General features: G+C 30.3%; 6 protein-coding genes and 2 non-coding genes across 12 annotated transcripts; 6 read left to right on the forward strand and 2 right to left on the reverse strand.

Annotated features, from left to right (window-relative positions):
* The first annotated feature begins 9,513 nt into the window (after window positions 1–9,513).
* Window positions 9,514–21,843, forward strand: LOC8275700 (probable serine/threonine-protein kinase SIS8). Its single transcript, XM_002532449.4, has 13 exons — window positions 9,514–11,205; window positions 12,603–13,040; window positions 14,459–14,562; window positions 15,020–16,305; window positions 16,400–16,440; window positions 17,047–17,115; window positions 18,112–18,212; window positions 18,771–18,849; window positions 18,953–19,051; window positions 19,158–19,226; window positions 19,414–19,463; window positions 19,557–19,733; window positions 21,179–21,843. Exons 1-13 carry the CDS (start codon window positions 10,720–10,722, stop codon window positions 21,336–21,338), a joined length of 3,159 nt encoding a protein of 1,052 aa, XP_002532495.2. The 5' UTR covers window positions 9,514–10,719; the 3' UTR covers window positions 21,339–21,843.
* A 404-nt stretch (window positions 21,844–22,247) lies between these two features.
* LOC8275699 (peptidyl-prolyl cis-trans isomerase FKBP17-2, chloroplastic) lies at window positions 22,248–23,439 on the forward strand. Its single transcript, XM_002532448.4, has 3 exons — window positions 22,248–22,711; window positions 22,832–22,876; window positions 22,964–23,439. The coding sequence occupies exons 1-3, from the start codon at window positions 22,320–22,322 to the stop codon at window positions 23,325–23,327; spliced, it is 801 nt and encodes a 266-aa protein (XP_002532494.1). The 5' UTR covers window positions 22,248–22,319; the 3' UTR covers window positions 23,328–23,439.
* Window positions 23,440–25,906: 2,467 nt separating this feature from the next.
* On the forward strand, window positions 25,907–31,142 carry LOC8275698. 5 transcript variants are annotated; one of them, XM_002532447.4, is made up of 10 exons: window positions 25,907–26,065; window positions 26,152–26,221; window positions 26,549–26,616; window positions 27,388–27,449; window positions 28,224–28,305; window positions 28,431–28,664; window positions 29,268–29,396; window positions 29,490–29,551; window positions 29,641–29,757; window positions 30,878–31,142. In XM_002532447.4, the coding sequence occupies exons 1-10, from the start codon at window positions 26,015–26,017 to the stop codon at window positions 30,933–30,935; spliced, it is 933 nt and encodes a 310-aa protein (XP_002532493.2). In that variant the 5' UTR covers window positions 25,907–26,014; the 3' UTR covers window positions 30,936–31,142. The 5 variants fall into 5 exon arrangements, with proteins under 5 accessions (XP_002532493.2, XP_015582909.2, XP_015582912.2 ...); XM_015727423.3 differs by having other exon boundaries at window positions 30,898–31,142; XM_015727426.3 differs by having other exon boundaries at window positions 30,904–31,142.
* Window positions 31,143–31,259: 117 nt separating this feature from the next.
* LOC8275697 (golgin candidate 2) lies at window positions 31,260–41,687 on the reverse strand. The gene is made up of 10 exons (XM_015727429.3): window positions 41,489–41,687; window positions 40,192–41,370; window positions 38,253–38,363; window positions 38,055–38,114; window positions 37,653–37,710; window positions 34,718–34,770; window positions 34,458–34,550; window positions 32,818–32,943; window positions 31,913–31,960; window positions 31,260–31,815 (listed from the first exon to the last, which is right to left on the reverse strand). The coding sequence occupies exons 1-10, from the start codon at window positions 41,540–41,542 to the stop codon at window positions 31,474–31,476; spliced, it is 2,124 nt and encodes a 707-aa protein (XP_015582915.2). The 5' UTR covers window positions 41,543–41,687; the 3' UTR covers window positions 31,260–31,473.
* Window positions 41,688–47,052: 5,365 nt separating this feature from the next.
* On the forward strand, window positions 47,053–47,131 carry LOC112536810. The gene has a single exon (XR_003080745.1). It is a non-coding gene; the product is annotated as a small nucleolar RNA R21 (small nucleolar RNA).
* A 1,912-nt stretch (window positions 47,132–49,043) lies between these two features.
* LOC112536809 lies at window positions 49,044–49,115 on the forward strand. The gene has a single exon (XR_003080744.1). It is a non-coding gene; the product is annotated as a small nucleolar RNA R21 (small nucleolar RNA).
* A 958-nt stretch (window positions 49,116–50,073) lies between these two features.
* Window positions 50,074–51,189, forward strand: LOC8275702. Its single transcript, XM_002532444.4, has 2 exons — window positions 50,074–50,452; window positions 50,622–51,189. The coding sequence occupies exons 1-2, from the start codon at window positions 50,282–50,284 to the stop codon at window positions 50,985–50,987; spliced, it is 537 nt and encodes a 178-aa protein (XP_002532490.1). The 5' UTR covers window positions 50,074–50,281; the 3' UTR covers window positions 50,988–51,189.
* A 13,477-nt stretch (window positions 51,190–64,666) lies between these two features.
* On the reverse strand, window positions 64,667–69,845 carry LOC8275701 (ras-related protein RABA6b). The gene is made up of 2 exons (XM_015727430.3): window positions 69,349–69,845; window positions 64,667–65,230 (listed from the first exon to the last, which is right to left on the reverse strand). Exons 1-2 carry the CDS (start codon window positions 69,570–69,572, stop codon window positions 64,780–64,782), a joined length of 675 nt encoding a protein of 224 aa, XP_015582916.1. The 5' UTR covers window positions 69,573–69,845; the 3' UTR covers window positions 64,667–64,779.
* Between the last annotated feature and the right edge of the window lie 2,244 nt (window positions 69,846–72,089).

The raw sequence follows: 72,089 nt of genomic DNA on the forward strand, positions 1-72,089 counted from the left end.
GATACGTCCTCCGATAATCCATCCTCCACCGGTGCTCGCCGAAAAAGCCGGAAAATGCAGCTGCCACCATAAATTTCATTTTACTGGATCTTGCAACTCTGGCCACCCTAGGCGTCGCCGCTGCTCCCAAAAGAGAGCCCTCGCTGAGAGGAGCCGATCGCCACCAAGATCGACCAAAAGGCCAGCGAGCCGCCTCCTTGCGCTTCCGCCCGGCCAGCTCGCCAACAGACGCCACTCCGTCGCCCGCCCGCCTCTTTCTTCTTCTTCACTCATTCTCTCTTCCCAATCTCCTTTCTTTTCTTTCTTATATATATATATATATATATATATATATATATATATATATATATATATATATATATATATATATATATTTGGAAAAAATTTGAATAACCAAAAATATAATTTATTCCTCAAATAACTTACTTGATTAATTTCTTAAATATCCAACTAATTGGGTATAGAAAAATAACTCATTTAATTGTCTAATATTAAAATTTCCATTAAATCATTTCAAATTAAACCAAATAAAAATAAAATAAAACAAATTTAAATAAAAAATCATTTATTAATTATTTTAATATAATCATTATTAAGGAAAAAATTCTGGGTATTACATGTATGACCAAGAAAATACTTATTTCCTTTTTTTCTAATTTTTTTTGAATTCTCTCCTCTCTTTAAGAGTTATATTATGAACAATAGAGATGTTCTTGGGATTGTCATTTTTGCATAAATTAAATGAAACAATTGATATAGAATTAATGTCAAATATAAACATGTAATGATTATTAATATGCATACTACTATCAGAAAGAACATCACATAAGTAAGCAAAATTAGAGTTTATATCATTAATCTTAGAAGCAAAAATGTCATCATCCTCATACATTTCGGACGTTATTACATCAATTTTCTCATAAAAAACATCAATAATATTTTCCTCAACTTAAGCTCTACAGATTCCAACTAATAAGATTTTCCAGCTTCAGCTCTTCAACCTTGGTAATCACCTTTTCTTTGACATCCTTAAAGCTCAGTTCAACCATTATGTCGATGATCAAGCTCTTAAGAATTTCGAAACCATGTACCTCGGTCCTAGCTATAGTAATCGGCTTAGGCTCACCAAAGTAAGGCTTCTATTCTTTGACAAAGACTTCCTTCAAAGTCTTGCCCTTCGGCTTGCCCTTACCTTCCTCTTCCTTATACCCTAAGAACCAATGTGCACAATGTGTTAAAATAGTCTAGTGATGCAAGAATAAACTATTAAAGGATAAAATTAAAGGTAAGAATACGCTTGAATTAGTTTCTTTTATCTTCAATAGAGTCACCACTATGGGCAGCGGGTTCAGGCGTGCATCCAAGTGCTTTAGCGACTACAATATTACAAGGCTTTTCAGCCTAATTGGGAACATGCTAATTAGTCATAAAGACTAGCTTGGAGAAGGGAGTCTCCACTTGGGTAATCATTAGGACACCTCTTCTAAATTAGTGCCATAACTAGTTTCCTTAAGGAAACATTGCCACATCTGGAGAGGAATCCATAAACCAACTTCCTTAATTGTGTATTCCTACTTTCAATTTTATTAATTAATAGCTTATTTCTTATAAATGCAACAAGATATTTCTATACATAAGCAATATAGCATGACAAAAGCCTGCCTAGTCTAACCCATTTTATTAAGCCTAGCCTAATGCTTACCCATTATTTACCCTAATTAACTATTCATTTGTCATGCACAAAGCCCGTTTAATATAGCTCAATTTCATTTATTAAGTTCAAACTTACTAGCTTTAAAATAAGCTACTTCTTACATGCCATAAGCATATCTTACATTTCTAAGTCTAAATGGATCAACTTATTAGTTAGACATGGCAAAATCCACCTAGGTCTAATTAGCTTTATAGTTAGGCCCAATTTACCATCTTCTTAACCTAATGTGTTATAAATCTCATGCCAAAATCTAATTTTAGGCCTAAACCTATGTGAGTTGTTTTAAATTGATGGAATCAATTAGCATGGGATTAAAATTGATGAAATAGATAGTTAGATGGTAAAATAAGGGATTTAAGTCTAATTATGAGAAAGCAGATATTTCAGGCAAGAGTTACTGTAATTTAGACAAAAGCAAGTACTGATGTGAAATCCATTAAATTATCATGATAAGATCAATTAATATTCATAAATAAACAACAATAACGAAAATCTAATAGGCCCTAAGCATGTTGGCTATTAAACAAAGCTTGGCAATTCATTAGATATTACAAAAAAAGAGAATGACAGATTCAATTTTACTAATCTTAAACATGGCAAATCATTTAACCAATCGACCTAGCATACTAATCTAATAATTAACATGAAAGATATCATATTCAAAACCCTAACAAGGCATATCAATTCTAAACAAGGTTCATATAATCATGATAAAACATCATATCTAAATCTATGCAATCAAAATTAAAAGAATAGATCCTAAACAGGCCACTAAAAATAAAAAGAATAAAGGAAAGAAGAAGATATGATCATGTTTTGAAATCCTTCGAGTTGTCATCGTATTGTACAGATCCTTGAGTCTCAAGAGTGGAGAAGGAGGTTGATCAAAAAATCGGATAGGAATCTAGAGTGTTTAGGGTATTTGTGTTTATTTTCAAATCTCAATATGTTTGCCAAAAGCTTACTGATCGTTCTGTGCCAAGAATTGTCAATCCTTTAACCAAAGATTTTCTTTTCTATTTATAGAGAATGTAGGGGATAGCCTAGAAGACTAAGATTAAAGGGTTTGATCAAAATCTTTTCTAATGATAAATACATGATTTTTATAATAATTTAGGATAATTATTTATAAATATTTATTTAATTATAAAAAATAAAAGATAATTATTGATAAAATCCCTTTAGAAAATTAATTTTGGTAATTAGAGGTGTTAAAAATCTGAAAAATATTGAATATAGGCAAAAAAATAGATTTTAAGTAACCAATACTGTGTAGAGCTGACCGGCTCTGGAGATTGGCAGACTCAGAAATTTTTTATGTTTTAGCCCCTGAACTTGGTCATTTGACTTATTTTGACCTAAAATGACTTTTTCGGTCAATTTGGTCTAATTTAAATGTTTCTAATTCTGAAAAATAAGATTTTGGCTTAATTACTCATAATCTTAATTGAGACCTTGACTTTTCTCAGTTTTGTGAAACTCGGGAGGAACATCGATTTTTATCATCAGATTTTCCGTAATTCTTTCGATATCTGGATTCGGTAACTAGGTGCTTATACAAAGGTTTAGGATTTAAAACTAAAATTTTATTTCCTAAATATTCTTATATTTAATTATTCTATTATTAGTTAATTCTTTATCTATTATTTTTGCCCTTATTATTTTATAATAAAGACAAAAAAAAATTTTGGGATCCGTCACATACAAATAAGGCTTTCAACCATATTACATGTGCGGAGCAATTGTTTACATCCAAATTTAGTACTAGCCAGAATTCATAAATTCGGTCAGGACCATTGAAAAGGTCCATTTAATTTTTATCTAAATTTTGAAACTCGTAGATTGCCAGACCTATTACCTATAAATAAATTTTTGCCCTATTTCTTAGGAGTTAATAATAATCCTTAACATGTGATAAATAAGGATGCAAGAAGGTAGAAGGGCAGTGACAGAATCTTCTGTAAGGTTGTAACACAATTTTATGAAATGGGGATGAAGTAATATTGATGGAAAAAAAGTGGTACGGATATTGAAGCATATCTTGAAAGAATAAAACACATTTTAATGATACTGAAAAGAAGTTGAGAAAAGAAAGAAAGTGGAGGATGGAAGTTACATCTAATCTACATATGCAAAATGTGAAAGTCATCAGCACGTATTCACAAAGTGGTGGAGTCAATTGAGGAACAAGCTAAGGAGTAGAGATATGCACAACATAATCTTCAAGCTACGGATGTCTACAAATAGGCAATAACCTCCAAGTGAGCAAACACCAACTAAATATCAAAACAAACAGACCTAAAAGTCTATATTCTTTATCCGTAGAATGGAATAGTAATCCTTAATCTAGCAATCTTTAGCATTTTAACTTTTCAAAATATTTAGGCTTCCATTATTCCTTAAAAATCAATTAAAATGTTATAAATCTTTTATTTTATGCGATTAATTTCTCACGTTTTTTTGTTACTGTTTCATCGCTTACATTTAATTGCTTTTTCTTAGCTCATATTGCAAATCTATAGCCATTAGCTTACGGTATTTTTCACTTCCTATCTCAATAATCATACTTTTATAGCTTATTTTCAATATCCTAGCTCAATCTTTAGCTCATTAATTAGATCCGCATTTGATTTAGTGAAACTGCATCAGCTTAGCTAAGAGATCAAAGTAAACTAGATTCATTTATTACTCGACAATTATTTAGATTAGAAGTTAAAACACTATGCATACCTTTATCAAATCACATTCGTTATATTCATTTGAAGTAATTCAAATAAACAAACGCACGTAAAAAGAATTAAAAGTACTACAAATAATAACATAAGCATAACAAGAAAAAAAATAGACCTAAACATCTAAGAAAACTAAAATAAAAAATAGAAGAAATTATAAAAAGAAAGAATATGGAATGGATACTCATGATTACTAATTGTGGTAGTAGTCTATATAAATAAAAAGGCAACCCTATATTTTTAAAGTTACGATCCAGTTTGTGAACCTTTGACTAATGTTATGAAATGAGTATGCGTAATACCACCGAAACCTGTAGCAAGCATGACTAACAATAAATTCAATAAAATATATTTATTATCCAACATGTCAATGTTTCACTTACTAATAACCATCAACACAATTACTCCATATATCTCAAATGCTATATCAGTATATAAATATGTTCAATTACTACATCATTAAATAGTTCATCATATGCCAAATCATAATAATTAGTCTTAGAATAAATACTACAGAGTAATTACATCGAGCCAAAGAAGGAGGAAGTTGGGCTATCAAAAGGAAAGAAACCACAGAAAACCTAAATAATATACATTATTATAGAATATCCACAACCAACTATTATCAGAGTCCCAAATAATAGTTAATCACAATAATTAATCAACAACATTAATAATTAAACTATTAATTAATTAAATTAAATTAACTAATTATTTATAATTAACAATTTAATGGGCTAAATATTTTCTAATAATCCTTAAATATTTCTTTTGGGTCCAATTAAATTATACCGAGCCAAAAACTCAAAATTTCACGCGTCTAAAAAATATTAGGGTCTAAAAACTTATACACTCAATGGTGTCAGAATTCGAATTCGAAGGTGACTACACGAAGCTTGAGTTGTAGAGTCTAAATATACAAAGATCTTCGCCTCAAACTCACTAGAAGCCACTAAATCGAGGCCGAAAAGCATTGGCTTTGGTGAGGCTTGGACTGAGCTAGACAGAAGCATTTGAGGTGAAGGAAGGCTGTCCTAACATTTTCGACGATAGGGAGTCTGATTCTGGTTCTAGTTTGGTTAGATAAGGGCAGGCGACTTTGGTGATGGCAGCTAAAAAGCAGCTCCTCCACCTTATTCTCTTCATTTTTCGGGAAGCAAAAGGAGAAGGAGGGTGGCTCCAGTGAAAGGAGAAGGAGAGGGAAGTGTTTTGGGGCTGCCTGAATGTATTAAGTGGCGAAAATGGTGAGAGATGGGGAGGGATAGCTGGTTGAGGCTGATGAGTGGGGGAAAAGAAAAAGAAAGGAGAAAGGGGGAGGGAGTGATACGCACAGGGACAAATTTGAACTTTTCCAAATAGGGAGAATGCTACTTAAAACCACCCCTAAACTTACACTTACACATAGCACTTAGTTAAAATAAATTAACATTAGTTTTAAAAATATTAAAATTATAATTACCATCCAAAATATACATTAAATAATATAATATAGGTACATTTTATATATTAAAAATAAATATAAATGTTAAAGCTAACTTAATAAAAATTCAACTTACTAATTTTAAAATCACAAAGCTATGTTTAAAATTTACCAAGTCAAAATAATGTAATTATTTGTGGCAATAATAACTTAAATAGTATTTATATTAACCGATTACTAAAATAAGTTATTAAATGCTCAATTTAGTACTAAAAATATTTATTTATCAATGCCTCCGAAATATAATAAAATTAGAATTAAAAAAATTACAGAGTTTCACATTTATAAAGAATTAAAAAGAAGAAAAAGAAAAAATACTTCTTATTGTGATAAATTAATTAAAAAAATAATGATAAATCATTAAAAATTTATAGATATAACATTCATCATGTTGAATTAATTGAAAAAAAAATTATGAATTCTAATGAATTCATATACATATTAATAATTATGTTCAATTAATAAAATTAAAAATAATAAATTATGATGTATGTATAGACATATCAATATCATTTTCAATAGTTTAAGTGCCAATCTGCCCCCTAAACTTTGAAGCGAAGTCCAATTCAGCCCAAAATTAACTTTCTGACCAATTTACTCTATAAATTTGCATTTGTGGTTAATTTGCCCCCTCTAGCTATGGCGTTTACATCAATCTTCAGTTATGAAATTAAAAATTCATTATATACACTAAAATCAAATTAAAAATGATTATATAAAATAAAATTATCAAAAGAAGATTTATGTTATATACTAAAATTAAATTAAAAAATCAATTCTAAAAAAAAGATTAAAAGAGCCACCACTAACACCACCTCAACGCCACTACCACCGTAAGCCACCCATTGTTCATCGCAGACTAACCCACTGTCCACCACAAATTAACTCACTACCGATCGCCCATCGCAAACTAAAATAGTAAGTCAATAAATATATTACTTATTATGTTGTTGAATTAATTAAAAGAAAAAGTTATTGATATGTCGATATTATATATAGTTATTTAGGGTCTTTTAGAACTTTAATGATATGGTTTTCTATATATAATATGGTGGAAATATATACTTTTACTTTATTTTTGCTTAATTGTCTAATTTTAAGTAATATTAGTCAAAGAGGAAAATATAGAGCAAAATACTAAAAAATGGGCTTAATAAGATGTACTGCTATTAAGACTCAAGATTAAAATATGTGGACTAGCTATTTTATTATGAGATTATATTTGGTGTAGAAAAAAATATTTATAGATAGACTTATCTCGTGTATACTTATTTTTAAGGAGACTTATCTTGATGAAATATTATTCTATATATATCTCTGCAAATCTAGTTCTAGGAAGAGATTTTTCGTATATGCTCTCTACTATATCTCCCATATGCATATGTCCATTATTCTTTTTTCTATAATTCTCTACAGTTCGAAGAGTGAAAATCAATAATCTTCCTATATTGAAGAGATTTTGGATCTAGAAGGAGTATTTAATTTTTGTCTTACCTTGAAAAGATTTTGAATTTAGAGGGAGTATTTACTTTTTGTTTTGTTTTTATGTTTTTCTATTTAATTACCATGATCATAAGATTAAATATATCAAGTTAGTTTTCTTAAGTGTTTAGTTTAATATTTTTTACTTATATATGAATCTTATTATCTTTTTTTATTTAATTAGTAATTTTTATATCTTCATATTTTTATTAATTTCAATTATTATTATTGGTTGACCATCATATTAATTTAATAATAATTATTATAAAAATATTTAGGTTGAATATATTAAAAACATTATGTCTTGCTTCAATCTATGTTGATAAAATAAATTTTAGTTGCATCACTAGCTTGAATAATTAGAGAAAAATGAACATCGCCGTCTCACTTATTAAATCTAAACTTAAGATTAAAAGAAAGTGATTACTAAGTAATTTATTAGTCTAAATATTATTTTTATCATATAATTTTCATAAATCATTTTATTTATATATTTATTTTATATTTTATTTTATTTTTTATAAATATTATATTTTTTCAAAAATTAATTTTAAATTTTTATATAATAATTAATTTTTATAATAAATAGTTTTATAGTTATTGAGAAATCGATCTCGTGGTGAACTTATTAATTTTTATGGTTTTACTGATTCAAATTAATTAAAAAAAAAGGTTACGAATGATGTGGATTTTGTTTTATTTTACTACATACTAAAAAGAAAAATAACAAATAAAATTGGAGCTGAATCCAAAAAAATATATTATTTTATCTGTATTAGATATATATGGAAGGCATGCATTGTTTAGAAAAAAAGAAAAGAAAAACAAAGGGGTCTTAATAGTGTAAATATCCACGTGATTCTAATTCCCCATTCTCACGTGTGGTTTTACAATTTGATTAGATAAGAAAAATTCTTTCTATTATTTTCTTTAATTTTCCTGGGAGCCAAACAAAACATAATAAAAAAAAAAAAAACGTTTCATCTATACTGGAAATTAATGCAGAAAGTCAAGATTCTTTCCCCTGTGCCAAATATTCAGCAAACGGTGGCTCCAATAACCCAATCACAGCCGTAATTCTGATACACCTAAAATATCATCAAACTTATAATAATACTATATTTAGTCAATTTATTTATTTCTTTTACATTTTTTTTAAATAACAATGGAGATGTAAATTTAAAATAACAAATTAAGCAAAATGAGTAGATATTACCCATATCAACCAATTTTAATATTCAATTGGTCAATTTTACTTCTAATTGAATTCTTTTATCTCTTAAGTTAAAGATGATAACTATTTACTGTTTTAATAATTATATTCAAAAATATATGAAATAGGTAAAATAAATTAAAAGTATAAAATATTTAACATTGATATATTTTTTCAAAGTGAAAAACCAAATCTAATTATAAAAAATTAAATTTATTTATTTAATAAATAACTAAATCATCTGAAATTTCTAAAATAAATAATTAAATTAAGTTTACTAATAGTTTGATATTTTGACCCGTAAGGAAATGCGGCAAAAGACTTTTTTTTTACACTTATTATAAAATACTAAGTTTCTATCGATATTAATTATTGATTGGCGAGACTTTTTAAGATTATTTTAATTTTATAAACAAAATTATTAATTGATTAATTAGTCCACATTCTGATTAATTTTAATGTTTTAAAATTAAAATACTGAAAAATATTCAACTAATTGGACTAATTGAATAAATATCTTAACGATTTAGTAGAGTTTTTTTTTAAATATTTATTTAAATATTCATGTTAATAGTTTGTCTAATTGACCGGTTCAACAAATAAATATGAACAAAGTAAATAAGTTTTGATTTACCAAATTTTAAATTTTTAAAATTGTTCAAAACAAATTAATTATTTATTCGACCAGTTGAATTCATCCTATTTTATTAAATATGGAAAAAATAAAATTAATAATATATTAAACAAGATTTAATTAATTAAATCTAATCCTAAAATTATGAATCCCTAAACTAAAAGAGTTGTAACATGATATGTGAAATACTAGTAGTTAGCAAATCCCCACTGAAATGGAAGATAAAAACAAAACTTGTTAAATAAGGAAAAACATAATTTTACAGTTGCTATATAGTTAATGGTTTCCAACAACTTGCATGTAAATTTGACACTTTAGTTGGAACAAAAATGTTGTCCATGATCTAAAAAAAGCAGAAATTTAATACTAAACGACAAACATATAAAAAAGAGAGAAAAAGAAAATCACTTTGTAAGAAAGGAAAAAAGAAAGAAAAAAAAGAAAAACATCATCTTTCTTCCCAACTTGCACATTCAATATTCCATTCCTCTCCTCGACACATAATTCCAACTCATACTGCCATCATCATGCTTAGGAGTTTGAAACTCCAATCTCATTTAGAGAGAGAAAATAGAAAATGGTATTACTTGTTAATATTTTTTTTTAAGACCCTTTTGAGAGGGAGCAGTGGACATAGGTTTTGGAACTTTTTAGAGAGAGAGAGAGAGAGAGAGAGAGAGCTGACCAGTTGGGTTGAACTGAGCTTGAGTTTTTGAGTTTATGTTTGCTGATGGTGGTGCTGGTGTTTGCCACCCAATTAAGTGAATAATAACCTTTCTATGGGACCGTGAAATCGTTTATGTGCCTCAAAAACTACAAGTGGGTCATTCTTTTTCTTTTAGTTTTTTTGAGGTCCTACTCTCCCACTTGTTGGTCTTTGCTGTCTCTCTGCTTCTGCAAATCTCTTCTTCTCCTACTTACCTTTTTTCAAAACTAACCCATTTTCTCTACTCTCTTTTCTATGTGCTTACATCTGTTTTCTTTTTTCTCTTTGTCCAAAGAAAGATCTAATCTTTTTCACTTTCTGGGTTTTGCTTCTTTAAAGATCACTTTTTTGTTTAGCAACAAGATCATTCTACGGTGGTATGTACATTAAAACTTGTGCAGGACATGCATGCCTGTACCTGAGTTTTGAATTTTATTGACCTCCGATTGTTTTTACTTCTGTGGAAGTTATCTTTCAAGTTAAGCATCGGGGTGTTCTTTAAATTGGGAAAGCTGGACTGGGCTTGCTTGAAGTGATTGTTGTTGCTTATTGGATTTGATTGGTTGAATTTTGATGTAGGGTGATAAGTCAAAAGGGTTTACTTTCTTTATTTATTTATTTAGATTGCTTGAGTTTCATTTTCTTTAAGTGTTGTTTTACTCATTGAGATTTCATGCTTGGGCCAAGAGAATGGAGAGGTTTCTGGCCAGATTTTTATTTCTTTAGCATTGAATATTCAAGAAACTCAGTGAGATAAGATGAAGAACCTTCTTAAAAAGCTTCACATCATGCCTAATCAATCGCAGGATGCAGAAGGGTCTAGTTCATCAAGGGGAAATAAATCTAGTAATGCATCTTCCCCAGATAGACTTTTGCCCTCTAAGTCACAGGAGCATAATAAACCCTTTTCAGGGATTTCAAATTGGTTGAATTCTGTTGCTAATAGAAAAAGTCCTAGTCCGCCATCATCTTCAAATGTGACTATAGGAGAGAGAACTGAACCACCTGAGTCAATTAGTAGTAGTGGTGGTTTGGATGTTGTTTCGGATGCAGTGAGGCGTGATTCAGGCTCTACTACATCAAGGGATCCTGATATTGAGGAGGAATATCAGATACAGCTGGCTTTGGAGTTGAGTGCAAGAGAGGATCCTGAGGCTGTTCAAATTGAGGCTGTTAAACAAATAAGTCTGGGCTCTTGTGCTCCTGAGAATACTCCAGCTGAAGTTGTTGCTTATCGATACTGGGTAAGTTTGTCTCTTCATTTTCACCCCTTCAATCTATTCAAAGCATTCTTCTTTACAATCTGAATACTTTGTCAGACTTGTTTTGGGAATGCTTGCTTACCAGCAAATCGTTAAGTCAACTTCTTTATGGTCTAAATAAATATGTCAAGGCCATAGTGTCATATGATTTGTGGAAAATATATGTGATTGGAACATATTCGCTCTATTGTCCTACAAATGCTTTGAATATTGTTAAGAAATGAGCTAAACAGAGTAGAAGGTTGGGGGTTGTGGCATTTTACAACTGGATTATTAATGAGGATTGGGGGTTGTGGCATTTTACATATGGAAAATGGAGCTAAACTTGCAGGAAAATCAGTGGTGGGGCTGGTGTTATCCAAGCAAGTCTAGCTATCCTTGTTTTTCTTTTTTTCTTTTTTTCTTTTTTACCTCCTGCACCTGTAACAAATAAAAAGACAAACTGTTCAATATATTGTATCAGCCTGTTCTTTTAAACAAAATTGATTAGAGTTGCCATCATTGCTGCTCCGTGTCACTGATTTTGGTTGGTTGGAAGTTAGCAATAGTTTCACGATCGTGACCTTAACCATATACAAAACCTAGTCTCACAGTTGAAAGAAGAAAAGGGAAAGGAATGGATCGGGACTTCTTATCTTTCAATAACCAAGTGAAAACAGTTAATTAATGATAGAATCTTACATTGAGAGAAAGAGAAGCGGAGGAATGACAGATTGTGTCCTTTTTACCTTAGATGTTTGAAGCTATTGTTTTCCTCTTTCCTCATCCATCACTGGACTTTTTTTAGTACTTGAGATTAGTGATTTCAAAACTAGTTTTATGCTCAAATTTTAATCAGTGAAGTGGTTAAAAATTGTTTAATTTTTGGTGAATAATATCCAGGTCTTCCTTATTTAGTTATTCATTTCTCTTTGGCTTAGTAGTTTAAAATTAAAGTAGCCACTTTATAAAATCTAAATGTACTAAGACGTGTATTGTTAAATTGCACGTAATCAAGAAGATATTTGATGGCCATATCGTATTGGAAATTGGAGAAGATGACTTTTAATGGAGTGATAATGGAGGAAAAATGGTTTATGTATAAGTGAGCAGTTGAAGACATATTATCAACTTTTAAATAAGTATATATTATCTTTTCTGTTGCTTGCATTATAACAGCATAGACTCTCGGTTAGGCCACTGTTTTCGGCATAAAATTGCAGTAAAATGTTCTTTTCTAATTTTGCTACTTAATAAAAGGATTGATTTGGAACTTTGCAGGACATTTACATGATGTACACTATAACAGTTCTTCTTTTGCCACTCTTTTCTTAAACTTTCTTTATCTCATCTTTATTCTTTTCTAACTAATCTCATGTAGATTTATCCATGCTTCGCAGAATTACAATGCTCTTAGCTATGATGACAAGGTCTTGGATGGTTTCTATGATGTGTATGGAATTCTGATGGAGTCGACATCAGAAAGAATGCCGTCTCTAGTTGATTTGCAAGGAACACCTGTCTCAGACAGTATCAGCTGGGAGGCAGTGCTGGTTAATAGGGCTGCTGATGCTAACTTGTTGAAACTTGAACAGAAGGCGCTACAAATGGCCGTCAAGTCAAGGTCGGAATCTCTAATTTCTGCAGACAGAGAGTTTGTGCAAAAGCTTGCTGTTTTAGTTTCTGATTACATGGGTGGTTCAGTTGGGGATCCTGAAAACATGTTGAGAGGATGGCAAAGTCTTAGCTACAGTTTAAGAGCAACACTAGGTAGCATGGTTCTGCCACTTGGTTCTCTTACAATAGGATTGGCTCGTCATCGTGCATTGATGTTCAAGGTAATTACTTATCTTCCATTTATGGTCTGATAAACTAGTGTAGGATGCTAACATGAGATTCTAAATGAAGTCTAAACTCATGAATGTGGTTGAGAGTTTATTTGATGTGGATCTGAAATAACACCTATTTTTATGAACTTCAAGTCCACACTCTATAACTCTAATAAGCCTATTATCCACAATAATGAACCTAACCTAGAACCATGAGTCTAATCAAACAAAACCTATGTATTATCAAGTCCAAACCTAACAGATTGAAATCTTTCCATCCAAATGCAAGTTTAACGACATTTTTGTGCTTGAGCATTAATTGTTACATTTGTTATACTTGTGGCAATGCTAATTATTTCAATTCACAGCTGCTCTTTTCCTAGAAAACAATTTCTTGCTTGCTTACAGTGTCGTGCCAATATAATTACCTACTAGAGAAGAAGATAAATTAGATCAGCTACATGATTGCCAACTTTGGTTGCAATTTTGGTCTCTCAGAAAAGTGTAACAGTTGCTATGCAACTAGTGGTACCATGAATTAGTAAAAAATATTCTAATGAATAGTGATGACATTACTCTTGTGATTGCTAATGTCATCAAATAGTATGGCAAGAACTTAGTCAAAAGTAATACTAAATATCACCCAAAATAACTATTAATTGAAGGACAATACGCGGATATGCAAAAGGAGTCTAAAAGTTTTAGCAGATAATCTTTGTATATATATTTGAAGGATGCCATGATCTGGTGATAAATCTAGTGTAAAATCAAGCTTTGACTTGGAATCTGGCTTGAGAAAAGAAAGGCAGTCTACAAAAGTTCTCTATGGCAATTGGACAGTGGGCTGGAGACTAGAATGTTGGTGTTTCTGACAAAAGACGAAGCAATCTGCCTTTACATTGTAATGGCTGTGATGGCCAGACAAGTAGCCAGTCCGATGAATATATGAATTTAAAATGTCCATAATCAAATGTGGTGAAGTTTTACAGGATTCAGATGCTGTTTTTAACCTGTTGTCTGAAACCATTAGCAACTCTTTATATTAAATAAAGGAAGAGAAGAATTGCAACGTGATTAAAATTTACACCAATGAGTGATAATACTGTTGTTGTTAATCACAGGAAAAGCAATTAAGTTAAAGAACATTCTGCAATCTTTTAGCAGCATATCTTCTCAACTGGGACCAAATTATCCATGAAATCAGCTTTCTTCTACCATGTTTTTCCTATTTAAATTTTTTTTACAAGTGAACTCTTTTCATTGTCTTGGAAAGTGTCAAGTCAATTGCTTTCCTAATTATCTGAGCATTATAGTTGCCTTGCTCTGTTGGAACTAACTCTTAATTTACGTTATCGGCCTAACTTTTGAAGCCTTTGTTTTCTACTAATTGCTTCTCTCCTGTACCTTTTGCTTTATATGATTCGTAGGTTTTGGCTGATAGTGTGGGCATACCATGCCGGCTAGTAAAAGGTCATCAGTACACAGGTTCTGATGATGTGGCCATGAATTTTGTGAAAATTGACGATGGAAGGTAATTGCAGTTATAAGTTTGGTTTTTTTTTTTTCTTTCTGTGATGACAACTATATTTTTTTATTTCATATTTGTGTTTTACATCAGATATTTTTGGATTTAATTCAATGATTGCTGTGCATCAAAACATGATTATCTTGCAAATGTGAGCTGCTGTACTCTGACTCTTCTAGTCTGATTTTTTACTTTCAAATCTAGATGATGCTATTTAATCATAATTCTCAAAGTAACTTTTACCTGTGCTTGAGATTTCTTACAGTTACAGCTTCATCAGGTTGCTGTTGGACATATTTTTATGTATTAGGGTTGGTTGTGAGGATTTTGCATGCATTTAATTTTCAAATATCAGCCTTTATGATCTTAGAGAATGAAATTGCCTCTAAATAATCTATTATCTTGTTGAAGAACATTGAAGTTATGAAGTACTTATTTAAGGTGATGGATGACATGGTTCCAGGGAATACATCGTTGATCTAATGGCAGATCCTGGCACACTTATTCCTTCTGATGTAGCTGGTTCGCATATAGAATATGATGAGTCTTTCTCTTCTGCCAGTCCTTTGTCGCGAGACATTGACTCATCTCATGTAGCTTCTTGTAGTAGTGGAGTAGAGAGTTCATTTGAAGAACATTCAGATGTTGGGACTTTGGAGAAGAGTTCCAGAATAAGGAATGTTGCTGCTGCAGGAAACCAACCTGATAACAGGTGTGAATTACTTGAATGTACGAATGTGCGCAGAACGAATAAAATTGAAGAAGAATCAAAGATGTCAGATGGATTTAAAAAATCTTCCAATGTAGAGAAGGTGCTGGCGAGAGATGGTCCTGTAAGACCTAATTATCCTTTTTCACATGCAAGATCTCCTTCATGGACTGAAGGTGTTAGCTCTCCTGCTGCACGTAGAATGAAAGTGAAAGATGTTTCACAATACATGATTGATGCTGCTAAAGAGAATCCACAGTTAGCCCAGAAACTGCATGATGTATTGCTAGAAAGTGGTGTTGTGGCTCCCCCTAGCTTGTTTACCGAAATTTATTCTGAGCAGTTGGATGTTCAAACAAGTGGGGCCAAGTCTGTTATAGAAGAGAAGGATGATCAGAAACAGAAGAGTGAACTCCAGCATCCAAAAGATCAAGGAGATCTTATTCCTGCTCGATTTTTGCCTCCTCTTCCTCATCACAGAGCACATTCTAAAGCAAGTCCTGCTTTTAGTCAACCTCAGCAACTTAAACCTGTGGAAGGTTTAGGGGTCAGCCATCCTTTTGATATAAGGGAGGTTGCTGGACCTGTGTCTTTGCAGTCTGAAGTAACTCCTGTGAGTTATGCAAAAAATGTTCCTGTTGCTGCAGCAGCTGCCGCTGCTGCAGCTGTTGTTGCATCTTCTATGGTTGTTGCTGCAACAAAGTCAAGCACTGACTCAAACCTTGAACTGCCTGTAGCAGCTGCTGCCACTGCCACTGCTGCAGCTGTAGTTGCAACTACTGCAGCTGTCAGTAAGCAGTATGAGCAATGTGCACGGAGTGATGGAGATGCAGACAGTGCTGGCAATGAGCCTAGGGGTAGTGGGGACCGTGGTAGTGGAGGCCGGGAACGTGATACTTTAGAAGAAACTTCAGAAGGAGAGAGAATATCTGATAGATCAGCAAGTAATGATAGCTCAAAATCAGATGTGGCACTAGATGATGTTGCTGAATGTGAGATTCCATGGGAGGAAATTACCTTGGGTGAACGCATTGGACTTGGTACTGCTCTTTGCATAATCTACCAATAGCAACCCTGATTACTCTTTGTACTAATATTGCATTTCATTGCTTTGCTGCGCCCTTTGTATTGCAGGATCGTATGGAGAGGTATATCGTGGAGACTGGCATGGAACTGTGGGTATTCTCATGTCAATTAACTTATTCCCCATTTTTTCCTTCAAATGTATCCTAGAATGTCAATTGGCATTTTATATCTACCAGCTGCAGATTCGCAGATGTCTAACTAACATGATGAGTACCTAAAGGTTTGCAATCAGATTTGAAAGAATTCCCTTCTTCTGGAGGAGTTAACACCACTTGCATCTTGATTAGGATCCTAGGCAACAAGAGTGAAAAAGATGTGGACAGTTCTATGTTAGGTTTAAGGAGACCAGAGAAGATTTGGCAAAAATTGGCAGATGATTGACATAGAAACATAGAAAGTCCTTTCTTTCCCAAACCTTTGGCAAAACTTTCTGTGGAGGTTTTTTTTTCAGTTATACCTCTTAAATTCTTGAAGATTCTCCTTAGTTTCGGGAATAGAAATCCAAGGAACAATGTTTGTGTAGGGAAAAGATTATGGGATCGATTAAAGTTTGATAATGCAGCTAATGTCCTTGTTAGATTAAGGGTAAAATAGATAAACTAAATGGAAGGTCTGCTATTAATTCTAACTGTTTATTTGAATCACAGTCTTTAGAGGTTTCTATAGTTACCTGATTGCCATATTATTTTCAATAGGAAGTTGCTGTGAAGAGGTTCCTGGACCAAGGTATTTCTGTTGAATCACTTGAAGAATTCAGAAGTGAGGTACAAGCTCCCTCTCTTTCTTCTCCTATCTTAGATTCACTTATCTTTGGAACCTTTAAGGCAAGGCATAGATTTATATTATATTGTTATTGGGATGCTTCTTGTGAGATATGCAATAAAATTGTGGTAATTTCTATCTTATCATTAATGTCATATCCATGTGGGCCACACACATCACATGTCCCCATTATTTCTAAATTATATAAAATTGTGAAAAATCTTAGATATCTTTCGTAAGGGGATATTGGTTGCTATAAGCATTAAGAGGGTTGAGTTCATGAAAGAACTATACTATTTTGAATAGATCTCAGTACTTTATGCTTATACAAAAAATTTTACAGGTTGATGTTATGGTTATACATACATACATATATGTACATGTTCTTAAATTTGCACTAAAACTTTCTTCATTACAAATATGTTGAGTTCTTCCTATTGGCTCCGATATCTTTGTGATAGAATGGTTTGCTCTCATAATATTTGTAGAAGGTGATATCTATCCTTTGTCTGCAGTACACTTATACTAAGTTCTAAAACATTATGAGTCAATGGTTTTGTTGGATGTGCCAATCAAATGAAAAATTAAAATTCCTGGAAAGATATTCACATTTAATGCTTAACTGGACTCAAATCATATGTATTTAATACCGATACACTGTTGACTGAGTTTGTTGGTCGCCCATATGCTTTGATTGTTTGGCACAGTTATCTACCTGATAAAATCTGTTTCCAATTGTTATATGACTCAAATTAATATGTTTGACTATAATCTTTAGGATAGGCAGTTCAATTTTGCAATATCTCATTGGGCAAGTCAGTTTCGAAACATTTTCCTTTCCCTTGAAATTAAGATATAGCTCTGTTAATTTTCACATTGTACTTTTACATGCATTCTTGACGTAATGTGGATGAAATAATTACATTTTATTCTGATATACTTTAAGTGCTAAGAATTTTATTTATCTCACTTACTTTACTTGCAACTTGAAATGCAAGGTTCGAATCATGAAAAGACTTAGACATCCCAATGTGGTTCTCTTCATGGGAGCAGTAACCCGTGCCCCAAATCTTTCCATCATTACAGAATTTCTTCCTAGGTAAGTTGTCATATTACTTTTATTATATGTTATGTTGCTGTCTGGAACTATATTTTCTGGAGTCCAAAATGCCGGAACTTCTATTTACTGCGTAAAGGAACAATCTAACTGTCAGCTCTGATCATTTTCCCATTGCAAATTGTTCTTGATTCTATAAGTGTATGATTTGAGGGCTATTTTGATAGGGAGTGCGACGAGCCACTATGCCACAAACCGAGGGCAACAGAATGAGTCCTAGAAGCGAAATACTAGACAAACTGATGGCTTTGTTGGAAAGTCATAATGAGTCACTGAGTTGTAGTTATTTATCAAGGCATATTAGCTTTTGCACCATGTAGAACTGCTCATCTGTCCTTATGGCTCTGCACATATTTCATCTTCTTAGTGTCTACTTGGAACTCACAGTAGTAATTTTTTTGCTTGTGCTCTGTTTCCTTTGTCAGTTTCCATTTCCTATATTCAACTATAGATTAGAGTGCTTGGTTTTTCATCTAGAGCTGTATCTTTGCCTAATATTCATGTTAATAGCAATATTGAAGCGCGATGTTTGTTTTGCAGAGGTAGTTTGTATAGATTACTCCACAGGCCTAACAATCAATTAGATGAGCGCAGGCGATTGAGGATGGCCTTTGATGCTGTATGATACTATTCTCTTGCCTTATATCCCAAACATTCATTTATACAAATGTTCTCTATCTTGTGAGTTCACTAGACCCTTTTTTTCTGTTATAAATGTTCAGGCTAGGGGAATGAATTATTTGCACAACTGTACCCCAATGATAGTACACCGTGATTTGAAGTCCCCAAATCTTCTAGTTGATAAAAACTGGGTTGTGAAGGTATCCTTTATCTTTTCAGAGAGACTTTGGACACATTTGTTATGCCCTTCCATAATTCAATTATCCCCTACATCTAATCCTGCATATTATGGTACTTGCCATTTAGGTTTGTGATTTCGGGCTATCACGAATGAAGCACAGCACATTTCTATCTTCAAGATCAACTGCAGGAACGGTAAGCTCTTGTCTTTGCCCTTGTGTCGCACAGATTTACAGATAGAATAATGGATGCTAATAGCTTTTTCCTGAAATTGAGCATTATTGATGGGTTGTGCTGGTTAGCTTTTTTGGGTCTTCTACTATGTTATTGGGTACATTACTTTGAAGTGTATGACGCTTGTCATTCTTGCATTATCCTTCAGGCTGAGTGGATGGCCCCAGAAGTGCTAAGGAATGAACCTTCAGATGAAAAGTATGCAACTGCTTTTTGTATTTGATAGTAATATTTCTTTTTGACTCTTTTAAAACATTGTAGTAATAATATACCATGTGGATCAATATACAGGTGTGATGTCTATAGTTATGGAGTTATTTTATGGGAGCTCTGTACAATGAGGCAACCTTGGGGTGGAATGAATCCAATGCAAGTTGTTGGTGCAGTTGGATTTCAACAACGACGTCTTGACATTCCAGATGATTTGGATCCTGCCATTGCAGATATTATTAGGAGGTGCTGGCAGACGTAAGTATTTTGTTTTTATTTTATCTAACTTTTTTGTTAATTTTTTGGGTCAGATGATAATAGATGTTCCTTTAAAAGCTGCAACAATTAAAATACATTAAGCTTGACGCCTTAAGAAAATGACTTGCCTACTCTGGATGTATTATACCAATACACAGGTGGCATTACCCCAGTGTAGTCAAGTTTTTTCCCATCTCTAATGACCATTGAGGAATCCCTCCATCCAATCAGGTGGATCCAGAAACAAGACATTTTGGGTTGCCTGATATTTGAATTGTGTTTACCATGAATATTCTGGATGAATATTTCTGTCTTTTTGATACCCTTTATTATTTTCCCAAGCATACTTGGTTTCCTCATCTAAATTAAGAATATGTATCAACAATTTCTACTGAACTAGATGATATACATATCCTAATGATGGAACTGGCAGCTCAACAGGACATCTGGTGGCAAAAATTTACATGTGTCAAGTGATGTCTTTAGCACATAATTTGTTAGACTTTATCATTCTTTTATTTTATTTTGTCTTCATTTTCTTTTTGCAACTCTGAGATAGGTAAAAATATTTACCTTCTCAAGGGATATTTCAACAACCTGAATAACTGACTACCTTCTCAGCAATAAGCATATCCTTGTCATCTGCAAAAGTTGGGAGGTTGTATTTGCTATTTGGGCTTCTAACAATTCTTGGAAACTAATTCTGAATGTCTTGTTTTGAGTTTTTCAAATTGTGCTAGGCAAGGCTTTTTTGGATGTGAATCTCCACTGTTTTGGTTTCATAGAATGGTCCGTGATTGTATGTATGCCTCCTGTCAATTCCTTTCAGAGCAAATAATCATTTCTACCTCGTGAATGCGGCCTTCTATATTGTGTTCATATAAAGTTATTATCTCATCCAAATTCATTATAATTTATTGTAATATTTTGACCCAAATAAAGAAAAAGTTTGCTCATGTATGTCGTTTGTTTAATTTCTCTCAAACTGGATATATTTTCTCATTTATTAATCTCTGTAAGCAATATATTGCATTTTAAATTGCACCAGTGCAGGTTATTTGGCATTGTTTCTAATAATCTTGCCTTTTCCTTTCGTCGATTAATGGTTTTTTCCTTTTATTTCTCAAATCCTAAATTTACTTCTACTCTTTTTTTTTTTTTTCCTTTAAATGTTTGAATTCTGCTACTTGTCGAAAGCAGAACGTAGCATAGGATCTTTAAATTTATACTGCAGCTGCACAATAGCTCATTTAATGTTCTTTTGTGCATGAGAGGAGGATTATCATTGGCAATATGCATTTAGATAGCATGCTGGGGGGTGGTGTATGTATTGTTTGGGTGGGGTCTGGCGGGGCGTAGCCATCCATTTTGTAGAGTAGGTTTTGGATGCATATGTTTAGTTGCACATACTGGGAATTGACTTTTAGCCTCCTTGTAAACTGTAGAGATCCGAAACTGAGGCCAACATTTGCAGAAATCATGGCTGCTTTGAAGCCATTACAGAAGCCTATAACCGGTGCTCAAGTGCCCAGATCAAATGCCCCTGCAAGAGTTGGTCGCGACAGAAATCAGATGTTCCAAGAAGCAGAAGAACAGGCAGGCTGACAGAGCAAGTTGGTGATCAAATGGAACCTTGACTCATTGGATTGCCAAATTCAGAGGCAACTTAGAGGACTTTCGGAGACGAGAAAGCACATCAGATTGCCAAAATACTGAGGAAAGTTATGGACTGTTTGGGACAAGGATTATGAGTGAGATTGATCAAAGATCATGACCCAACATATACTCCAATTTGACATGATTGTGATTCTTTTTTGTTTTTTTCTTTCTATTTTTCCCTTTCTTATTTTGTATTCTTGTGCAGTCATCCTCAATGTGTATTTGTTTGTAAAAAAAAAAAAAAAAAAAATCCATTTGAAATTGTTGTAATTAAAGTTTTGTGCTTTTTTCTTTTTGTGCTCAGTTTGTTGCCAAGACATTTCAAACTGAAGAAGCAAACGGAAAAAGCAATTTGCTGCAATTTTCAAGGTGGCAAGTTGTAATAATTGATGCCTCAAGGAATTTGATGAAAGGGATTATGCCCCTTGTTCATAACTGAGGGAAGACATAATAAAGCTTGAGAAGCTCTGTAAATGTCCAACTCACATGTGCCCTGAAAGCATGGCATAGGGCAGTTAAGCTCTATTCTAGCAGGAAGACTGACTGATAGCATCTTGTACAATGATAATTCGCATGCAGTTGGGTCACTGGCAAGTTCCTACACCAACTGCAATGTTATATTTTTTAAGAAAAACCAATGTTCAAATCATAAAAGTTATGCATTCTTAAAATATACAAAACAAAGAAGGTAAAGACCTTGGTAAGAAGTCTTCTAGTTTTCTCTGTAGCCAAACAGCCCATAAAAATGCTTAAGAAAATAAATAAGAAAGAAAGAAAGATACCCACCATTAAAATCCCATCACATGCATGGATAAGGTAGGGACCAACAGCTACTACTAAAAGGAGCAATACAAAGACTCCCTTTATTTTTCTTCCCATCTAACATCTTAATATCTAAACCAAGAAACTATCTTCATACCCTAAAAAATGGCTACTTTCTTTGGCTCTCCAACTTTTCTCTCTCACCCATTAGCAAGAACTAACTACTTCTCTTCATCATCTCAGGCACCACCTCCTCCTCCTCCTACCCCACCAACTCCACCTTCACAATCACAGTCATCAGTGCCACCACAACAGCTAAGCACAAGCTCATCTGATCGGCCAACACCAATCTCTGCTAAAGTTCAAGAACAAAAGCCTGTTAAGCCTGTTGCTGCTTCCACTACCAAAGTTGAAAGCACTGACTGGATAGCTTCCACATTAACAAGGCGGTTTGGCCTTGGTGCTGGCCTTGCTTGGGCTGGTTTTCTTGCATTTGGTGTGATCTCTGAGCAGATTAAGACCCGCCTTGAAGTCTTCCAACAAGAAGCAAATACAAGGTCTGAAATTTAATTGCGTTCAACTTATGGTTAAGTTTGTCAATGGTATGAACATATTTTAAAGTACCCATTAGGCTAACTTATAATCTCTGCTAATTAATTATATCCATTTTGATACAGAGATGTTGAGAAGGAAGACGAGGTAGTCTTGCCTAACGGCATAAGGTACATACATTGCCATCCTCAATTATACTTGCAGTTTCTTGAACTATGTAACATCATATTTTTCTGACACATGGTATTCTGAAACAGGTACATTGAATTGAGGGTTGGAGGGGGTGCTTCTCCAAGGCCAGGGGACTTGGTGGTGATTGATCTCAAGGGAAGAGTTGAAGGAAGTGGACAAGTATTTGTTGATACATTTGGAGGAGACATGAACAAGAAGAAGCCTTTGGCATTAGTAATGGGGTCAAGGCCTTATAGTAAAGGAATGTGTGAGGGTATAGAATATGTATTGAGATCAATGAAAGCTGGAGGGAAAAGGAAAGTTACAGTGCCCTCTAGTTTAGGGTTTGGAGAAAATGGTGCAGATTTAGGTTCTGGTGTACAAATCCCACCTTTTGCCACTCTTGAGTACATTGTGGAGGTTGAGAAAGTTTCAATTGCACCAGCTTGATTTTGTTTTCTTTTTTTCTTTTCTTTTTTTTCCTTTTAAATACTGAGGTGGAGTGCAAAGGTACAATTTCTTTACAATTATAATTCAAAAGAAAACCTTTTAATTTTTTTTATTTTTTATTTTTTTGGTCAATGAGGCTTAATGTTAGTAGCCATCTCTTTACAAATCTTTCACCTTGAAGATTTCATCAATTATATGAATGGTATAAATTTTAATTCTGAATTTTTAAATTTTATAAGTGAGAATAGTAACTAAGTGAAATTGAAAATACTAATTAAATCACTCATTGATTACATTGAAAGAAAAAGAAAAGTAATTCACATCTCTGTAATTTCTATTTTTATTTTAAGGAGATATCAATAGAAAGAAGAAGAAATCACATTTTTTATACAATGTTCTTTATAAGTCTTACAAAAATATATGGGCAACTTTCTTTTACCTCACTTCTTCTTTTTTTTTTTTGCATTTTCTTACCTATTTTTTATTATTTTTTTAATTTTTATACCACTTTTAGATTTATATTCTTACATTTTCTTTTAAATAATTACTTTTTTTTTAAACATAAAATAAACTTAACATAAATCAAACTAAAACCATTATTAAAAACGAATATTTTATCACATAATATTTAATAAATTTGAATTTAAATCTAAAATAATAAAAAGAATAAGAACTACATTGTTGTGTTCTCGTTTTTTAAAAAACTATTGTATCACTTTTTTTGATAAATCTCTACATGTCTTTTAATTGTGATAAATCAAAATTAGCATTGCATCTGTTTTTTAAAAAAAGAAGAGAAAAAAATTATATGATATATTAAAATATTTTAAATATAGAAACATATACTGAAGCATAATTAAAACACAAATTAAAAATAAACTCAATATATCCAAACATAAATTTATAAGAAATCAAATATGGCAACTCATTTGAAGCCAAACATAAACTCAAAGTAAATTAAAGATAAATTCATCTATAAACTTAATAGAGACCAAATATAAACTTTACTCAAATTTAATCGAAACATAAACTAAACAGAAACTAAACATAAACCAATATAAACTTGATATAACTAAAAGTAAACTCATCAGAAACTAAAGATATACTTAGTTACTCAAACAAAATATAAAATAAATAAAAACCAAGCATAAAATAACATAAATCAATATAAACCAATATAGATCAATGTATTTTCATAATATTTTGCATGTAGCATATTTTTTTTTTAAAAAGAAAAATAACAACATATTATTACTAATATTATATATTTATATATTTTTAAAAAAAATTTATCTAGATTTAGTGTAGATACCACAACTAATAAGAGAGTGACATGTATATATGAGTATTTTACACTTCAGTATTTGATGATTGATACATACTTCATCATTTAAAACTAATCAATATGTGTCAATCATCTATTAGTTTGGTATATAAATAGAAATATACACAAAGCTTAGATAATTTTTTTTTTATATTTTAATGTATTTTGTTACAATTCCTTGAAAGAAAAGTTGGTATTCATAAGGCCAAATGGCCTGCATCAGTGCACAACAAATTTATAATCTATAATCTATAATATATATAAAATAAGCTTAATTCTATAAATTCACGTTATGTAGAGTTTCAATAATAATAGAAAAATATAATTTTAATGTGATTATATAATAATTTATTATAATATTAAATACTAATATAATAATATATTAATATTAAATACATTTTAATATTAAATTCTAACAAAATAGAATGATATAATTAAGTTTTTATTAAAATAAAATAATAACTAAATATAATTAAAAATTTAATGATTATATATGCCACTAGTTTACTATATATCTATTATTTTTTTATTATTCTTTTATGATTATTAGATTTTAAGATTATTAAAATAAAATATAACTAAATATAATTATTTTCTTATAATATAATATATTATAATTAAATAAGATAATTTAAATTACAATGAATCAGCATAAAAGTAAATTGCTAGTCTTATTGATAACAAAGAAGCTGGACCTACGTCCAAGGACCAAAGCCTATAGCCTAAAATTAACATAAAATTATATAGCGTCACATATTTAGTATTACGTAGGTCCATCTTTATTTTTTGGATTTGTTTCATAAATGCAATAAAAATATAAAATAATAATAATAATAATAATATATGTAAAAATTATTGATAATAAAAATACTCAAATACAGAATTTTATTCATAAAAATATTTGATTTTATTTTTTCGATGAAAAGACATATGTTGAATATATTTTAAAAAAAATACATATTTAGTATACTTTTGATAAATAATAAATTTTTTTTGTAAATAATAATTGTATAAAATATTAAACTAATTTACATAAAATATTTATTTTTGATAAACTTAGTATATAATTTTATATAAACTCACATAATATTTTATATTTTATTAAATTTGATTTAAATTTTATAAAACTTTCTTGAATAAATATATAAAAATATTAAAAGTTTTACGGTAGCTTTTGCAAGGTTGAGAATGGAAGACGAAATTGAACATGAGACGCACATTTGAGGAGTCCTAATGCTCAATTGGTCAACAATTGAGGTTTGACCTAAGCCCAATACAATTCTTCCTAAATAAATTAATAATAATAATAATAATAACAACAACAACAAGAACTTTACACAGAGAAGTGGCATCCTATCCAAAAATGGGAACCGTTATTGACTCCCATTTTCTAGCTCTCACTGCCATCGTCACTGTAAGTCCTTACCCTCTTCAATCTCTTTCTTTCTTTAAGTTTTTTTTAAAGAATCTTTATGTTTGTTTGTTGGGTTATTTTTGTAGGTGGGATATCAGTTGCTATTCTTTATAGTCACTGCTCTACTGAAGATTGATAAAGTCACTGACTTTGCTGGTATCACTTTCAACACTCTTTACGAGTAATTTTTTCTCTTTTAATGGATTCTCTTGTTTTCCTGGCAATTCTGTTGATGGGTTGGTTGAGTCATTGAATTTACTTTTTTTTTTCCTCTTTATGTTGAAATGGTTTCTTGCACAAGTTAAAAACTATATATACAAATGAAACAAAGATAAGATTTTGGTGAGACCCTATATTATGCTCTGCAGGAGTTTGATGAATAAAAGCATATTGTCGTATTAATATTCATGTAATTTGATTCCTAGCACTGGTTAATTATGTAATCTGTAATAGATTCATTCTGTTTGATTTTTGTTATTGCAGGAAGCACTAATTTTGTTATACTTGCTGTGTTGACTTCGGTTGTGAAAGGGACATGGCATTTCAGGCAGGTAAATGTCACCCTTGTGGGCAGCTTTTAGTTTTAGTTTTAGTTTATTGTTACTAGTGTAAACCTTCAATAGATCTTATACCCTTTTAATCTAGGCTTGTTTTGTTAATTAGAATTTTAGTTTCTATTCTTTCTTTTTCATTTCAGTTATAATAAAATTTTTGCTTTACGACATTAGTGAATCTAGTGTAGCAGGTTTCCTAGTGTTTAAGAATTTATCAGAGAGGACCTTATTTTTTGAGTACATATTTGAGATGCAATGCCCACATTGCTTAGGCTGATTGGTAAAAAATGTTAGTCCTTTGGATCCTAAATCCAGGATTACAGATTAAAAAATTCTTATAGAAGATTTATATGAATTGTCTTAGGAAAAATGATTGCTTTTCTGTTTACTCTTATGGGAAGAAAGCACTTATTGCAGTATTTTATATTTTAGAAACTTAATGTTTGGCTCTGCTTTTCCCCAATCCTCAAGCTTTGGCTTTCCTCGATTTTTGTAGGATTATATTCCCGAGTTAATAATTTTGTTTTATTATTTTTGTTATAGATAATGGAAAAACTATATTCTAAGGACATTAGTGCTATCTAAGTATCTAAACAGCAAACAAGCCAGCAACAAAAACTACAAGAGAATAAATCCTTAATTATTAGGCGTAGTTCCTAAATAGCCACTGTGAAGAATTGGAGAATTGAAATTTTTTTGTTGTGATTTGGTTCTTATATATATGACTCTGTTTTGCTTAACTTTCATTCTGCTGTTCTTTTTCCTCAGGTGATCTTGAGTTTACTTGTAGTAATATGGGGTTTTCGTCTGGGATTGTTTCTATTAATGAGGTATTAATGACATGGCATTTCATGTACACTTTTTCTATTCCTCATATGCTGTTGTTATCTTGACAATAATTGGAATTTCTGGTTGTTGTATGTGTTGATAAAAAATGTGTCTGATTTGGAAGATTGTTTAATATAGGTTGTGTTTTGGTTTATCCAGCCTGCAAGTCTTTAGTCAACAGATCCCAATAAATTTACATAGCTTATGAGTTTCTCTATTGTCCATCTGGTATTTGCCCTTTGTTTGTAAAGGTTTCTGTTGCTCAGGATATTAATACAGTAGCTTAGGGATCTGAGGTACTTTTTGAAGGTTCCCCAATCCTACCTATAAATCTAATTTGCAGAGCATAAAGCGTCCAAATTGTTGTAACTAAATATATCTGATAACAAGCACCCAAAATATTAGATAAAAATATAACATGAGAAACTCTAATGGTTGATGCACTCTGGAATTACATCCATATGTGAACCCTAAACCATTTTAATGAGTAAAGGAATATTAAAAGTTGTTACTGCGTTAAAAAAAGCCATTCAAAATCAATACGACATAGCGGCAATTAAAACTATCGTCATTGGTGAAAATAGATACTTTAATTTTATCCCTAATCTCCACGATGTGTATTGGATTGGTTCATCATTAGTGTATGTATATTTGAATGCTTATGTGTGGTATGAACTATGGAGTTATGCATGTACCCCAGTAAAAGTTATAAGTTGTAATACTACATATTGATGAAAATTTTTTTACGATTTAATTCATGGAATGCTTTAAAACAGGATCCTGCAGTGGGGGGAGGACAGACGCTTTGATGAAATGCGTGGAAATTTGGGGAGATTAGCAATTTTCTGGATACTGCAGGTTTTCAGCAGTGTCCTTTCTCTTTAGATCAGCTCTAACTGTAACTTGAGGCTCAGTTTGGATATAATTTGATGTAGGAAGTACAGCTTGTCCATTATAAACCAAAATCATTTTCTTCTCTGCAGGCTGTCTGGGTGTGGACAGTGAGTTTACCTGTAACAGTGGTTAATGCAAGTGACAGAAATCCATCCCTTGAGGCTCTAGATATAATTGGATGGATTATGTGGTCTATGGGGTTTTTGTTTGAAGCTACAGCTGATCAGCAAAAACTGGCATTCAAGAACTCTCCAGAAAATAGAGGGAAATGGTGCAATGTTGGACTATGGAAGTACACTCGTCATCCAAACTATTTTGGCGAGGTTTGCCCTAAAAACTTTATGTCAATGAAACTACTTTGGAAGTAGTGTCATATTTGTTTCTGTCATTCGCTGCTAATAAATTATGAACAGGTGGCATTGCCCAGAACACAATTCTAAAGCAGCATTTTCTGTTTCATAAGTATCTTTAACAACTCACTACATCTATTCTAGTGCGCACTCGTTGCATTATGAAGCATAGCTCTGTGGTTAATGATAAAGGCGGAGCCTTTTGCTTCACTATTTTGTTGCTAAGTAGCTGATGATTAAATCAACAGACATATTTCATGTTATTTCTGCTTACTGCTTTTAGCTGAATTTAACAAGTACGTTAGCTGCTTGATCTAGATGAACAAGGAGTACATGTAAGATATGAACAAACCCATCCGTTTCTATTATACTTTGTGGAAAGAAGTGCAATATTTTTTTTGATAGTCATTTCTTTTTCTTTTCTATAATGAGCAAGTGCCTTGAATTTTCTATTCTCAAGTATTTAGCTGGAATGTCTGCATTCACTGTAAGCATAGCTCATAAGCATACTCAGAGCTGAATTGATCTTTCTTCATTTCACTTTATTAAAATAACCTCTAGGAACTTCATGAACAGATTTTTCTCTGGTGGGGAATTTTTGTGGCTTCTGCCCCTGTGCTGGAAGGTGCTGAGTGGCTTGTGATCCTTGGGCCAGTCTTTCTGACATTATTGCTTCTTTTCTTAAGTGGCATACCATTGCTTGAGGTTTTCTCTTATTTCTGCGATTGTTACTGTTAAACCTTTATCTCAGATTCTCAATCTCTTAATGCCTAATATGTTAAAAATGTATGAGAGCAGAAATCTGCTGATAAGAAATTTGGCAATGTGGCTGCATACAGGGCGTATAAGAGGACAACTAGGTGAAGTATCTTCTGTTCTGCTGTTTTCTTTTTTGCAGTGAATGAAATTTGGGCAACAAACTAACTGAATTTGGAATATTCTGTTTCAGCCCTCTCATTCCGCTGCCTTCCGAAGTTTATGGGAACTTGCCCTCATGGTTCAAAGCAACTTTCCTCTTTGAATTTCCTTTCTACAGTCGCAATCTTCCACTTGAGGGGACAACATGGTGAGACTACTGTACAATTCATTAACTTATATTTCCCTACCTTGTGAATTGGCTGATTGGCATTTCTGATATATGAAGCTGTAATGAGCTTATCTTGATTAAACTTCTCATGGGAATACATTTAAACAAGTGTGCATAAAACTATGGGAAGCAAAACTTGCTCATGCCATTTATTTGTTCCTGGAGCCAGTTGTGTTGGTGCATTTATTATGTTCTGTTGGTTGGAGATTTCTTTTTTTTCTTACAGATATGTCCATAACAAGAAACCCTAAGATTTTCCTGTCTTTCTTTTTGCTTGGAGAATTTTGACTGCATATTCTTTTCATGTTTTTTCTTATAAAAATTTCATCATTGTGATCTTGTATACTTCACTGGCTCACAGATTCTTTTGCTTGTTTGTCTTAATATTTATTCAATTATTTAGTGCTTTATTACAGGAATAAGAAATCATAAAGTAGATAGATGCAAAAATGGCTGTTTTGAGTAAAAGAAGTGAGATGGCAACTATGCAGCACTGATCCATATGGCCATCTGCTGCATTGCATTTAAGATTTAGTCCCATCTGCTCCAAATCAAGCCACCAATTAGCAGCATTACAACTGAATTGCTGTTACAGCATTGTTGTATTTGTAGTCGTCTGTATTAACACTAATGCTATTTTTAGTTGAAATCCATAAAAGAATTTATTTCATTTGATAAAAAGACGTAAGAGAGAAATAAAATGGAAATGATAAAATTGAAAGAGATATTTTATTGTTATTGAATATATTGACTTACTAATGTAGAATTTATTTGGAAATTCTACTTATTTTGTTAGAATTTAGTTTAGTTATAATCAACTCCACACAAATTTGATTATGTAAAATACTAAATTAATTTTTACTCCATTTAAAGCTTATAAATTTTTTATTTATAAATGAAATTCATTAGTTTTATAAATTTCAACTAAAACACTATGTAAAAGTATTTGCATTTGAAGAAATTGAGAAGTTAGGTAGCTACTTTGGCACCAACCTTCTCCTTTATATGAACAAGAAACATGATGTCTTTTGATTGAATTTGGTGTGGATATTTGTAACATAATTTCAGTTTTGGGTTCTGATTTGCATATGTTTCTAAGGCACTCACCACTTGTACAAGGTGTAGAACGAGCAGGGGAGACCACAGCAAAGGATTGAAGATGAGTTAGAACTTGATTCTTTGGAATTGCTCCTTTTGCCGGGTTCCTTCCAAGTTCATATTGATCATTCACAAACTCATGACTCCCCAAGTGATTTTTTTTCTGCAACTCTTATCAGTTATCTCTTGTAATATTTACATGACAGTATAGTTTTTCCATCCATTAAAATACCATTAATTAAAAGTCTGATTATCTCCGCCTAAAATTATGGACTTGCAACGGTTCTAAATTCTAACCTGACTATTTATTTAAACCAGTACTACGCACGTACATGTTTAGCTTGGCAATAAGTGCATATTTCAATTTGAAGACTACAGCATAATTCTTTTGAAACAATAACAAATTTGCATCATTCATATTACTTTTTTAGGTTAAATATAGATAATTACAGACCTATACTAATCCAGTGTCTTATTGGGTATTAGGGGAATTCTGCACATTACACCCCACTGTCATACAACCATCCTAAAAGCTGAGGCAAAAAGGAATTGGGGGCGAAAAAAGAAAAACAGAAAAAAAGAAGCCATAAGCATAAACTATACACCTGCAGTCTGGTTGATGTTTTCCAAAGAAATAACAGCACCAGATCCGCCCATATTTGACACTCGTGAATGTGACGAAAAAATGTAAATGACCCAAAAGTGGAGGCATACAAGGTAAACCAGGGACCACAATTTTGCTGCTGGATTTCTCCTAACAAACAATGCACCAGCCATGAAAATTACATCCAACTGCTTCAGTAATGATCCCAAGTGTTTCCTTCCTGAACGAATTTTGTCCTCAAATAGAGGCCTCAACTTTGAATCAGACCTCTCCCATGTTCCTGATTCCAGATCTCTTGAATTTGATGCGTTTTCGTCAAGCAACCTTGAAACAGCCTATAGATGTATTGCAGCATAAAAAACCAATCACAAATCAGTTCCTTTTTTTTTTCTTTAGCGTCAAAAATGATACTGATAGGCTGAAGAAATGTACCTCAATTCTGAATAAAAGAGTTGCCTTCTCTGAGGACAGTGCCTCGACCTGAACCAATAGGCATAGACAAAAGTTTTAGTATTTGCATGGAGCACAGGAAATTTCTTGTAATTGGAATATTGTGACTTGAAAAAACAAACCGCAAAGCCCTTGAACACTGATAGTTTTGGTATTATTCTTATAATTGACAATTAAAGACAATATAAGTTTTGCCTTCACATACGTTACTGAAAACACTTCCCATTGTCAAATCTGTCCCAAATGTACTGTTTCCAATTCATGACCAGCTGCCACAAATTTTTCGAAACATGTATGATTGTTTAGCTATTATAAAAAAGCTTGGTAGTCATATCGAAAGGAAGAATAACTAAAACCTCCTCCCTTTTGAGGCCGTAATAAACACTCGGATAGGGAAAAAACAGCCGTTTGAAACAGAAATAAAACAATAATTTTATTCTTGAGATGTGCAGAAATCGCACTGGTCCCATACAACTGTCCTCACCTATGGTAAGGAACTCAAATACAAGCAGTGTTAAAAAGTTCTAGCTCACTTCCCTATTTTAGCTATAAATAAAAAGACCAAAAATATTTGAAAGCTCACAACTCTAGGTGTTAAGACATCTATCCCTTCTCTGATTGCATTCTCTCCTGTCAGCCTGTCCTTTCTCAAGTTTTATACTATCTTTTTTCCCTAGAAGGGTTGAGGAATTTGTTTCCTTGAACACTCACATGAATGCAAGAAATTTTTGGCATAGTTCAGTACATGTAAAACACAGATGCAAAATATGCATATGATATCCCAGTTTGTCATACAGTTGAATCAACATAATGCAGACACAAAATGCAGCATCATTATGACTGCTAAAGTTTACCAGCATGATTGGTTAAGATGTTGAAACACACACCTGGGCTTGTTTCTGAATTAAATGGTCGGTCAGTTGAGCAAGCCTTCGCTTAAGCTCAATTTCTACTTCTGTTGGATCTTCTATATCCTTCCTTGTCATTTCAATATCCTCTTCCAGCTTCTTTGCCTAAAACAGAGATAGTAAACCTTGTAAAGGATGAGTAACAGGAACCAAGAAACATGCACTGCTTTTTCCTAAATGTAACAAGGAAATCATCCAATTATATGCTCAACAACACTAACTTGGCTACACAAACAGCAATTGGTAAAATTTTAAAAGGAAATTCCTTATATGGTTAATACTCATGGTTATAAAGCCAGGTCTCTAAATTAAATCACGATACAAATCTAGAAACTCAATTTTGATAATTTTTTTGTAGGATGTCCAAACCGAAAAGCTAATAATAATCATCAGATCACAAAGTCTCCAAAATATATGGCAAAATTTAATCCCGTTAACTTTTGGCTCTTCCCCCTCTTATCTAATATTAAGCCAGGCACAAAGCTTCAAAATTCATTCTGAGTCATTGCCATTTTGTCTTGCATCAGCTAAACCACTTGGAAACATTTCGCTAATCTAGCAATAATGATATTCAAGAAAATATCAGCTATTTATATTCTATTTTCTTTCTTTCTTTCTTTCTTTCTAACTATGTAGTGGGATATTCGAGAACCATTGCACAAACAGATTATAAGATAATCTTTCATTAATCACTACGCCTCGGCAAGAATCCACCAATCTAGTTAATCCAATTCTATTTTCAAACCTGTTTTATTTTGTCAATTCATCATAAAATCAAAGACTTGGGAAGTTCAAATCCTTTACGACAACAGAATCTGGTTTGTTAATTGCAATTGGTTTATGGTTGAAAGTAGTCCATCACCCTCCAACTCTAACTCTTAGCTGTCAAATCTGGCACATATACATTGGAAATATCAACCAAAATAACACCAGTAGATTATTCATCATTCATTAAAATCGCGTTCAGTGTGTAACATCAAGACCAGTTCTTTAACATATTACTTTATGTTCCTTCCTGTTCTTGAGGAGGCTTTGACTGTCTAAGGCACTAGAAGTGAGATATCTATTATTATCAGCTTTCCTGACTTATGAACACACATGCAAACTTAAGTATTTGAGTTCAAACCATATATTTTGAAACATTAATGCAAACCAACAAATATGATTCTGGAGATTAACACAATCCAATAAACTGATAATTCTGTTCAATTCATTTTGTACCTCTTTAAAATTCAATTTATTCATTTTTATTTCTAAGAAACCAAAATTAGCTCAGTTAGGTCTTTGTTTCAAGTTAAAGATTTCAGTTCAACCAAACTACCCAAAATTTCCGTATTTTATCAGTAAAAGTTTTAAATTTTTTAAGTAAATTATATGTAACTCATTTCGGTTCTTTCGGTTTATTCTCCTATTCCATTCGCTCCGGTTTAATCTCTGGTTCGGTTCTGTTTTCAGTTTATATTTTTAAGATATTCAGTTTATCTGATTCAGTTTGTTTTGAACTGAACCGAGCAAATGCCGATCCCTAGTTCTATATAATATATGGACGTCATAAATCTCTTACAGAAAGTTTATGTTCTAAGAATATCACACATCATGTGGAAATTCCAAAAGCTAACCTTATCTTCCAAGACAGCAATTTTATCAGTTAAAAAAGAGTACTCTGCTTCAAGTATCTCTCGTTCGAATTCAACTCCTTTTGAAGCTGCAATCTACAATATTTCAAATCAAAGATAATCAGGAACTGACCAAGAAAAGCCTGTATGCTTAGAGGAGCTTTAACAGACAAGATAAAGTATAAAGCCTACTGAAAAGATTGTAACACCATTTATGCCCCCTGTTTTTGCACCAAGATGATCACAGGTAAAACATAACTCACTTGGTTTCGATATCTTCCAGTATGGTGAGTCTTGAATATCTTCCTCCTGAGTTCTACAAGAAGAAACCGAGTTTCAATGTTTCATATCACAAGCTGTATAAGACAATAGATTCAATTGTAACATCAAATCAACCTTAATTACAACAGAGGTTGCAAACTAAAATATGAATATTATTAAATCATATAGCATGACTACTCCTGTGCGACTGCCACAGTCAATTTTCAAGTGCAAATCCCGGCATATACAACCTAAATTCACAAGCTTTAATTTAGCTACCGCTCAAAGTTCCATTCATAGAAAAGGGGTGAAATGAAATCAGCAAAAGCAACGCATAAAGGAAAGCAAGTCCTTCAACAGGTTTTTAGTTTGAGAAGAATCTGTTCACATAAATCAGAATTGCATCTCTATACTTTTTCCTAAAATACAGAAAAAGTGCCTTGATTCCTATATTCTTAATCTAACTTATTGTTTAATTTCAATACTTAATCCTGCTTTGATCTCATAATTAACGAAACCAACCATAAAATTTTATGTTACACAGGTGGTCATTTGAGAAGCAACATTTAAATGGGAGAAGTGTATGTCAACTGGAACTTAAGTTTCAACAAAAGATCCCTTTCGTGTGGACTAATCTTTCTTATACTTGATATGTGAACATCTGAGAAGAAAAAAATTAGAAATGGTGCAATATGTGGTATAGATGGAGATTTTGCTAGCTATCCATTGTTTCATATCAAATTACTAAAACATTTGTTTGATGATAAATAAAAATTTAATTTTTATTTTTACATAATTTTGCCTAATGTAATCCATAAAACTGTAATATAGATAAGTAGGGGGCCTCCAAAAGAAAAAATATTTGCAGTTTATAAAGCTAACCTGGGGCACAGATTCCTCCCTGGTTAATGTGGGGGTAGGGAGAGGGTGGCTGCACATGTACACAGCCTTTCCCTGCTTCTTATAGACGCTGTCTCCACGCCTCGAAACAGTGATCAACCAGTCACTAAAGGAACAACTTTACTAGTTGCATGAAGGTTTACCGCACAAATTTGTGGTTTATATGGGCTTTTTACCTAAATATGTGAAAAGATAAAATATTTCCTTATATAGGTGAGTTGGAAAAATATTTCTCCAAATGTCATATGGTGCCAGCTGATAAGGGTCAAATTTTCAAAGCCACAAAATCAACAGTTAAACTGTCGATAATGTGGCATAGCATGGTTATGGTCAACAGTTTCCCTTTACCTCGTTGCATGAATTTTTTTTTTTGGCAGATGGTTTTCTAATTATTATATTCATATTATTAATTATCTAAACATGTTAACTTTTAAATATTATCTAAAATTATGTAAAAGGTATTATTCAGATATTAATATTTTTTATAATTCTTACATATCAATTGTTTCCAAAAATAGTTATATACTATGAAAATTCCATACATGATCATCTATGAAGTGTATTTAACCTACCTATTGCTCCAACCAGTTTAACTGCATCTCGTGAGAACCCAAATAAGTAAAACAATTCAGATAGATCTGTAATGACCCTCAAAAAGATATATCAACCCAATGGTTGAACCAATTAAATCTCAAACTAATAGTTTTACACATTATTGCTCGGTTCGAGTTTAATAACACAACATCTCTGCATGCATTTATCATGCAGAGATAAGCTGCAAGATTTTTTTTTTCAATTTTTATTTTACAATTTTAATTCATTAATCATTATTAAATAGCACAAAAAAATTAAATATATACTAAAAATAAACTTGATACAATAACAAAATCCCAAATTCAATAAACTTTATATTAAAATTAAACTTTATGTAAAAATGATACAACAAGATTTGGTCAATAGCTTAATAATAATATTTATGTATAAATTTTATTATTCTTGAAATAAAATTTTTTTATAATTTTTAATACTTGAGAATTTAAATATATATTATATTTAAAATTAATATTTCTAAACAGTTAATGATATGAATATTAAATTATAAAAAAAATGAATGGCCAAAAAAAATTCATGCATGGCATCTCCAACTATTTGCATGCAGAGTTTGGGCAAGAGTTTAACTGTCGTTTTGTGGCCTTGAAAAGCTGGCTCCTTCCACCTGACATAAAATGAAATAGATATTTTTCCCAACTCACCTATGCAAGGAAATGTTTACTTTCTTTTACATATTAGGTAAACAGCAGTTTATATTATGAAAAATCATTTTGATTTTAATATGGTGGCAAGGTATATAAGGTGAGAAATTGATATCTAATCCTAATTGTGTAAATCTAGGATAAAAAATAATTAGAAAAGGGTTAACAAAGTGAAAAAGTTCTAAGAAATGTAACCTCTTAACAAAATCCTATTTAAAGTTTAAACATGAAAAAACTAATTCATACTTTTAATTCGAAAATAAAAGCCTATTTTTACATAAACTAAACCCACATATACATATATTGCCTCAAACAAACTTAATCCAAGTAACCAAGAGTCTCGTTTAACCAGAGCACCCAAATAAACCAGATTAAGTTTAAGGTGAATCAACAATACTTTTGTGATGTTCTTATATGAGGTTCTCTAAGGGATATATCTCTTTTTGTAATTTTTTTATAGTTAATTCTCATGTGATTTAGGAGTCATGATGTTCTTGTTCCAAGGCTTTTTGGGTATCTTGTTTAGGCAATCTCAAAAACTATAATTGTCAGTTATAGTCCCGTAAGTATATGCTCTTACAACAGTTTAATGACTACACTAATAATGCAGAAAATTCATGTGCAACACATGTTGGGAAATAACTAGCAGAGCATTTACAGATGATAAACAATTTCTTTTAGGAAGCCAGAGCTTTCATCTGCTATGAAAGAGTAAAATAGTTTCCAGATCAATTAAATAAAAAAGAAAAGAACTATTGACAGAGTCAAAACCAGGATCGCAAACCTTCACTGGTGACTTCTTTCAACTCAAATTGTTGTCGAAGTTCTGCAACCCGATTATTCTGGTCCACAACATACGCACAAATTAAAAAAAAAAAAACTCATGTTACATGCATAAACTACATATATATGATAAAATCATGTGTATATACATGTCTATGTTAAGAAAAAATCAAAAGGCCATAGCATAAGAGACCAGCACTGTGCCTGTTCTCTTTAACAAAATAGCACCAGTGTAGTTTGGCAATTGGCAAATGGCAAAGACTAGGAATATATTTCATCAGCACATACAATATCTTTGCTGTTCCAGCAATTCAGCCAAGTGGACAAAACTATCCAAAAGGAATTCAGAAAGATGAAAATGGTAGATTAATCAACTTAACCATTTGAATCAGATTCACAATACCTCCATTTCAAGATTCTTCTGTGCAGTAGCAAAGGATCTTGCAAGATCAGCATTTGCAGTCTGAAATGACATTTACATTTAGAAATACTAAATTAACATAAGATATTTTCAATTAATTTAAATAAATCTGAAGATAAAGAAAGTAAAAGCAAAGCAAATAAATAAATTTAAAGCAACCATATGAAAAGTCTAATACACCTCCAGTTTAGCCAAGCGAGCAAGGGCTTCCATTCTAGTATTTTTATGTTTCTGCTTTTCCAATTCAACAGCATCCATTGTTTCCATCATGGTTGTCTGCAGATCCGAAGCCTAACAAAGGAAAAAGGTAAGATTAACCGCAGAATTAGAGCTTGAAAAGAAAGGACAACTATATAAAAGTTAAAAGTTTTATCAAAAGAATTATCATATTAAATAAAACCAGAAAAAATGAGAGGTGCCCAAGTACCCATAACGCTCCTATGATGTTGAGCATAGCATAAAAGTTTACTTGATCACTGCTTGATATATGTTTATTTTCAAAGACATGAGAACTGCACCTTACACATAAGGTCCAGCAGCCAGTTCCATGCAAACATAACCCAGTCAACCTGGTCTCTCTTTAATTCAACTAATAACCTAGTTTCAACCAGATATAAGTTCTTTGAGCAAAATAGGTTAGCTAAAGAACAAAATTATTCAAGGACCACAAAATTATGCAATCATGGGGAATAATTGACAGCCATTTCTTAAATTGCTCTTTTGAAGACTTCAACAAAAATTTTGGTTTTGTATATTGTAGTAAACATGCAATCTTTCAAGGGAATAGAATATCTGGACTAATATGTGTATTGGTTAGGGGCTTGGATTCAGTTTCTCAATGGTATATTTGGGTAAGATTTCAGTTAAACAACGGCACACCACATCTCTCTTTACTAGGGTTCCACTAAAGTAACAATAGAAATAAGATACAGCTAGTATTTTATACTTAAAGAAATTTAAGTGTTATGGATGCCTTAGTAGGACGCAAATATTCAGGCAAGTCAAAGGCTGCCAAAGATGGTAAATTGATATCTAAGATATCATCCTATATTAAATAGGTCTCCTAGATTAGAAGAACTTAGAATTGGGAAGTTTTTGTAAGAGTATTTATAAAGGTTTCCTAGATTAGAAGAACTTATAATTAGGAAGTTTTTATAAGACTAAATTATAGCTTTCCTACTTCTATATTATAAAGGTTTCCTAGAATTTTACCAAACTTAAGAGATCAGAAACTCTCTCTTTCAAACAAGTTCTAAGGTTTCGAGCCCCCTTCTAACGAGCTTGAATGATTCCAACAGAAAGGTCGAACAAAGAATAAGAACAATGGAAAAGCCTTGCAGGATTTTCCGATTAATCGCCCTGTGACACGATCCTTATCTCACAGTCCTAACAATAAGTCTTTTCACTTCTTCCACATAGTTAAGACTTATTGTTCATTGTAATATTGCGTGAACTTTAAAACCTCAAATATGTTTCAGTTAAATCATATTAGCACAAAAATGGGCTAATGCACGACTATGGAATTGATGGACGTGGGTAGGAAACTCAATATTTTTCCAAAAAGCCGTTAAGACAAGTAAAAAAGCTGTTCTCTATTTTTCTTGATAACAGAAGTGAAGGTCTTAATTTGTAAAGAATAGAGTTTTCCAAAAATTATTCTTTTCAAAATAAATATATAAACAAATCTTTTGCCATCTGGTGGTATTAAGATATTATTTCCTGCTCATGCCAAAATATGTTTTCTTCCAAGCAATAATTATTATTTTGTATGACTAGAAAATGGCTAGTAGAAGGTAAATCATACAACTTCCCAGCCACCAGAAAACATATGTAGTAGACATGCAGTAGATTCACCTCTTTCATGATAAACACAAGCACAATAATTTTGTCAATTTTTTAGGACCTAGATTATAATTAAACTTGCAGCTCCATATCATTAAATTCATAAATTATACCCTATTAATTTTTGTAGCTAGCATCAGGAATTTTATTTTTTTTGCCTCATAGTCATGGGCATGAGTGAGGACATTAAGTTCAAGATATTTATCTCATTCAAGTCAGAATGAAACATGATTCTTAATTAAAGAACCAGAACAAAAGAACTGTAGTAAGATGTTACCTCCTGTGCTTGCTGTTTTGCTCGTTCTTCAAGTATTTTCTCCAAGCTTTGTTTCTCCCCTTCTAATCTGGCAACCATATTCTCCCGCTCTTTGATAGCTTCCACAGCTTTAGCCGCTGCTTTCTCAGCCAAAATCTTCTCTCTCATCTCCTTCTCTCTTTCACTATCAGAATCAGATGTTGAAACTGAACCGCTGTCTGAATCAGACTCTCCCTCACTTGTTGAAGGACCTTTCTTCATATCATCAGAGATAGAACTTCTAGGAGCAGCAACAGACTGATGCTTCTCCTTTACGGTTCTTCTCAGTCTATCATAAACATTGCCGACTCCCTTCTTCATGTCAGATACCTCACAAGCTTTCTTTGAGACTAATGATGACATTTCTAAAGGACGACTCTTATTTCCCATTTGCAAAGGATCCTCCTCAAAGACATCCTTTGATTCAATTACCTTGTCACTCCCTTCTTCTATGAGATTAACACCAATGTCCTTATGGTTCAGCTCTTCCTTATCCAAAACCTTACCCTCAGTCTGCAACTCAGCACTGGAAGACCTTGCAGACGAGCTAGAGTACTCATCCTCATCACTTGGTTTCCCATTCAACTTCTTATTTCCTAATGCAACATCCAATCTTTTCTTAGACTTGATAACACCTCCACTATTCTTTACATTATTCATTAAATTCGACGTGGAACCAGAACTCCCCTGCTTTCTAACATCCTTCCTAAACCCACGAATCGTAGACGACCCATCACTACGGTTTGATGATGCAACTTGAGTAGGAGTACTAAGTAGCTCAGTCCAATCACTATCAGTAAGCGTAGATTTAGGCTTTGGTGAAGGTTTTGACACATTTGCAATATCTTTATCCCCTCCATTAGTACTAACAATAACACTATCATTATTATTATTATTATTATTATTATTATTATTATTATTATTATTATTATCATTAATAACATTGTTAAGAGTAGGATCAGTATTCAATTTTCCAAAATATTCAGCATGACTACTATTTATTCTTGTTTCTAAAGTTGATTTCTTTTTCTTCAACTGATCCTTCAACGGCACTGTTTTATCTCCTCCTAATCCTGTTTTTGTAGGGACATTGAATTTTTCATCCTCAGATCCAAGTGACCTTTCATTCTTCTTCAACGACTCTGCCGCTTGCTGGTCGATCTGAGCCGTTCATCATGATCACCATCCACAATCTCAATTTCAAGTTCAATTTCAATTTATCCAATAAAAAGAATAAAAATTAATGCAATAAAAAGGAGAAGGTGAAGAGGAAACGTACTTGTTCAAAGAAGGTTTCCGCAACCTTGAGCTTCGAAGAGATCCAATTCGACATTTTATTTCAATTTTAGGTAGTGAAGATCTAACTTTTACTTTCAGTTTTTGACACGCACAGGGCGCATTTTAGCAGAAACTAGTTCAAGAGCTTTTTTTTAAGTTGCAGAGAGGGAAGGAAGGGATGGAGGGTGATGAAGGTAGTAGATTCTGAATGCTCACGTGATAGTGCACGTGACGAGTTATTTGGAAATTTTCTTTTTCCTTTTTTGTATTGGTGAGAGATTAGAATTTGTCTGTGACGAAGGAAATCTCACAGGCGAGTGTTTGTTGGATTTATATGATCAGGATGTATGACCCAGCAACAGCAGGCAACTTTTCTCTGAAAACGGGGGAGTGTTTGGCTACAGGGCTATAGCTAACTTGGAATTTAGGAATGGCAATAGGCTAAATTACCTTCACGGGCTTTAGATTTTAGAGTTAAAATTACCCGGTTGTAAAAATACATAGCAAAATCTAATTTTGACGAGCTCGAATTCAATTTGGTTTAATTTGATGAAAATTAGAATTTAATTTAAGTTCAATTCGAATTTTCATTTAAATTTAAATTTAATTATTTTATACTAAATGAGCTAAGTTTGAATTCAATTCATTAGATTATTATATAATAAAAAGATCGAATTCGAGCTTGTTAAATATTTTTATTATTAATTATTTTTATTAATAATTATTATTATTATATATATGTAGATTATATAAGTAATATAAATAATATAAAATATATATTAGTATTATATTTACTATATTATATATATAAAAAATTTAAAGTTAAAAATAAAAATAATTCGAATTTAAGTCACCAGACGAGCCTATAGACGTGCTCTTAAATGTGCATGCCATGAGCTAGATCACAAGCCTATTTGCGAGCTTTCTAAATGAACCGAGCTCGAGCTCACGAGATAAGCCAAACTCTATCAAGCTGGAGTTCGACTCGATAAAATCATTAAGTTCAAAAATAAGCTCGAGCTTGGCTCCATTAACTTATCGAGCCAAGCTCCGAGTAGCTAACGAGATGTTTAGTTCATTTACAATCTTAAATATAACCGTAATCTTTAAATTTTAATTAGTATCACTAAAAAATTTTAATTTAGTTCATATTTGCTATCATTTTTGTTTGATATTTTCTATTTGTTTTCTGAAAATATTTATTAAAAATGTTTATGTTTTTTTAATATTATTTACTTATTATTTAGAAAATAATTTTTTTCAAGAAAAACTATTAGTTGTTTTTATAGTTTTTGTTTCCGAGTTTTTCTCCTTCATATTCTTTTTTTATTTTTTTTTTATTTTCTTCTATTTGCCCTTATGAATAAAAAAAAAAAGGTTGAATTGATGAATATGAGAATGGTAACTAATAAAAGTTTTTGATGGAAAGAGTAAAAAGGTAGAGAAAAAATGAACAATAAAATTTATAATAGTTCAGATATTAACCAACCCTACATCCACTTCTCAATCTTCAATTAGGTATTGTACTGTACTCTAACACAATTACAATGTAGTTTTTTCAAGCTCACTCCCAACTTAGTGTTTAGAGCTCACACCAAATTTTTTATATATAATGTTTTATGGCTCACATATAACCTCACAAGAGTTTTACTTAGGCTAACTCTCAAACTCAATATCAAGTATTTAAGCTAACACTTAAATCCTCACAAGAGCATTCAAGCTCTTACGACAATCAAAAAATCACTTAATTTTACAAGAAACTGAATACAAGAAGAATAAAATGTAAAGCATAGTAAATATAGGCTTAAGAAGGTTGTTGATCAACCATTAAGGCTATTTGAGGTGGTACTTATACCTTAAAAATCTCAAGGCAAAGACACTCATTCTTCTTGCTTCAAGATAGTGCATTAAATACACTGTCAGACTGTAAATCGCAGTTGTTATTTTTGAAATATCTCCAACGGCTATCTGATATGACAATTGAGGATTAGCTACTTCAAATATGTCTATTGGCGGTTTGCAATGATCAATATTCCATTATGAAAATTGCAATCATGCTCTATCGGTAGTTAATAACTCTAAATTATGAGTATATTTTCATAGTTTTATTGAGCATTTATAGTTAATATATTTGTAATCTTATAGAGCTTTTGTTTGATTTAGTTAAGTCTGATTTTAAATGTCGCTATTACTTTTTATATAATCTAATCCAAAAAAGTTTGGCTACACATTGTCCGTTTCGAACTAAAGGCAAAATATATTATAACTCACTTATATAAGCTTTTTCACTATGTTGATCGATTACAATATCTTTATCAACAATTGAAGCTTCATTCACATCACAAATCTCAATTATTAACTTAAAGCACAAATTCATATCAAGAGAGTTTAAAATAGACTTTCTTGATTGTTTCTTTCACATTATACGAACGGTGTATGATAGATAGCAAAAGAGAGTTTTAATTACTATCATGCGTCGAGAGATAAGATAAAAATACTTTGATACTTATTTTTATGTTCATGATCATTGATGATTTTATTTAAAGAAAAATATGTTTGTTCCTAAAAAAAAAATATATAAATAATTAAAAAAAAGAAGCAATTTGGAGAAGAGAGAGAAGATATTATCTTTTAATATTCATTTTTTAAATGATAAGATATTATTATAATTTATAAATGAAATTATTAAAAAAATATTCTTCTTATTTTTATTTTGAGAAGAAAAAAAATATTTATTTTATTATTCTAGGAGAGAGTGGCTTTATGCACTTCCAATTTAGCAAGGAATTGAATTAAATTCGCTAGATTATAAAATGTCTTAAATAAATTGGTCAAAAAGTTAATTTTGCGATGACTTCAACCTCACTAACAAATTCTAGAGGCACTTAAGCCATATATACTCAAAATGAATTTGTCTAGAGAAATTTTTGAATAAAATACCTATAAATACATTCCACAGTAATGAGTCATTTCAATTAATGAAATTACATTATATAGGGTTAATTGATTTTAGATATTTTTATTTTATATTTATGTTAAAATAAAATTCAAATTGGCCACTGACTTTGTGATTTGAATTCAATTTAGTAATAAGCTTATGAATTGTTTAGTTCAAATTTTTATATATTTGGTCCAAATTAATCATATTTTGGAAAATATTGAAATTCACTTTCTCTTAAAAATTTAAAAAATTTAAAAAAAATATAACAAAACTTAAAAATTATTTTATAACTTTAGTAATATAAATAAAAAATAAGTAGCTATACCATCATTATTCTAGCCAAAAATCACTCTCACCTCCGGCGCCCTTAGTACCACCACCATAATCGTCTCTTTCACTATTATTATTAAGAAAAAAATAATAAAAATAATGAAAAGTAGTAATATTTATTTTTTATTGTGTTTTATTTAAATATCAATTTAATATACTTTAATTTTATATTAAAATTAATTAATTTTATGTTTTTTATTATATCCACTTTTTTTAGAGAGCATGTAACTCATGCTCTCATTTTTGTAAGAAATAAGATAATTTGAGCTAAATATGTAAATATTTAAACTAAAATGTCCATAAATTTAAAAAATGGCTAAATTGAATCCGATCGATAAATTAGTGGTCAAATTGGACTTTATTCTGATTAAAATTAATTAACTTTAATTTGTAACATCATCAATTGATATAAATTATTTTTATTAAATGTGTTTATGAATAACGTGGGAATCTACCTAAAAATTTATTTCTGACATAAGGTATAAAAAAACCATAACATAATTGGAGTTATGCAATTGAATCCTTATTCTTCAAATTAGCTCAATGTCACATGTTACCTTTTTAAAAGGGTTCCACTAAACCTAAATTAATAACACCATCAAGTTTTTTTGTTAGCGTAGAATCCATTTAAAATATAAATCAATAGCATTATGATATATGATCTCCTTTCTGCTTTTTTTTTTTAAAAATAAAATAAAATTAAAACACACTAAATTAGATTAATTAAAATAAAAGATATTAAGTTATTAAGAAAAGGAGGAATACTAACTCTTCCGCCCAACCCATCCACCATCGCCATTGTCCTCATTATCACCACTACCGTTATCCCTTTTTCTATTAACATCATCTTCAAAATCATCAAAAAAACCTAGCGATTCAACACTAAATATCCAAAATAACATAAAAACTAATTGAAATCTATTCAATGTAGAATAAAAAAAAATTATATTAGAAAAGAAATAGAAGAACTGCAAAATAGGAACAAGAAAATGAAAAAACAAAACACAATTCTAATAAAAAAAAACAAAACACAATACCAAAATACAGAGCAAGAAAGCATCATTGCTTGTCGTTCTCATCGCTTGCGCCATCGCCTGCCATCTTCATTGCCTTTTGTTCATAGTCCGCAGTTTCTCGCCTGTTATTCATCACTCTTGGCCGTTCGTTGTAGAAAGAAAAAAGGGTAATGGTGGTGGTGCTTAATGGTTAGGATAGATTATGTTTATTATATATATTTTATTATTTAATTTAATTAGGTTAGTTTATTTTTTTCATTTTTTTTTAAAAACACAAAGAAAAAGACAAATGCCTTTGGTTAATATATTAAGGGTTCCACACTAACAGAAGTTCCCATTAGACTTATTTGAACCTTTTAAAAAGTTAAAGGGTGACATTGAACCAATTTAAAGAATAAGTATTTAATTGCACATTCTCAATTAATTTAGGAGTAGTTTTTCTTTTACCTCATGCCTATATTTCTTCTAATAAAATGTGATTTTGTAAAATCTAGGGACTAACAACAAAAGTTATCCTTTTATTGCACTTACGAAAAAATAAACATTTAAACCTAAGGCAAGATTCATTAAAAAAAAAAAAAAGAATCTAAACCTAACGCAAGCCGCAGTTAGCTTCTGAAGTTACATCCACCAAAACCGATTCTTATTTCGCTGCTTGTATCCATACAGCACAAGAGGTAATCTCGTAATTTGATTCTTATTTTGCTTAGTTTAAAATCGATCTTCATTGCAGTTCCCATTTCGTTGGAGTTCTTCTGATTACTTAGAATTTTTGGTAGCAGAACAACTTGATTGGCTGTTAAAGTGCTGGTGCTTTCCGGGTTCTTAGAATTGTGTATGTTCTATAATCTTCATGCGAAAGATTAAGACTTTTGTCACTAAAATCAATATTTTTCATGCTTATAAATGTTGTTTTGAAACCCGTTTGTGCTGTTTGATTTGCTGTTCAAGTGTGATGCTTTATGGGTCCTTGAGAATGTTCAAGTTTCTCTTCTGTATTATGCATATTGGTGTCGAGATCTTCAATAATTTCGATGCATTTCTATGCTTGTAAAAGTTGTTCTGAAAACCCCTTTTTTGCACTTGATTGGCTGTCAATACTGTTGATGTTTAAGGGGTTCTGAAAGTTGTTCTAAGTTTTTTGTTCTATATTTTGAATATTTATAGCAAGATTAAAGCTTTTACCAGTAATACCAATTTATTTTTGTGCTTGGAGAGTTATTCTGAAAACCTTTTTGTGCACTGATTCTTCTTGTCTTTTAACCTTAGCTTGTACTGAACTCCTATGATGAATTACTTCTATGAGTAAAAGTAGTGGACTGATCTCCATTTGATGAGTAACCAATTCTGAGGGATGTATTTATACCTAATGATTTGTGTTCACTCGATATCTTTGAAATAGAACTTCATTTTTGTAATTTTTGTTTTCTATTGGAAATTGTGATCTTGAACAGCCTAATGATGCAGTTAAGCTTTTTAGATTATTTGCAAGCTTTTACAATGTGGCTTTAGCTTATTGTTTTTACTAGTACCATTTGGGATAAGAAAACTTACTGTTATTGGTTGACTATTTAGAGGTGAAATCTGTTCAAAATGTCGGTGTACGAGGAAAATCGGTGCATTAAAGATAATGAACGAAGGTTGCTAGCTTCCAAATTTGAATTGAAACGAAATCTTTTCAAAGCCCTTGTTAGAGATCCTGAGCTGCCTACTGAAATGCGTGAAAAATTCCAACATAAGCTGTCCAAGTTGCCAAGAAACAGTTCCTTTACACGGGTGAGGAACAGGTGTATCTTCACAGGTCGTCCTCGCGCTGTTTATAACTTGTTCCGAATGTCTCGTATTGTCTTCCGGGAATTGGCATCACAGGGTATGTTGAATGGTATAAAGAAAGCATCTTGGTAAAATAGATCAATGGAACATTGGTAAGCACTCCTGCTGCTGCCCAGACATGGGATTCAATTGAGTAATTTCTTATCTTGGACTTAAATTGATGGTCAAACTAATTTAGTTTAAAGTTTTCATATGAAATTATGGTGATACTTTTGATGTAGAATAAATAGAATTTTTACAGGGGATGTAATTAGATATCCATCCATGGAAATTGAGATCAATTTATTCACGTACTTCCAAATTTTTGTTTTAATCTAATGAGATTATATATTGTCCTTGCATTGCGTAGTTAATTTTTTTTAATTCATCCCTGAATCGCTTCTTATATGCACAAACTGTGATCTGGATCATAAATGATTAGGCATTGATGACTTATAAACTGATGATTGAGGAGAGGTTTCTAGTTTTCTAGCTAATTAGCTAAAAAGTAAATAGCAGAATTTACAGTTTAAAATACTTTCTTTACTGTACTTTGAACCCAAATGCAAATGAAACAGCTTTGTAGTTGCACGATGCTTTTAATTGGCTAATTGATCTAGTTGCTACCTACAGAGATACTCTAAACACTGGATCACAGTGAGGGAACCTTAAGAATCTTGCCTTCTATAAATTCTTTAGCTTCATAGACTGTCATAAGTATAGAATCTGTAGTAGGCCCCGCTTTTTGTAATTGTTACATATACCACATTGAAAGGGATTACTTATGGTTTGCAGGACGATGCCCTTGTGATTTGATGAGATTGTCGCTACTGTTATTGTCACGAAAAACTTTACTCTCTATCCCCCTCTCTCTCTCTCTCATCCCCGTCCTGCTTATTCTCAATATCTCCATAATTCTCATGAGTTTTTAAAACTCAATGGTTGGTTTTCTTTTTTCTTCTTTGAAATAATTCATTGCTGCTGTGCTATTTATTTGAGAGGAAACCCAAGAGGAACAAGAGACTTTTTAATTGCCTTCTTCACCATAAAACTTATCTATGTTACACTGCAGTATTTGATAGACACACAAGACAGACAAGGTTCTTTCTTTAGTTCGAAACTCTATTCATTTTCTTAACATTTTACACTCTTATTACCTTTCTTCTGAATAAATACATCTGTCTCGTTGTACAACATCCTCTATTGCTCCTTGCAAATTCAATATGGAATGATTCCCTTCCACTGCTACACGTATCAGGTTGCAGCATCTACCTTCTAGATCCAACATGAACTAGTTTAAAATCTTTAATTTGCCTACTGAAATCACTCCATGCATTCTTTGGAATTATTGGTGGATTGAGTTGATAAACTGATGCACAGGATGGTATTGATAATTGCAAAATTGCCCGTCCCTGTATGGGAAATATTATTGCCTCATTCTATGAAGTGTTGCCTTGCATCCCAATGAAGAAGGAATTTTTAAAGTAGTGGGCTGATTGCCATTGATGACTGACCAATTCTGAGGGATGCATTTATGCTTATTTCTCCATCCTGCTTTTCGATATCTTTGCTTCTAAACTTCTATTCTTTGCGGTCTTTGTTGTCTAAAGGTATACATAATTAGTATATGTTTGCGATTGATTGAATATAGCAGTTTATAAATTATTACGTCAGCTTCTTTTAAAGTTAATTATAAAATGGTCAAGTGTTGAATTTTGAAAAGCTACAATTTATTATTTAAAATTAAAAATTATTAATATTTGAGTGTGTGGAATTAATAGTTATTATATAAAAAAGATATAATGTAGGCATATCAAATTTTATTTATATCTTTATAGTAAAAAATAATATTTATATGGAGGTAGATTTTTCATTTAAAAAAATAAAAATTATAAAATAGGTAAAATATACAAATAAATGCTGTATATGTTATAAACAGAAATATTAGTAATTAATATTATAGTTAAAATTATCATCTCTTAAAATGATTAATTTTATTTTAGATGTTTGTAGTGATGAGTTATATTTTAAAATAATAAGATTATTGTTGACTTGTTAAGCTATATACAATTAATTTTAAATATTTAATAAATCTAAACATTAAATCGTAATTTTTATTTATTTGATAAATAGGATGAGTGGTGAAAAACATGAAGAGTGATGAAAGAAAACAAGTAAGAAAAAGAAAAAAATGCGGAAATTTTTTTAAAATATTCTACAATTAATAAAAAAATATTATTTTTAATTTGTAATTTTTTTTTCAAAAAAATTATTTTGTAATTTTTTTTCAAAAATGCAGTGTAGTTGTTTTTTGATTTTTTTTTAGTTATTTTTTTGGGTGTTTCAGAAAAATAACCAAATATCGTATTTAAAAAAAATTAAAATACAATATTTTTGATATTTTTACACAGTAAAAATAAAAAAATAATTTACACTGTATTTTTTAGGAAAAAAAGAAATAGGTATTTTTATAATTTTTCCAAGAAATGGTGCTAGTAAACCCTTGTCCTCCCTATCCATTATATGAATAATATTATTCCTACTAATTAAATATTTATAAAATAGAAATAAAAGTATCTAAAATGATGGTATAAGTAATAAAAAGAATAATTACCTAATCACTTTTAATTTAATCCTCCAATGTGCTAAAACACAAATATTCAAATTGGGAATTGAAGAATATAAGAAAAATCACATGGAGCATGGTCAACTTTCACATGGCTATGTTTGGAGGAGAGGAACTGTAATGACCAAAAAGCACAAAATAGACAATGGTATTCCTAAACTCATGAGCCAATTCCTTGAGGTCATAATGGTAAATTGCATGCCAGAAACTTCATCACCCTTGCGAGGACACAGATTTCAGGTAAGTTTATGACAGAAACATAGATCGGTTTCCCTTGTAAATTCCTAATACTATATTGTATCATTAGATTATCCAAAGCTAACACTAAATGGGATTCTTAATCAGAAAGTTTTCTCTATCTTCATCTTCGTCTTCGTCTTCTGATGGAAATCTGTTTACCAAATTACAGCATCTCCCTGCTGCCATTCTTGCTCTAGTTTCTCCTCTCTCACTTGAAGATCGTGAAGTCCTTGCTTACATGATCACAAGATCAAACCCTTCTTTGTCCTGTTGGCTTTTCAACAAGCCATCCAAAAACCAACCAGCTACAAAATGCATCAAACATGATGAGAAGAACACTGCTCCTAGATTTAGCTGTGACTGCTTCCATTGCTATACAAGCTACTGGTTCAAGTGGGACTCCTCTCCTAACCGCGAGCTCATTCACCAATTTATTGAAGTTGTTGAAGCAGATCCCAATCTTTTCTCATCAATGGCTGCCAATAATCGCAAAATTCAACAAGCACTCGTTTGTTTTCCTTGCTGTTTTTCATAATCATCGACGTCTCACCACGGCAATCTTAAGGGTTAGGAGGCCATGAAGCTGCTTCTAGGGTTACTCAATTTGTTCTTTTTTTTTTTTCTTTTCTTTTCTCTTATTGGAACTGATATTCAGTTCTTGTTCGTTTATGGATTCTTTGAGATCCGATTTGTAGTGCCCATAAAAAAAAAAATAAATGAATAAATATGTCACGATCCAATCTGGCTTCCTGACCGATACTAGAGAAAGAAAAGTCTTAAGCCCACAAAATCCCATAATAAGCCTGACAATCCACTAACTCAATTAAATTGGAATTCAGACTCAATCCAAAGTATTTTTTTCATAATTAATTTTAAATCAACGGATACTATAAATTAAATTTGATCCTCCAGCATAATCATGTGAGACTTGAATTTATATAAAATTGCAAACTGATAGGTCTAAAATTTCTACTGCGAAGAATTTAAAATTTTGCAAGCCAAACATACCAAAATCAATTACATCAACCCGATGATAAAGGAATTTGGCTGCTAGATAAGAACTGCGGGAAGACTAACAATCACCTGAAAAATAGTGAAATTGAGACTGTCAATCTCGAGAGTGAGTTAAAATCATATATCCCAAAAACGAATATAAACACTTCAATAAAATATTTGTTTAATTTAAAATAAAAAAACATGTCATGCTATGCTTCTGCAAAATAAAATAAAATAATTTTTTTTCATACCACGGGATGGAATACCTCAGTAGAACCCTAATCCCATCACTAACATCTCGACTCTCTCATTCCAACAGAACTAGCGCCCAGAGAGCGAAGCTCGGCCAGGGTCCTTAACTCTAGTCCGGTTACTTAATTATCATTATCAATCTTAGTCTTTCAGGTCTTTTACTCCAATAAGACTGGCACCTAGAGAGTGAAGCTCGAACAGGGTTCTTAAATCCAGTTCGGTCACTTAAATTTCCAGATAAGTCGGCGCCTAGAAAGCAATGCTCGACCATAAATTTTTACTCTGACATACACACTCTACTCAGCCCATAGAGCAATGTTCCACCAGGGCAAGTTCTAAAATTACTTTTTTAAATTCACCCTTTTACCCTTTTATTATTAGTCTCGGATTCATATCGGTGCACACGCTATTGATCAAAGACGGCATGCTGACTCTTAAGGAAGAAGGGAGGTCTGCACGAACATCTTTTAAAATGTCGAATATTCACTAACACGCGGTCCTGATGCAACCCATAAGGTAGCATGTTCTACTGCTATCCCATCCCGATTCAACTCGCAATCAATAAAATCATAATGCAGAAAATGAAACTTATATAAATAGCGATTAAATAAATAATTAAAATATTAAATCATGTAATCAGAATTATTTCGTAAAATCTCAGCATATGACACATGTAAACGAACATATGACTTTAACTCATAGCTTTGATGACCTCCTAGCTCTGCTCCGATGCCTCGGGTGGAGCGAGCCGAACTGACGGATTATCGAGACGGTTGATCACTCGGTTGACCCGTCTCCAGCTGACGGAGTTCGATCAACGATCCGAACGCACCAACGGACTCGAAAAAGCGTGCTGATGACAATCCCAGTTTCTGATCTTTCGATCCGACTCCCGATCATCCCGAGAGATTGAGCTGAGGAGAGTCCGGATATGCCCTCCGATCGGCCAAAACTCATTGGAAAAGCCGGAAATTCTGGCTGCCCCACTCTTATCACCTCGCCGGATCTTGCAATTCCGACAGCCTCAAGGGGTGTCGATGGTCGAAAAAGAAAGCCCAGAAGTTGCTGATCATTTTGAGCCCAAGAACACCGCAAATGGTCGCGGGAAACTCCATAATCGGTAGCAAGGAAAAATCTGGTTCTAACCACTTCTGTTGCTTACGCCGTCGCTAGCGCCACTGCACTCGCCGGCCTCCACTCTCGCCGTCGCCACCACTCTTGGCCAGCCATGGACGGCAGCGCGACACTCTTCCTTTTCTTCCCCGACATGCCCGACGCTCCTCCCTTCTTTCTTCCTTCTTTCTTTTCTTTTCTTTTCCTCTCCATATCGACTTTTGGTCCCTTGACTTTTCTTCTTTACCATTGAATCCTTCAACTTCTTCAATTACTAACAATTTCGTCCTGCAAAATTTTCGATTAACCCTCCAACTTTTCTTTAGCTTTTCAATTAAACTCCTAACTATTTAATTTGGGCCAAACTAGAATTATTGATAATATATAATTACTTATTTACCCTTGCTTTTAAATATAAATTACCAAAATACCCTTACCGACATATTTAATTACAAAAACACCAAACATACAAATTTTCATGAAAACCCCATATTAATAAAATTATATTTTTAGTCCTTATTTTAAAATTAATCATCAATTTAATCCTAACCCTTAACTAACTTAATTAATCAATTTTTCTAACTATTTTTCAATTAAAATTAGCATCATTTGCTAATTAAGATTTTCTATTTTTTCAATAATTCTTTTATAAATAAAATTCTTTACTAATTCTTCTATAATTTTCAAATATAATATTTAATTCATATGTTCGTATTGGGGAAAAAATTTAGTGACAAAAAATATAATTTATTTTCCAAGAAATTTACTTAATTACTTTCTTGAAAATCAAACTAAATATAGAAAAATAGCTCTCTTATTTTTATCTAGCATTATTTTAAATCATCACAATTAAACTAATTAAAAATAAGTAATATTAATTTAAATAAAAACTCTTTATTAGACTAACATTACTATTATTAAAAAGGAAAAAGTTCCGGATATTACAAAATACTATAATTCTCCTAATATTTTTTACTGATTGTTGTTATAATTTAGTATCAAAATACTATATCTTGATAATTTGGTATTTAATATATCAACTACATATTTATATAAATTAATATTAAAAAATATACTATATAGTATAGTTATATAAATATACTATATTTATAAATTAAAATTAAAAATATAATCATTATATATGTACTCTACAAGACTACAATCATTATATATATATATATATATATATATATATATATATATATATATATATTATAATATAATTAGTTTTCAGACATAATTTTTTTGTATGAGTCATTATTTTGATAAGTTTTATTTTGATATGTATATTTATCTTTGATACACAAAATTTAAATTTATATATAATTTTATAATTTTTTCTATTAATTTATTAACTAATAAACTACATTATGACGTAGCGCAAGTTTTAATAAAAAAAATATCACGAAAAATTGAAATTCAACCATTAATTAGTTTGTTGATTCACACATAAATATTAAAAAAATAAACATCAAAATTCGTTTGATTCAAAAGATATTGAAAATTTGAGAATAAAGAAAAATCTATCTCTTAAATCTTTTTTATTAATCTCAATAATCATTTGATATACTAGTTTTGCATGTAGTTATAAAATTTGTAAAGTAAGTTTAATATTTGAAATTAATAAATAAAAGTAAAACTTATAAACTAAATAACACTTAATACTATAAGATAATTTAATAAAATTTAAAATTCTTTATGATTTCTATATCAAGTTTAATATTACTATTAGATTGTAGCCTTTATATTTAATGTCTTTAATTCCATTGTTTCAAAAATCCTAAAACTTTTTGCTCTACAACACATTCCTAATTAAACAATGATTTTAATTTAAAAAAAGTAGCATCTTCAGTATATTTTTAGTATTCTAATATTTATAAATTGAATTTATAAATTAGTATTTATAAACTAGTCATTTATTCACGCGTTACACAAATATTATTATTATTATTAATTATAAATAATACTATAACTGAGTTTATAAATAAAGTTTTAATATCTTATAATTATTTATAATATCTGAAAATAATAATAAATTAAGTATTGTTAAGTGTTTATTTAACAAATTAATATTTTAATATTTTACTAATATAATAATATAAAAATTATTTTAAAATTTTTATTAATTGATTTTAATGTAATATAAATTAATACTAAAAAATAATTGATATTACAATTTCTCAAGAATAAAAATTATTATATAATTAAAAATTAATTTATTGATTAATATAATAATAAAAATAATTAAAAATATTTATAATTCTCCAACCCCCTAACCCACAACCACTGTCATAGCCGTATGAATAAGTTTCAATTTGGTCTCTAAATTTTATGGCCGGTTCAATTTGGTCCTTTATAATCTCTTAAATAATTTTAGGCCAGAATCTAATTTTTTAGCTTAATTTAGCCGTTAAATATCACTCTCTTAAAAATGAAAGGGAAATCTTATTCATAACCATAATTATCTCCCAACATTCTATTGCTAGTTCGCCACCTTCTCCTGAATTTGTACCACTACACATATTACTAAAAGAAATCTCTTGAATTTGCATCGTCGCCTCTATATTTTCCTAATCTATTACTTACTTTATTATTGAATTGTGTCATTTTCTTATAGTGGTGATTTGATGAAAAAGTAATCGGGAATAAGAAATAATTTATGATTGGCAGATATAAGTAAGATCCATGGAAGAGGATTCAGAACGACATCGTTTTAGTTTTGTTGGATGAGTCAGCGTTCATTGTTTGATTTTTTTTTTCAACTTTTTGGTCACACATCAATAAAATTCATTAGTTTTTTTAATTTAATTTTGTCGAATTTCTGGATTTAAAATAAATATCATAATCTATTGCTAAACTTGAAAATCCAAAAGAATATGATAATATTACAAAAAAGCTTAAAGTTTCGAATTTCTTTAATAATTAGGAATTCTTTTTGACAAATCAATATATGTGATTTAATCCATTCGCAAAATTTAATATGCTAGTTATTTTATTGCATATTGTGCGACTACTATTTTTAATTTGATTATTATAGGTATAAGGGTCTTTTTGTAGATGCTTTATATCTTTATGGTTCGGTACAAGTATCACACATGTGTCAAAAAAACTTATGCACATTCTTTTAAAATAATTTATGTTTATGAAACTTGCATTGACTGTTTATTAATTTATATTTATTATTTTTTAATTTTAATTTATTAAAAAATATTTATATCACGATATAAATATTTGTAATATAACATTAACTTGACTATTTTTCTTACAACTATAAGAATAATTACATTATGTCTATATTATATATGTCTATTTGAATCAATTAATCAATATTAGTTTTTATAATTAATTTTATTATAATTTTTCTTAAAGAAAAATTCGAGTTAAAAAGAAGCGGGGGTGTTGTCACCACACGTATGCCTTGGCTCCCTAGACCAAAAAGCAAAGTGGTCTAGGAGGCATAAATTGCCTTTTTTTACATAATTTAGGGAATGAGGGTTAGCATCATTATTGTATATGGCTCATATTTATTAGTAAGTTGATAGATGTCGGAGTAGAGTGATGTGCAAAGGCAAATTGTCGAACCTCATTCAATCTTGTGTTCTTTGTTTTCTTTACTTTTCTTTATCTGCATAATTTCTCAACAATCATTTATCCAATGAATTGAGATAAGAAGAGCATGAATATGCGAAACTGTCACCTGAGAGGAGAGACGAGTGATGCATATAAAATATATATAATCGACGGTACTTGGATCAGAGTGAACCAATAGTTAAGTACGGGTAGAGTGATGGTCTTACAGAGGTATAAAGAGGTATGATTTGCAGTAGGAGTAGAATTTATGATAAGATAAAGATCTTAATGACCAATTTCTAGTTAGAGAAATGTACAGAAAGATGCTCTCAATTTAGGTAGCAATTTTATGGAATAAAATCTTCAACCCTTATGAAGGAGGGCTAACTTATTATCTATAAGGAAAGTGAAACGTTGCAGTTGCCATATGGTGCAATATTACAGGAGCAATATATCGGCTTTGAATTGGACCTTTAGCTTTTATTTATTTTTGGGTTATACCTTTGCTTCCATTTAATCTCATCATGCAAAAGGAGCTCATTTAATTCTAATTTTTCATGCCTAATCCTAGCTCTAATATGCTTACTATGAACTATCTTTGCAAACTATCTAGCAGCTTTGTTTTTAATTTTCTGATACAAAGCTCCAAGATTCTGCTTACTCCACCTTGATAAGTCATAGGCATATGTCTAAATTCTAGCCAGGATTAAACCATGCATGAATGACACACTGCTCGATCATGCATTGGAAATAACTTCAACACAAGATTCTTCACCTGTCCATGTGGCTTAAATCACCATGAGCATTACTCATGTCTATCATACTTACCTGATATTTCTAATTGCATGAACAACAGACAATGATCCAAAACAAGTCTATAAAGATGTTGCAACGTTGAATTTAGGAACATAGAGTAGAAGAAATTTTTAAAAGAATCTGCCCACCCATTTTTAATGTTAGCATTATCTCACCTTCCATTATTTCAAGTATGTGAAACTCCAATAAAACCCAAATCATGAAGTTGGCATCTATAAACCATATCCCTAAATGGCATCATATATCTATGAGCTCTTTGAGAACCCTCAATATTCTTAAACTCATAAAGAACCTTATTAAAATTGCTAAAACAAAGCTATGGAAGATTGGATCTACATTGAAGTTGTGTAATCAAATCCCAAGCTTTATGCTTATTACTATGTTCAACCAACCATATATACTTATACCTCTCCAAATAGCATTTCTAGAATCATTTAATAAAGAAAATTCAATATGCTTTTGCAGAAAAGAAACTACATGGACAAGAATCTTCTTTCTTCAGAGGAGTGTCAAACCACCACTTTTACTAATAAAATTAGCTATAAAAATTTATAACTCGATAAAAAAATTTGACACCTTTGAATTTTGATTTATTCAATCTGGTTTCCATCGCAAAGTGAATCTCTAGGCAAAATTCACTCATATAATGCTTGAGAGTACAAACTGTCCAGAGAATGCCCATTCTTTGGAGTTCTAACTTAGAAGACTCATGGCTCCAGACACGATTGCTTAACAACCTTCGCCTATCCTTTAGAAAGATGAACATTTTCCACGCAAACTATAAGCATACTACCATCCTCCATCACTATAAGATCCAAAGCAATATTATCTATCTACAACAACAATCTCCATATTTGCATAATTAATCCGATCTTTGCTAACTCCAATACCATGAATCTATATGCCTTTAGCTTGTTACTTTTTTACCGCATTATGTTTAAGCACTTGCTTTTGACTTTGTTCAAAAGTCTTGCAAAAAGGTTTTCTCTTCTCTTTATAATTCGCAGGATTGCCTGAATGTATATTGAAACTTGTAATGAACATCTCCTCTCCACCACCAATATCCCTGATCCTAGCCAAGCTATCATCAAGTCAAAGCTCTTTTACAATCACCTTACAGAGCTCCATACCATTCTTCTTTACCTTTAAGAAAGAAGGAACAAACTCAAGATCAGAATTGAGAGAACCTGAAGATGCTAAGTGGTTAACACCCATATCAACCTCTTTGCCCTAGCCTAAAATATCACCATTAATATCCCTAGTGTAAATCTTAATACACACATCCTTATTCTCCACCTTTTTCTCTTGTAAACTTTTACGTATCCTGCATTAAACTATAATATTGGAAACATTCACATTTTCTACTCTTTTCTTATATTTAAACTCACTTATATTCACCATCATCATAGTGCGAAAAGGTGACGCTTGAAGTAGTGAACTATAAAGACATTTAGTATGATCAACTTTCTTCAATTTAACTTCACATTCATCTTGGAGATGATCCATTACACCACCAATAATAAAATTTTGAAAGTTACTCGTAGCCAAAGTAAATTCAAATATGTTTCCAACTACCATATAACATAGTGCCATAAGAAAGAGGTTTAGTAATATCCACTTCAACCCTAATATGAACAAACTTGCCCCATAACAATAAATTATCCTTATTCATACTCAATACCCTTTTAATCTTTTCCTTAACCCTCCTTACCACATCCTTATTCCTTTATTCTAAGGAAAGATTGCATATTGTAACCCAAAAGGCACACCAATCGGAGAAGGTTGAGCATCTAAATCTACTTCATTCAATATGATTAAATGTTTATTAAAGTGCACATTTCTTACAAAATTTTCACCTTGTCCACCTTCGAGCTAAAAAACTCACATATGAATAGATTATTCATAATGGCCTCAATTTTAAAGCTCCTAGATAACCACTAGGTCCCATTCAAAGTATCTGTTAACCCTGAATATTAAAAGGTTTGCATGATAAAATACGGCCGATCAAGCACTTATCTTTTTTAGCCTTAAATTGCACACTATCCCCTTCTTCCAAATCCATAGTCATCTCTGCTTCCTATGTTAATGAAAGCTTATTCCAAAGATTCTCGAGTTCGTTAGCTGTTGATAGACATTATAATCGAGACAAAAAATAATTGCCCTAACCCTAACGGAAAAGAGAACAAAAAAGGACACGAGATAAGGTGAAAAAAATGAAGCGAAGCAAATTAAGAATAAGATGTAAAAAACACGACAAGAAATAAGGAAAAAGACAAAAAATGTGCTTCATAATATAAAAAAAAGAAAACAAAACAAAACCCTAGACCATAGGAAACTCTAGTCTAAAGAGAGGACTCCATATTTTAGGAGAATACAATGGCAAAAGTATTTATTCTTGAAAAGTAAAATTTTTAAAAAATTAATAAATGAGAAGAAGTAAGTTAAATTAATATTTTACTTTATACACATCATTTAAAATTCTTAATATAAGTAAACCAACTATTTATCAGTTCAATTAACTTTTACTATATGCATATGATAACAAAACTCAATTATTAAAACTTAATTAAAAGTCACCAATTTGGTATATTGACATTCTATGCAACCTCTAAAACTCAAAAAATATTTGTATTATTATTTAGTGATGAAGAAGTATATTTAAAAACGTAAAAGAAGCTGTTAGGAAGAATATAAAAGAAAAATTAAAATAGATTATTAACTATTTTATACAATTAACCATATCTAATGTTGTTCAAATTTATTAAATTTCTATATAACTCTTTTCAACATTGAACTAATTATAATTTAAAAATTATATATGTTATTTTTTTTATAAAATATCAAAGGTGCTTATGATTCTAAATCTAATAGTTATTCTATTTTTTATATATAAATAAAAGAGCCAAAATATTAAAATTTACGTATAATATATATGAATAAAAACTAATTAATTAATTATATAAGAAACGAACTGTATATGTATGGTGATTATAAATGGCTGAAAAAAAGTACCATAAAATTTGATAGGCAGTGGAATATAAATTAAACCCTGAATGATGAACAATTTTAGTTTACTAACTTGAATTGGATATCCTAAATTTTTTTTCAAGAATTTTTCTTTTATTTTATAGAAAAGAGCGAGGGATCAAAATATAATTAAAAGATACAAATATGAATTGGTGTGATGGTGTTTTAATTGCTTTACATCTATACTTGCTATGGTGTCTCAATTATGGTCTTTTTAATTTACTCTAGCACCCACTATGACTTATATAAGTAATGGTAATGATTCTCGAACTCCAAAAGTTCAAGTGGATGCTCAAATTTCACAACATGAACAAGGTAATTATCACACATTAATATAATTTTTTTATATATTTTTAAATTAATTGTTTTACCTTTCATGTATTGATACTTTATTTGTATTTGTTATGGTATCTCAATTGTGGTCTTTTTAATTAACTGTGCTACCTATTATGACTCATACTAATGGTAATAATAATTCTCAAATTCTACAAGTTCAATTGGATGCTCAAATCTCGCAGCATATACAAGGTAATTATTACATATATCATATTAAGCTTTTTTACTTTTTAAGATTATTCATTGTTTTAACTTTGATGAACTAGTATTTAATTATTAATTTCATATCATTTAATTTTTTGTAATATGCTTTCTGTAAAGTGCCTATCAATTTCATGAATGATACACATATAAGTCAAGCTGAGATACATATATTATCTTCTTTACCTATTAATTGTATAATAAATATTTATTTACCAATTTTAATTTAATCAGTTTATTGGTACTTGACATTATGTTAATCTCAATTGCTAAAGAAAACATTGATAACAATCTTTTTTCAGGATCATTAGTACGATCTACTAGTGTTAGAAGATTATATAAAGGGGTTATATCGACAAGCTAACAAATGAAAAGCAGATAAGTTGATTGCTTTTATACCTCCAGGAAAATATTTTGCTCCAGTTAGTGAGCATGAAAAAAATTTGGCTTCTTAGTTAGGCTATTGTGCTTGGTCTTTTGGACCTCCAATTAGGTCATGGACTTATATTAAGTACTCAATTTTTTTAAATATTATCTAACTATTAAATAATGAAAGACAATAAGGCAACTCTTGTTCTTATTTCTTTTACTTTGTAGGACTATTTTGATGTGAGTTCTGAAAGCCCAAAACAATGGAAGAAACTTGAAGAAAAAGGTCGTGTCAGACCTGATACACCTTATATTAAAAAAATAAATTTTGAGATGTACTGCTTTCATAAGATGAAAATATTATACCACAAGTGGAAGCGCAATTTTCATTAAAGTATTTGAAGTACTTTAATAATGAGGAGCGAAAAGAGAATGTCCTTCAGGGGTTTACTCAAGATGATTGAAAGACAATATGTGGCGTATTTTCTAAAGAAGAGTTTATGGTCATTTTTAATTGATTATACTTTTATATTTTTGTTTTTAAAAATTAAGCTTATATATCAACAGAATTCAAATGGAATTCAATGTTAATGTTATAAAGGCTATAAGTCAAACAAATGCAAGAAATCTTGCAAAACAGAACATTGTTGCATCAACTAGTCTTACTCCTCTTGTGCAAGTGGAGTATGATATGGTAAGTTGCAAGAAGAGTATTCCAATTGGCATTTAAAATTATTTTTCTTTATAGTTTAAAGATCATACATAAAAAAAATGATATTTATATAACTCATATAATTAATATTATGGATGAATGAAGAGATAGGTGAAGTGCCATATATTTCTGAATTTTGGATGGTTGCACATGGATTTATAAATTTCCAAGGCGAGCAAGAGTTTTGTGATTCAGAATCATCAAGAATTTATATAAGTCTTTTAAAGCAAAATTGATCATTAGAGATTTTATAACATAGATTTACCAATTAAATACTAATGTGAATTCTATATCTTATAGGAAGAAATGCAAAGAATTAAAAATCAACCAACAAATGATATTGAACAAGCTCCTACATCAGATGATGTCCTAAGGGAGATATTTGGCCCTAGATCAGGTTATGTACATGGAAAAAGCTTGGGGTATAAAGTAAGTACATGAGAAATGACCAAAACTACATCTAGTAATGAATAAGTTGTAGAATTGTGAAAGGAGGTTGCACTTATAACAAAATTTGAATAAAGAACTTTTACAAATATTAGACATTTTGATGGGGGTATTAGGGTCAAGAGAGTCATAAATCCAGTATAATTCAATAATTTTATTAAAGGCTTTTATATAAGCTAGTTTTTATTTTAATATTATAAAATAAATTATTGAATTACTTTGGATATTCAATTATTTAACAGTCTTATTTTTTTAAAATGGTCTTTTGTAGGGCGCTCTTTAAAAGTCAAATAAAGCAATTCATATTCATGAAGATTGAAATTTAAAGTTCAAGGCCTTAAAGCTTCTAAATTTTTTTAAAAAAATATTATCAATATTAAACAAGTTAAATAAGTTACAAATTGTTGTAAATTATTTCATTTCTTTTAAGTTATACTTAAAATTTATATGTTAGTAAATTTATTTTGTAATTGAGAATAAAAGCTTATCAATTTTATGTTTCTTTTTTGTTTTCATTATAATTTAAGTTTTGATTTTAGTCTTAACTAAAATTGTCATATGCATAGAATAACCCATTTATGCAAATTAAAATAGGTGATTTTATAAATATATTCATTATTGATGGTCTTTAATTCAATTATCATCAAATTATATGACCATTAACGATAATTACTAATTAAAAAATTAGATTTAAAGACACAAATTGTCTCTAATAATAAAATTTAAAGAGATAATAGTTTTCCTCAAAGGTAAGAAAAATATTGTTTCCTAAAGTAGGAACAAAAACCATCTCCTAAATTAAGGACAAAAACCATCTCCTAAAGTGGGGACAAAAACCGTCCCTAAAGAAAGGAATGAAAATCATCTATTAAAATAGAGATGAGTATCATCTTTAAAAGAGAGGATCAAAATTATACCTTAAAGTGGAGATGATAATTGTCCTTAAAGATGAGAAATGAAAATCGTCCCCAAATATGAGGACAAATATCTTTCCTTTTATAGGGACGATAATCATCCCCATACTAGAGGATGATAATCGTGGTAGTCGTCCCTTTAAATAAGGACGATATTAATATATCGTCCCTTATATAATAGAAGATGGAGGTAATATAGATGGTATGTCGAAACGATTTTAGTCGTTCTCGATAGAATTGGAGACAATTTTAAAAAATTTAAAAGACAAATTTTACCATCTCTTATTCTATATTTTTTGTAGTGTAGCTATTAAAAGGTTTAACTATATATTAATTTATAAAAAAAAATAACCCACTTAAAATTGAAAAACGGTGAAACAGAAAAGCTATTGCATCTAACATTACTTAATTTCTACCTCCCACTAGCTCTCTACCGTCAACTATCTTTGTCAATAAAAGTCAATTATGCTCATCACAATTGCTGGGGTTATTTACCAATAAATTCTTGATACTGAATCCTTTTCCATTTTATATTTCTTTTCGGAAAATAAAATGAGTTGCTTTAAATAATACATTTTGAAACTTTTCACTATTTGGGTTGTGTAAATAGGATGAGTACGTAGGAGAAGAGTTATAATGAGAAAGTAAATGGTGGAATGAAACAAAAAGGAAAAGAATTAACCAATCAAATATTAACATTGTGTTTGATTCAAATTATTTAAGAAATATAAACATGACATGTTAATTTTTTATTGGCAATGTAATTATATTATTGATTAAATTTAAATTTAAAAGATTGAAATGAAACAAATTAAAATTTTATGATTAAAATTAAAATAAATGTAATTATAAAGTTCAATGACCAGTTATATTATCATTATGTCTTTTCGAGGACCGAGACTTTTAGTTAGTAATATTAGTAGAGTGGAGAAATTTTAGGATAGGCCATTATAGGTCTCAAAATTAACTCCTTTAGGGAGGTTTTGTAAAAGGCAGTTCTAAAAGCAAAAACTCTTACTTATCCAACTAGGCTTGATTTGGCAATGTAGAATTCATCCAGAAAAATATTTGAAGTTGAAAAAGAGAGACAACTAAGAGTAAGATGATAGAAGAAAAATATATTTGAATAAAATTTAGCATAATAAAAAATAATTTCGTGAGTTTAGAATGTATTTAAAATTTCTATTAAAATTAATAAAATTTGATTTAATTATATCGAGTTTTATGGATTTAATAAAATAAAATTTTAAATAAACATACATAATATGAATTTATAAATAAATTTTATAAGAACTTATGGAGTTTTATTTTAACCAAACACGAACAAGTAACTTAATAGTGATTGAATAACTATTATATAATGCACAATTTCAAGTATATATCTTGCAACTACAAAGGGGTAAAAATGTGAGAAAATCGTCACTATTGAACAAGTGAAACAAATCAAATTAAACCAACAAAAAAAGAATAACATAAACTATCTAATTAATAGCATAATTTAGAAGAATATTCCAAAACTTTCCTCATGCATGCAGCCCTGTACATATAATATATATATATAGTTCATAGGTGATTTAGTATGAACAACAACTTGCTTGTTTAGTAGCACTTACTTCATCAATAATGAGTACCTCTTTCCCAACAGGCAGTGCCACTGTCTTAGAAGTAATGTTATTAGCATCCTTCAATCTAACTTCTAAGCTTTTCTGGCTTGTAATTGCATGGATTTTAGTGATCATTTCTAAAAATGCTTCTTCAACATTCAGGTTCTCCAAAGCTGATGTTTCCATGAAGCATAAACCTTCAGTTTCTGCAAGGTTTTTCCCTTCTTCTTCACCAACTTCTCTGGTATGGCTCAGATCACATTTATTCCCAGCAAGAACAACCACCATTTCAGGATTCCCATATTCTCTTAGCTCTGTTAGCCATTTCTTCACATTATCAAATGTTGCTCTTCGAGTTATGTCATATACCAACAAGGCACCTAATGCCCCACGATAATATGAACTAGTTATAGCTCTAAACCTGCAATAGAATTATTAGTAATGTAATGAGTATGAAAGCGTTTTTTGAAAAGATTTCAAATAGAAATAGAAGATAAATAAAAAAAGAATTTTAAAAATTTTAAGGGGGCAATAGACTGTAAATAAACTAAAAGTCTTGCGAGCTACTCAAACTTCAGCCTGATAAAAATTTGTTCAAGCTCGGAATATAAGCTCGTTAGTGTTAACAAACCAAGCATAAATTTGTTATATTGTACTCGTTAGCTCGTGAGTCGACTCATTTGTAGGCTCGTGAGTTTATCCGTGAACTAACTTATTAGTCAACTTCTTAATCAGCTCGTCAATCATATTTTTTATACTAAAACTATTTTATTTTACATGTATATATATTTTTATTAATTTATATAAACTAATTACAAATATCTTTTTATTATAGTTTATAACAAATTTGTATTGACTATTAAATGTTTAATATTTTAACTAATTCAATAGATATAATAAATTATATTATTAAATTAATCAACTAAATTCAAAAATTTAAGTTAACTTACAATTTCTAGAAATCTAAGATAAAGAACTACCAGAAAGATAGCTCTGCTTTAGCTTCCCTGCGTTTTGATTTCGGCTCTAGTTATTGTTGAGAATGTCCGTCCTTGTTGCTGCTTTAGTTAATTCAAATATTTGTAATTTTATTTCCTTAGTTCTTAATATATTTTTCTCTTTTGAAAAAAAAAAAATTAAGTTCAATAAATAAATTAAAATAACTTTTAAGAAGCTAAACTCAAAATAAGTTCGAATTTAATTCAAGTTCATTATTGTTGAATTCAAAATCAGTTTTAAATTCATACAAAATAATAACAAACAAAATTTGAATTTATTAAAAGTCAACTCGACTCGATTTGTTTAGAGTCTAGGCATGACCTTACATCTTTAAGTTCAGTTTACTCTTAGGCATTTTGTCTTGAACTTTTAATTGCATATGCTACACTACTCTTTTCTTAATTTTTTCTCCTTACAATGTTCAAAATCTTTTGACCAATTACATATCTAAATATCATAAAAAAATCAAATAATTTTTATACACTTATTTATTTCATTATCTTACTATTTTTTTTATTTCTTATAGTATTTCTCTTCTTCTTTTTTGATTATTTGAATTAGATTATTTAAAACACTTGACTAAAGGGTAACCCTTATTTACATTAGTTGTATATATCATAAAAATAATAATAATAAAAGAGCGACACATATATATAAGTATTTAATATTTTGATATTAAACGATTAACACATACTCAATTATTTAAAATTAATAAATATAATCGATTTAATATATAGGTAGGGACATACACTTAGACTAGACAAAGAATTTCCATAACTAAACTCCTGAAAATTATTTGAGATTATAGAAAAAGTACAATTTCTTTTTGTAACCTTTGAATTTTTATAAATTAAAGTGTGCAATAAGTTGAACTGAAATCTCTTGGTGCCATCATAAACTTGTAAAAAATAGACAAAAGAATTTAGCTATTAAGCTTTACTGAGAGAAACTGGTGCTCTTTCCATTTTCTTTTTAAAAACTTTAAACTAGTAGTAAGAGACGTGTTATTTTTTTTAGTTGCTTGAAGTTTCAATCGATATAAGAATACTTATTTTCTTACATATTCATCGCATTAAAGTGATAAACTCCTATTAATATTTGTTATAATAAATAGGAAAATAAAAAAGGAGTTTAAGTCATAAATTTCTCAATTTTCACAACTCAAAATATATAAAATATGTTACTCTTTATACTCATGTATCTTTATAATTATTTAAATTTTTAGAATTCAGATTTCTCAGTTACTATTCTAATAAACTTTTTATTAGTAAAAATTTGCTTGTGTGATTATAATTTTGCCGATAAAGAAAAGGCAACTGAATTAGTATTAAAGTTGTTGACTCATTTTTTATATTTTTAAAAATATTATGTAATTTTTATTTGAAAATTTTAGGAATTTAAGATTTAAAACACTTTCGACCATTGTAACAGATTATATACGAGTCAGAGAAGGATAAGAGATTAAATTGTTAAATTTTCTTTAAATTCCAAAAAAAATAAGTACGATATTAGAGAAGATTTATTGTTAGATTGTTTATTTATTTACTTAGGATGTATTTGAAATTACTATTGAATGTTAAAAAAGTAAGTTAGAATTTTTTAATTTAGTATATTAATTTTTTAACTTTTTGTAAACTGCTTTTAGAAAAAATAATTAATTTACCTTTTTTTAGAAAAATAATTTTAAAACTCAAAAGAAATAAAATAAAAGTTGATATTAGAAAAAGAATTTACATTTAAAAGCGTGCAGATGAAATAGTATAGGTCTTTTTTTATTTAAATAAGTTTTTCAGTTCAAACTTTAGATATATATCTGTGTTAAAAACTCTTAAAGTAGTACTTTATTAATTATAAAAATTCTATCCGATACGCTATAAATTAATTGGACTCTAAATATATGTATATCAAAAAGGGAAAAAACTTTTTTCAACGTTAATGTCAAACCTTCTTTTGTTATCATTTTATGCCGATTCAAAATTTTAGTTGTTAATTTTATTGGAAATTAAAATTAAAATTATATTAAAATATACTACTAAAATTAAAAAAATTATAAATTATATGTTTGATTTTAAAACCAACGTAAATTCTTTGTTAGGATTAAACTAATAAGTTAATCATCAACTCACATGCTCTTTCATTTTTCAAAAAAAAAAGAAGAAGAAGATTTTCAAAGTTTAATGATTGAATAATCACTAATTGAGTAAAGAAAAAAAAGAAAACTTCCAATTCAAGTTCTTACTTTATAATTTTTCCTAATTTGTTGCTGATTGGAGTGACCATGACAAGGCATGTTCCTAACAGACCTAACCCATGAAAGAAAAAAGGAGAAAAAAGTATGGGAGAAAGGAGAGAAAACTGGAAAAGGGTCTCATATAAAACTGACATCTTCTTTTTAGCACCTTACTTATCATCAAAACCTCTTATGGTTGTACTTTTCATGAGCACTACTTTTGTAATCCTTGCATTAATCAAGGATGCTTTTTATACATCTCACTTTCTTGGGTCCCAAATACCACCTAAGTAGAATATACTTATCTATCTCATAATTACATTAGCAATTATAAGAATTTAAACAGTGAGACACTTGTTGTTATGTTATTTTTTTCGTTAACTATTTAACAGAAATTTATAGTAGAGAATATATTTTATATGAAAATTAAAATTCTATGAGTTTAATTATTATAAATTGAAATTAAAATTTTTAATAATACTCACTCTAAAATTCAGACACCATCAAGGTAACTTAACCCAATTAAAATCTTAGATTAATGCACATCACACAATGACATCAACAAAAGATGGAAAGAAATTGCAAAGAAGGGAAAGTATTGATAAATAAGGGAAAGAAAGCTATTTGTTGCCCATTAATCTTTTGATTAAATTGGTAAAAGTCTCTCACATAATTATTACTTATACATTCTTATTTAAAATTTGAATTAAAATGAGATTTCTTTTTTTTTTTTTCAAGTTCTGTAGATCTAGAATTAAGAAATGTGGAACTAAAATGTAACTTCACTAAATATGAGAATTAAAATGTAAAACTAAAATGTAACATGAGAATCAGAGTTTATGTTTTTAAGAATTGAGGATAATGTTATTCAATTTTAAAACTAAGGGGTGTAAATGTAAATTTTGCCAAAAAATCAAATGGTTTATGACAGTTTGCACTAGACTTTTTCTGATTTCTAATTTGAGACTTTTTAACTAGAAACTTTTAATTGGAGAGTGCAGGTCGAATACTTATTGTACTTAATAAAGCCATTGATTGCATGAATAAACTTAACCTTACAACACATAATATGTTTTATACATAATTCACTACTAATTCAGCTATAGAAATCATTTCCTTGAGACATGTTTTATATATAGACATGTATGCCTTTGGCCCAAAGGCTTTGGGGCCTATATACTTAACAACTTCAGAATTTTCCAAAGTGATGATGGATAATCCAAACATCAATGAGAGAAAGATGAGATATGATCATAAGAATAATAATGATAAGAAGAAGAAGAAGAAGAAGAAGAAGAAGAGAGGCAAACCTTTCCTGGCCAGCAGTGTCCCAAATTTGAGCTTTAATAAGCTTATCAGCAACTCTTATATTCCTATAAGCAAATTCAACACCTATAGTTGGCTTTGAATCCAACCTGAATTCATCTCTAGAAAATCTTGATAAAAGATTTGATTTCCCAACAGCTGAGTCTCCAATTAGAACTGCTTTAAAGAGATAATCACACTCTTCATCATAAGAATCACCCATAACCATAACAAGAATCAAGAAACAAGAAACAAGAAAAGCTAAAAGAACAAGAAAGAAAAAGAGCTCCAAAGAAAGTTGAATAATTCAAGAAAACAAGAAGGAGAAGAAGAAGAAATACTTTGAAGTCATGTTTTCACATATATAAATTCCAAAAAAGTCTTTTTCATATTATATAAATGTTTCATGACAAGTGAGTTAATTATAATCCCCTAAGGATTAATTAGCTTTGGTGGGTTTTGAGTGTTAAACATGTGATGCCATAGATAAAGACATGATTTCTGCTCTTATGATGTTGCCAAAGCAAAATTCTTGATTATGTTTCTTTATTCTATAAGTTGTAGAAATGCCAATGAAGGCCCATTCATAGAGCTACACTTGTTACTTAAAATTGTAATAAAAAAATATGTACTTTTTATATGGGATTTTTATAATTGGGCTGTTCTTGACCTATTATGACAAACTTGTAACACTATCATGGATTAAATTTTTTAGATATTAAATTGTATTGGTTGCTTAAGAACATTATGTTTTGGTTATAATGGATAATCATTTCAGATCCATTTTCTTTTATTGTTGGAAGTTTGAGTATGTGGATTTGACCATAAGTTGGTAATGAGTTTAATCCCCTAACTAATAACCTGATTAGGATGCCTTTTGGTAATTAACTATCCTTTTTCCTTAAAGAAATTTAATTTCTCTCTTACCATACATTTCTCTTTTTGGTATCTTAGTTAGATATACATCTACTATTATTTAGTAGATAAATAATATTAATAGATAATCTCTCACTAATATTAATAGATAAATAGGAAGCAAAATCGCACTCCAAGCCTCTTCTACTTCTTACAAATAAAAAAAACTAATCAAATTAATCAAGACATTCTGTAATTAATTAATATATTAAAACTGCTTGATAATTTTATAAATTCAATGAGTTTAAGTTTAGGGTCGATTTTTAAAATAGTCGAACCTTATCGCTAAACTAAAATTTTCATATTTTATATTGTTTTATTTTATTTTATGGCTCATTTGATGCTTTGATTATTTTTTGGAAGGGATCACAAGGAAACAAAATTGGACATGAGGAAGAAAGTGGAAAGAAAACAAAATGGTCATGTGGTCAGGGGTACATTTGTTAACACAAAAACCTACTAAATACAAAAGGGTAAGATAGGGATGATGCCATGTATCACGGGGGGCTTAATTGCACCGAAAGAAAATGAGGCTGCATTTGGAGCTTTACTTGATTAGCATGTTGGTCACAAGACAAGGTATCATGTCCAAAAAGTTACTAATAAAATAGAGAATCATAGTACATTGTAAATTAAGATAATAATAAACCTAGAAAGTTTGCAGCATTTTCTTTTATATATTTACCTCTTTTATTGGGTATTCTACCAATAATAATATGAATGATTAATATGTACAGTATAACTCACTTAATGCAAGGGAGAAACTTCAATCTCTTACTCTAAAAGATAAATGCTTTTACCAATTGAACTAAGTCTCAACTTTATTCGATAATTATAAAAAAAAATTTAAATATATTTCAAAATCAACAAAAAATTTATTAGTTTTACTGTGTAAATTTTTTTTCAAAAATATTATTTTTTTTAATTTACAATGTAGTTATTTTTTCAGTTGTTTTGTGATTGTTTTTAGTTGTTTTTCGGTTGTTTTATTCCAAAAAAAAAAAAAAACCAAAACCGTAATTTAAAAAAAAACTAAGAAAAATAAAACTGTATTTTTTATAATTTAATACGGTAAATATAAAAAATGAAAAATAAATTTGATAAAAATAAGGAAAAAACATGGATATTTTTATATTTCTATATAATATATATAGTTACAAACCCAAGATTTGGGAAGAAGAAGCATAAGGAAATAGTATGATGAAATGGGCTTTAGGCTGTTTCAGGCACTTGGTTGACAAGTTATGGATCATAAGGAAATAGTATGATGAAATGGGCTTTCTCATATGTCTATCTATTATTTGAAATCCTTAAAATCTACTTAAAGAGTGTGTTGGGGCCAGGAAATTGCTTTCTAAGCTTAAACCAACCTAAATCACATTTAACACGTGTCTTAGATTTTAAAATATACTTATTTTTTATTTGAAAATTAGTTTTGGATGTGTAATTTTTTATTTTATTTTAGTTTCTTTCTTGACTGTATCTATTATTTAGTTTTCTTTTATTTTTATTCATTTTCTTTAGCTTTTTGGATGGTTGATTAAATTTATGATATGTCTTTTATATTTGATATTTAGTAAATTAATAATTTTATTAAGTATTAAACTTTTAATTTAAATTTATTTTTTAATATTTATTATTTGGTTATTTAAAAAAGTAATAAACTTTTAAAGTGATTTTATATATATAATTTAATATGTTTATGATTAATTTTTTAAAATAACTTTTAAGGATAATTTTATATTTTTATAAAATATTAAATTTATCTTTTACATGATATTAGATTTTTACTGTCACACATTTCATATATGATAAGTTGTAGGTCTATAAA

This window comes from Ricinus communis, chromosome 3 (assembly GCF_019578655.1).
Source record: "Ricinus communis isolate WT05 ecotype wild-type chromosome 3, ASM1957865v1, whole genome shotgun sequence".
Lineage (NCBI taxonomy): Eukaryota > Viridiplantae > Streptophyta > Magnoliopsida > Malpighiales > Euphorbiaceae > Ricinus > Ricinus communis.

Coding starts and splice junctions, on each gene's coding strand:
- LOC8275698 (XM_002532447.4), top strand. CDS start 26,015: ATGGGAACCGTTATTGACTCCCATTTTCTAGCTCTCACTGCCATCGTC. Junction 26,617..27,387: donor GGACATGGCATTTCAGGCAG/GTAAATGTCACC, acceptor CTTTTTCCTCAG/GTGATCTTGAGTTTACTTGT. Junction 28,665..29,267: donor ATCCAAACTATTTTGGCGAG/GTTTGCCCTAAA, acceptor CTTCATGAACAG/ATTTTTCTCTGGTGGGGAAT.
- LOC8275699 (XM_002532448.4), top strand. CDS start 22,320: ATGGCTACTTTCTTTGGCTCTCCAACTTTTCTCTCTCACCCATTAGCA. Junction 22,712..22,831: donor CAACAAGAAGCAAATACAAG/GTCTGAAATTTA, acceptor ATTTTGATACAG/AGATGTTGAGAAGGAAGACG. Junction 22,877..22,963: donor GTCTTGCCTAACGGCATAAG/GTACATACATTG, acceptor ATTCTGAAACAG/GTACATTGAATTGAGGGTTG.
- LOC8275700 (XM_002532449.4), top strand. CDS start 10,720: ATGAAGAACCTTCTTAAAAAGCTTCACATCATGCCTAATCAATCGCAG. Junction 17,116..18,111: donor TTGAAGAATTCAGAAGTGAG/GTACAAGCTCCC, acceptor TTGAAATGCAAG/GTTCGAATCATGAAAAGACT. Junction 19,227..19,413: donor CAAGATCAACTGCAGGAACG/GTAAGCTCTTGT, acceptor ATTATCCTTCAG/GCTGAGTGGATGGCCCCAGA.
- LOC8275697 (XM_015727429.3), bottom strand. CDS start 41,542: ATGTCGAATTGGATCTCTTCGAAGCTCAAGGTTGCGGAAACCTTCTTT. Junction 38,364..40,191: donor CAAAACAGCAAGCACAGGAG/GTAACATCTTAC, acceptor TTCCTTTGTTAG/GCTTCGGATCTGCAGACAAC. Junction 32,944..34,457: donor TTGCTGTCTTGGAAGATAAG/GTTAGCTTTTGG, acceptor TCTCTGTTTTAG/GCAAAGAAGCTGGAAGAGGA.
- LOC8275702 (XM_002532444.4), top strand. CDS start 50,282: ATGGAGCATGGTCAACTTTCACATGGCTATGTTTGGAGGAGAGGAACT. Junction 50,453..50,621: donor TGCGAGGACACAGATTTCAG/GTAAGTTTATGA, acceptor ACCAAATTACAG/CATCTCCCTGCTGCCATTCT.
- LOC8275701 (XM_015727430.3), bottom strand. CDS start 69,572: ATGGTTATGGGTGATTCTTATGATGAAGAGTGTGATTATCTCTTTAAA. Junction 65,231..69,348: donor GACACTGCTGGCCAGGAAAG/GTTTGCCTCTCT, acceptor ATTCTATTGCAG/GTTTAGAGCTATAACTAGTT.